The sequence below is a fragment of the Pinus tabuliformis genome, chromosome 5_2, assembly GCF_031772625.1.
Source record: "Pinus tabuliformis cultivar Carrire ecotype Pingquan chromosome 5_2, CPIR1, whole genome shotgun sequence".
Lineage (NCBI taxonomy): Eukaryota > Viridiplantae > Streptophyta > Pinopsida > Pinales > Pinaceae > Pinus > Pinus tabuliformis.
This window is the reverse complement of record NC_142306.1, coordinates 557,960,477-558,032,565: the sequence shown is the minus strand read 5'-3', so window position 1 is coordinate 558,032,565 and position 72,089 is coordinate 557,960,477. Positions and strand designations below refer to the sequence as shown.

Here is a 72,089-nt window from a genome sequence, read left to right as displayed (position 1 = left end):
CAATTTTTTCAATATTGAATTTTAAGTATTTTTTTTTATAATTCCAATTTTTTATTTGAATTTGAATTTGGTAACTACGAAAAAAGTTCTACACAATCCATTAAAAAAACTGAACCAAAAGAGGCTAAAAACTCTACTCCTTAAAATGTTGTTGTACTAAGGTACACCATGCATTTCACCTACATTTACTACTCACATTTCCAACATTTTTTTTATAAGGTTTACTGTAATGTAATCTACTCCATTGGTATTCTCTTATGAATCTCGAGGGCTCTTCCTATCTCTAAGATTGGTCCTCATCTTAGATTTCCTTTGCCTTTGTCAATCCGAGAGACTTTGCAAGATGACTGAATTAATATCTTCCTGCCTCTCTTGGGCTCTTACCAACCTCTCATTATCGGCCTTGAAGCTCCTCACCTCATCCCAAAGACTCCTTAGAGTATCCACCCAATTTGGGGATTGATTTCCACCCCCTTGCCCAACTAACCTCTCTTCCCCATTGGTTCTGACTCTATTACTTCCATGTTGGGACTGATCGGAACTCTATGAAACCATTATGGTTCTCATCACTGTATCTTTTCTGTGTTTTTTTTTGTGACATGTTGTCCATCACACACATTATTAGATATTTAAAACAACATTTTAACATCAATCAGGATTGTGAGTGTGCATGCTTGGAGTATCATGGGGTTCTTGTGATAACAAAGGAATCTTATTAAATTACAAGCATTTATAAATCATATGCATTAGGAATCCAACCATGCAAATGGCGTATACATAACTAATGATAAAATGTATCGAAAATCATTATTATTGCTCCCATGGGACGTTTAACTTATCCTAGAATTACTTTAATAAACAATCAATGAACATCGTCAATCTGACTCAGTATTATGAAACAAAACTTCCTCACATGCTCATGAAGAATCCCATCCAGTCCAAATATTGAACCTGGATGCTTTGATACCACTCTATAGCATACCCAACCCCTTCTGGAATTGACGAAGTGGGATAAAACGATTTCCTGCACACTTGCTTCCCATAAGTTTGTTAATATTAGTATATTTATTATATTTATTTATTTATTTTTGGTTATATATATGTGTGCACATTAGTTCTGGGGCCTCCTCGACGACCCACCTTCCAGTGCAAGGCTTCACCCCAAAATCGACCCGCCTAGCTGACGTGTCATGTCTCTAGGACCTCAGGTATCTCAAGTTATCAAGCTGGGCCTCCTCCATAGAATCTGACCTGTTGGTTGATGGGTCGTCACATCGACAACAGCTTCCATGTACTTCCCTAGAACTTTCCATCGTTATGGGGTTCCAACTTTCGGGGTCTGACCTTACCCATATGACGTCAACCATGCTCTAAGCCGGCCAAAAAATAATTTTGTGTGTTGCTTGTAAGTGGCCCACTAGACACCCAGGATGCCCTAGTATTGACCCCATGCCCCCAAGGCATCGTGCTAGTATGGTCTCCCTATGAAAACGGAAAATGAATCCATTGTAAATTGATCTCGTATTGGGATGCCATGAGTGGTCAGGCCCTTGAACACGGGATACAGTAAGGAATTGTTCACACAACTCCATAGGGTTTTGATCTTCCAGGCTTTTGGGGTAGTTCCCTCCGGAAGTCTTCCCCCCCCAATGGTCCAGGTAACATAAGAACTTCTATCACCATCTCTTAACATAACCTCGTCGCTATTTCGTCATTAAGTCCCCACCTTAGCATTCAAACTACCTTCCGGCTTCCCGCTCTATGGCCTTCCACTCTGTCATTCTAACCAATCCCGTGAAGGGAATCTTCTTCCACCAATCAGGAATCTCTCTTAACTAGGGTTCTAACTGTTTTGTGGATAATTTTGGCCTGCCTCTCCCATAATTACAAGGCCTCCTTCTTTTGAGTCGCAACAAGGTCTTCCTGCTCTTTCTCTCCATGACTCAATCGATGACTTTCGATCCTGCCTTGAGAAAGGCCTTAAATGGAAGACTTGGAAGTCTTACGAGTAACAACATCTACGACTACCCTAACTTCTTTGAACTAGCCTTGTCGACCATAGTTTCTCCTTGGGAGTCTCATAGGCCTCCAAATACATTTTTCGGGTTCACTACAATACTCTTGGTTTCCTAAGTAATTTATGACATTTTCCCTCTCAACATTAAGTGACTAGTGCTCAAGCGATTTCCTGGCCTGCGATTCTACCCACTCCATGAGGAGGAAATGCCACCATGGAAGGTTTAGGCACTCCTGCGAGGATTACCTACCACGGACTTGGTGTAGACTCCAAGGAGGATCCAACCTCACTTGCCACATGTCAATGGTGCCAGACCTTGTGTCAGGATTGCAAGCAACTCCATGTTGTTGCTTCAAGCCTTCAGGTCCCTTGGTCGTCACCTCATGACGCCAAGAACAAGTATATAGCCTACTAAAAATGAAAGGTTGAAGGACATTTAAGTAAAGCTGGTGGCTCAAATGATACCGGGGAAAACTCCCTTTGATGTTAAGACTGTGCTCGTCGAGCAACACAACAACTTGTAACGTGACCAGGAATGACTCACAAGTGAATACAGACCCTGTTATGCAGAAGGTTTCTCTCTTTGTAATCTTATATTAATAAAAATGGTCATAGAACTTACCATTCTTTAAGCATTTATCCAAGCTTTCCTGGTTCAATTATATATTAGAACTTGGTCTAATATATATGTCACAAAATACACAAGGGATATAATTCATAAGCGAGTCTTTATCAGTACAATGTAGTCCCTACATTCAAACCATTATCCATAAACGCAATAACATCATTCTTCATATGTTAGAAAAAATACACAGTTACTTATCTTGGAGTAGACATGGTAACTGAGTCTGGGACAAGAACTCTTCCCTCAATTGTAGACAACTACAGCCACACTTACTTGTAGCCGTCACCCCAGAGTTGAATTCCAGATTCTGGGGGAAATGCTCGCTTTAAGGAGTAACACACCAATCTTTCGTTGGATTCCGGGACTCCAAAGGACCTCCTTCCTTAATCCCTCTACCTGGCAGCATCTTGCTTTGTTGACACTGGAGTCCATAGGTTCCCAACCTCACCCCTAGGTGTTCTCATAGTGATTCACCCCCTTCCAGGGAATCCATAATCCACTACGCCACCTGGGCATTAACCATTAGACTTCATTATGGTCTTCCTTAGCTTCTACTTCAGGATGGCCTCTACCCAAGTTGTTATAGGGGTCTAGAGCTTACTATCTCAACACATAGCCTCTAGGGGACCCAAGTTATTAAAGGACTCCATATATTCTATCCCAACCCACAGCCTCCAGGGATCCAATCTCTTACAGGTCTCCAGACACCTATGTCTCAAACCACAGCCTCTAGGGACCCAAGTTGTTACAAGGCTCCAGGGATTCTATCTCAACCCACAACCTTTAGGGATCAAGATCCAATCCCCTTCTCTTCTCTTCTCTTCTCTTCTCTTCTCTTCTCTTCTCTTCTCTTCTCTTCTCTTTGGTGTTTCGTATAGAGAGCTCGTGTCAAACTTCTCTGCTCTCCACATCATTTTTCGTTCTCTTCTTGTTGCTCCTATATTTCCCTCTTTTTTCATGTTCCACCTTTCTTGGTTTCTTCTTTGACCTTCATTAATGTAGTGTCCTTCCAGCTTGCAGCGCATCGTCATTTTCCATAAATCCCTAACCTTCTTTCTTGTGGTTGCTTCCCAAGTAGTATGGGCTTGCATACCTCTTTTCTTCTCTTTTAGTTTCAAGATATTTTTTTCTTCAAGTCCAACACTAGACAATATTTAATGGTTGTCCCTTTTTTTCATGTTTCTCCTTAACACAAGAAATTGTGACGTCCCGAGCAAGCGACTCCCTTCCCAACTCTAGAATTTGTGTCCCTGAGTCAACCCCCATTCTTTGTTTCAATTTGTCGTAAAATATTTACAATGCATCCACGATGCCATTTACATGGAAACTTTGGGTGGGGCTCTCACACTCAAAATAATTTAATAATACTCATAAACTTTTGAAGAATATTTGACATCTTTCCAAGATGATAGATAATAAGCAAATGTTATGATGTCTTTCCTTGACTACTAGAGCATGTAATTTTAAAGACTTCAACCCTTGTAAAATTACCTCATGCCTTTGCTTACTTTTTCAAGATGCTTGGAATTTCTTGAGTTCCTCAAATATCCTTTCGGTCTATCAAGATCAAAGTCCTTAATCTCTCGCTCTTCTTGAGTAATTTTGAGGTTATGTCATAGAGAAAAGGGTTAGTAAAATGAGCCCAGAACTTCGCTTTCTTGTTTCATAGGTGTAGTCTAGGGATAGAAGGTCTTATAGTTGTTCGATCATCAAGAAAAGTGCTTATATCCCTCCAAAACCCCTTTCTCCTATATGTAGATATTATCTTCCTTATCTTTGCAATTAAGGCTAGTAATTATTCCCATATTTTCGTTCTTCTTGCCTTCATAAAGTCAAACTAAGGAACTCACTCTTCTTGAGATGATATGGTGCCAAGTTGATCTTCTTTTCTGCCCTCACTTCAAAACCTGACTCTACTACCATGTTGATAAGTCTAGGTAAGAGAGTTCAGTTAAATATTAACTTGATTTCTCTTTAATCTTTGACACTTTCTTGATATTTAGATCCTTCCATGGTTTTGGTTACTGATCAATGTGATGGGTCGATCATAGATGGTGTAGAATACCATATATTTGATAAATTCACGGTATAAGTCAATTAACTCTATTAGGAACACCAAATGCCTACTATCAAGTTCTCGTGTTAAACTAAGCCTTTACACAATATATTCCCATGATAATTCAACCATCTACTACTTTGTATCCCTCTCCCACTCCGCTATCCACTACCACATTCCTAATTTAGGTGCTAGCTACTCCCGCTTCAATTCCTAATCACAACAATTTGTGATTATGATGACAATTTAAGTGCATGTGTGTAATTTCCATGATGGGACGTATGAATTGTCCTCCCCACATTCTTCGTCAATGATTATAACCTGTAATGAGCTAGCACTGTACTATCTCATCATCTCAAAATGACCCGACAAAAGAAACTTTACAATTTATTTCATCATCACTTCACACTATCTCATAGATGACCCTTTCTACATATTATATGAATTTATGGAAGGTCATCCCCTCTAGCTATCCTACGATTGATTATGGAAACAAGTGAATAAAGGACAATTGATGGATCTTTGTTAACAATATTCCCTACTTATAAATTGTCCTTTATTCACCTAATGTCACAATCAATCATACGCTAGGTAGAGGGGGTGGCTTGCCAGAAATTCATCCATATAATCTATAGAAGGGGTCATCTATGAGATAGTGTGAAGTGATGATGACAAACATGGTAAAATTTCATTTGTCGGGTCATTTTGAGATGATGATGACAGGCTAGTGCTAGCCCATTCTTGGTTATAATCATTGATGGGCAATGTGGGGAGGACAATTCATACATCCCATCATGGACATTACACTCATATGTACTTAAATTGTCATCATAATCACAAATTGTTGTGAATTGACAACTAATATATGTTAGAATTTTGTTAGACTAATATAGATTAGAAAATGCAACCAATATATAGATTAGTTATAATAAATATAGTAGAAAATATTGGATATGCGAGCATTGAAGCCTCCCATTGCATTAGATATTGCAAATCTAGTTATGTTCTTGAGCTTGTTCAACTTCAAAAAAAAACTGGATAAGTTGTCTTGAAAACGTTGCTAACAACTTACTTTGTGATGACAACATCACACACTATTGATTTTCCACACCCTTCAATCCAGTTCACAATTGTGGGTTTCTTGTCTCCACAAAAATTGCTAGAAATACTCAATAACATCCATGCCATGAAACTCATTTTGAAGGAAATCCAAAACATTCTTCACACCCTTGGATACCATATTCATCCCCATAGCATCCTTAGTAAATAAATTTGGTCAAAGAATCTATGTAAATCCTTTGTTTATTAACAATGTGGCCTAGTAACCTACTATTAAAAATATCATTTGATAGGATTGAAATAAATTATATATAATCTATGTCTTTTAAATTGATATTTAAATTTAATTTTAACAATATTGCAATACTATATGTTATAAGCCATTTTGATCTATGGGTGGGAAAACCTCATGTAAAGCTAGAAAATTATTTTATTTTGTTAATGTGTAGACAATTGTCGGATATTTGACGGTACATGGAATCCGTCACATATCAAACTATTATCCGATGGGATAACCATCGGATATTTGATGTAATATTGATGGAAGAAAATGTCAGACATATAACATTCTCATCGAAAACAATTGTTAATGTTATGAAACCAGCTCACAAAAAGATAGAAAAGATAGATCAACGCCTTAGAATTTAGCCTCTTCGAGGGGGCAACCTCCTTTACATTACACAAATGAATGATTCTTTGATGATACAAATGACAAGACCTCCTTTCAATATATAGGAGTCTAAGGGGTCATAATATAATCAGAACCGACATAACAATAATAATGTAAGGGCACAATAATAACAATAGTGGGCTTCTATGGGGCACAATAATAACAATATGGGGAGTACGTGGGTACAACAATATAATAAGGGGGTTGTACTAATAACAATAAGGGGTTACACTAGTAGTATAGGGGCCTAACATGCTCTTCTCCTTCAAAAAGTGTTGTCCTCAACACTTGAGTAGTTCCTGATGCTTCTGTATAAAATTCTTGTCCTCCCATGTGGAATATTCAGCGAGTAAGTTCTTCCACTTGATGAGATACTCTGAAATTGATCAATTTCATAGCTGTCAGTTTCTTATTTCTGTGACTGCTCCAGGTTCCAATATGATTTTCCTTCCTCTTCAAGTTCTTGCAATATTGTTTGAATTGGGATATTCTGCAACTTTTGAATGAGTGGCCACACTTCTTTGTCCTTCTTCCATTCATCCCTTGTCTCGTTTATTCAATCTGGTTAGATAATAGAAATGGCCTACCTGTTGTTTCATTCGATTCTACACCAAAGTGGCATTATCTTTTAAAAGTTGGAGAACTTGTTGTTGATGGTAGATGTGATATTTCACTGCTTGAACCATTTTCTTCTTGATATGTCCTTCTATCTTGAGAGTTTGAGGAGTGGTAATTTCTTCCAATGTTTTACAAGATATGGTCGGATTCATTTCTTGTTGCTTGATGTGATCTTTCACTTCTTGAACATTTTCTTCTTGATATGTCCTTCTATATTGATAGTTTGAGGAGTGGTAATTCCATCCAATGCATTACATGATATGTTTGGATTCATTTCTTCTTTCTCAATGTGATCTTTCACTTCTTGAACCTTTTTCTTCTTGATGTGTCCTTCTATCTTGAGAGTTTTAGGAGTGGTAATTATTGCTAATGCTTTACATGATATGGTCGGATTCATTTCTTCTTTCTCTGGGGTTTGTTCCTGGCGTATATCCTCTTCTTTTGATGTTTCTTGATCCTTTTCTTCCTCCTCTTCATACTCTATGTAAAATAATTTCTTCTCAGCACACTTATGACCTTTAGTGGATTTGCTATCACAATTGTAACAAAGCCCCTTTTCTCTTTTCTCTTCCAATTGTTGTGGTGTAATCCTTGTAGGTTGTGGAAGGCTAGGAGAAGAAACACTTTCATAATTATAGTCATGAGTGGTGGGATTCCTTGTTTCCATAATTTCACTTTCAATTTTTCTTGCCAACTCGAATGCCTCCTCCAATGAATCAGGTTCCCAAAAACGAACCTCATGTTGAACGTTATCCTTTAAAGTCCCTATGAAGACATCAATCATTTGCTTCTCTGGAATATAATTTACCCTTATATTCAATTTTTGAAAGTCCTCAATGTGCTCTGCCATTGAACACTTTTGTTTGAGATTTATCAATTGGCTAAAGAAGGTGCTTCTCTTTGTATCCTCATAATGTGCTATCATTTCCTCCGTGAAAATTGACCATGTAACAAGTTTTTACGAGAACAAAGCCCTCTATACCATAAAAATTGATCCGGTTCTAAATATGAAGATGCAATACATACCTTTTGTAATAGTGGTACACCATGTAGATCAAAATATTTCTCCATCTGTCGTATCCAATTTACCAGATCCCTGCCATCAAACTTCCTCATATCGCCTTTTCTTGATTTTAGGAGCTCAATATTGAAATGACTATAACTCTATAATTTCGGATCTTTAAGTTCTAAAATTGTGACATGCAGTAGCCCTTTGTGTCCTCTTTCCAATGCCACTAGTCCGATCCATATGGATTCTCCAAGGAAGAGTTATGCCAAATCTCCCACAATGACCTGATTATAGACTAGTTCAGTAGAGCGAATTTGTACAATGTGCCACGTGTCCCTGTTTCGACCTTTGGCTCTAAAAAATATATGCAAGAAACTACAATCCATCCTCTTTCTTTACCTTCTTATGAAATTTCAATCCGATGCATAAAGAGAAAGTTAAGACGATTTTCCCCAGGTCACATGTTTGGAATGTAATTCAAGAGTTTGCAAAAATACCAACTTCCTCAGATCATATCTCCGCAAATATAGCACGAAAATCTCTGAAATTCTGACCCGAGTTTTAGTGTGATTTCGTCTCAAATGGTTTTTTTTTTTTTTGTTTCTGAAACGTCGCAGAAAAAAAGTTATAGCGAAAATGCCACGATGACCTATTTGGAGCAGCGAAACCCTAGAATCCAAAGCTCTGATACCAAATGTTATGAAACCAGCTCACAAAAAGATAGATCAACGCCTTAGAATTCAGCCTCTTCGAGGGGGAAACCTCCTTTACATTATACAAATGAATGATTCTTTGATGATACAAATGACAAGACCTCATTTCTATATATAAGAGTCTAAGGGGTCATAATATAATCAAAGCCGACATAACAAAAATAATGTAAGGGCACAATAATAACAATAGTGGGCTTCTATGGGGCACAATAATAACAATATGGGGACTACATGGGTACAAAAATATAATAAGGGGGTTGTACTAATAACAATAAGGGGTTACACTAGTAGTATAGGGGCCTAACAGTTAACCTGTTGAATATCTGACACTAAACCGACGGACTTGCTATTTTATACTAACAGAATGACATGTCTGAGATCTAAAACTCTCGTCGAACTAATTTAATATAATGTCGATTATCCAACACTGAAACATCGAACTTGCTACTCTATACTGACAGAAGGAAGCATCAGAGAGATAACACTCCCATTGCGCAATCTTGTTCTACCATTGATTATCTGATGCCACACTGTCAGACATTCTTGTCGGACTAGACTAACAAATCGTCACATATGCGACAAAAAAGTGTCGCAATTTTTTGTCTCTAGGGCGACGAAACAAACCTTTGACACATGTGGGTGTATTTATCGACTTCAAAGTGTCAGATTTTTAATGATAATATCATCCATTTTTGGCTTTGGATAATCGATGCCAGTCTCGTCAATATCCAACAGTTAATAAAGTGTAGACTATTCAACACAATGGCAACAACGAGCTGCTTAGCTCTAATGTATCGAATAGTCAATGGTATTAAGTCGCATATCTAACGAATAACTGTAAGATTTTGGCCCCATTTGTACTAATGATTAATAGTGAGGATAAAATCACCAACATAAAGAACAAGTATTATGAAATGGTTTCCTACTTTCTTGATATATACATTGGGGTCAAAATGACATATAAAAAAAATTGATGTCAAGAACAAAGTTATTCATTTTATCATACCAAGCCTGACAAACTTGATTAAGACCATAAAGAGATTTCTTAAGCAAACAAATATGGTTGTGTCATTTTGAACATAATAAGAATCTTGTTCCATGTAGATCTCTTCTTGTGGATCCCCATGCAAGAAAGAAAAGTTAATATCCATCTAGTGGACCTCCCATTTATGTGAGGTGACAATGGTTAAAATGAGGTGAATGGAATTCATTTTTGCTATAAGGGAAAATGTTTCATTATAGTCAATTCCTTCAACTTGATAAAATTATTTTGAAACTAATCAAACCTTATGTCTTTCAACACTTCCATCTAATGAATGCTTAATTATATACACCCATTTACATCTAACGGGTTTTCTTCCTTCCAAAAGAGGTACAAGATCCCAAGCATCATTTAAAAAAATAAGGACGGATACCCTTTATCCATTGTTGTGTCCCAATCTAGATGGTCAAGATCTTCTACCAAAAAAAATTGAATCATGAATCAACAAGATCACTAGTTTCTTCTTGTGTTGTGTGGACCCATCTAGGAAGTTGTGATACTAGTGTATGTTTGTGTTCATTGGATTCCACTAGAGGAAGGTAAGTATGTGGAGGTGGATTTTCATCCCCACTATCATCATCTAAGGAAGAAACTGAAATATGACCACTAGTAGAAAATTTGGTAAGGGAAGATGTTACAAACAATGCAGAAGGCTCATGGGCCGATGATGGCTTAAAGATTGAATTAGGCTCATATGATGAGAGGTTTTCGTCAAACTTGAGATCTCTCCTAACAATTTCAATAGAATGAGTTTGAATGAGTCTATAACATTTTATATCTTCATAATATCCAACAAAAATGCACTTCTCACTTTTAGGCTATAATAACTTTCTTTTCACATTAGGAATGTGAGTACATGCTTTACTACCAAACATGCAAAAGTGGCTTACATTTGTTTTTTTTTTACTTGATTTTTCTTTCAATGTTATATTTTTTAAAGCGTTTATGGGAGTGTGCTTGACTATGTAGTTGAAACAATTAATGGCTTTTCCCCCATAATGAAGACTCAATCCATTAGATTGGATCTTACAATTTGTCATTTCCTTTAAAGTGTATTTTTTTCTCTCAAAAAAATTATTTTGATGTGATCTATAGGGAATAATAAATAGCATCCAAATGGCCTACGTAGTGCAACAAGTTGTAAATTTGTTATTAACATGTTTGCCTTCATTATCTATTTTTAACCTTTGTAGTTGACGTCGAAATTGTTTTTCTACAAGTGCCTTGTAATAAAATAACATGTCAAAAAAATCATTCTTAAGTTTAATAAATAAACCCAAGCGTATCTAGAAAAGTGATCAATGAAAGTTAAGAAGTACTTGCAGCCAAATTATAAAGAAACGTTAGAATGCAAACCACATAAATCTCTATGAACAAGTTGCAAAGGAGTTGAGGCATGCCAAGAGCCACATTTGTTAAAATTGTCCTAATGGAGGAGGGGTCTCTTTCCTTTTTTAATATAGAGGTTGTTCGCCTCAAAGTACATGCTTACTAAAAAATTCTTTGATATTTCATACAAAAACTTCAACACAGTTGCACATAAAAATGAGAGAAATTTTAAAAAGAAAATTTTTAAAACTTAATAATTATTGGTGATAGAGATTTGTTGGCTTGTTTTAAAAAATTAAGTTTTTCCTCTATTTTTTATTTGTTGAGCTCACATAAAGTGTACACCAGAGAGTATATGAAGAAAAGAAAGCAAGATTCTGCCATGTTTTTTATTTACTAAGATCACCAATTAGTAATAAATTAGTAATACAAATAGTATAACCAAAAAATTAACTTCAAAAAAAATATAAAAAGCACAACCAAACTTTACAGCTATAGCTTCGACAAAAAATGTCATTCTTGGGAAGACAAAAACACTTTTAGGTGGAAGAAAAAGTATTTATAACTGAAAAAGTGCTATGTATGGAATGGAACAACCTATTCAACCTAGAAATGCATAGAAATGGTAGAACCCAAGAATGTTTTGATGCATGTGGCAACATAGGTTAAGGATCTCAATCAACAACAAAATTGGGTCTTTATATGGGTTTTCGATACTATGTTTGAGGAAACATGATATTCCCACATACGATGAACACCTTAAGTAGCCACTCAAAAAGAAATGAATCAAAGATCAATAAAATAGTGATTTTACATGTTTAAAACCCTCAAAGAAACAAATAGTTCATGGCCATAACAAATGTGGGCACCTGAGACAATATATTAATGAAAAAGAAAAAAATGTACATAAGAGTTTCTCACAATTGATCTTTTGCATATGACCCCTCCATGCTCTTTAAGTAAAGATAATGCATCAATTAGGTGTCAAGCCATGAATAAATATAGCCATTAGTATTGAGGAGAATATGAGTTATCATCTCATGTTATGTCAAGCATATTATGACCATTGGATTACCATACTAATGCACACTAAAGAAACACACTTTTACTTAAAGACACATTAAATCAAGTTGACTTTAACTAAATCCTAAGTCTCTAAATATCCTAACAATGTTGTTTGATTTGTTTTAATCAATGTAATCATATTCTCTACTTAAACCCAATAACCAATTGTAGGTCATTAATAAGCATTTTGTTAATCATTCTCTTTCTTCTCCTCTCTTACTCTTTCTAGTTTTCTCTAGTTTTCTCCCAAGATTAAATGCAAACTCCAAATGCTTTTTAATATCCTTATCCTTGATAATTTTCCCCACTATTAATTAGCAACAACAAACATTCTAACCATTCTTAGATTAAACAACCCTTCTTAAATAATGTGGTATATTCTTATAACGATTACGTCATAACATAACATCAAAATTATTTGAAATCTTAATATTAAAATAAATAAATATATTATCCTATAAATTTGAAAGCTTATATTTAATAATTATTATTATTAGAGAAAGATTTTGGTGAAAATCACATGGAATCTCATTTGTCGACGCGTTTCGAACCAACCAGTGTGGTTCATTGTCAGGACAAGTTGAAGAAACAGATCCAGCTTAGCATGTTAAATAGACCGAGCAAAGCCTCCAACGGCTAGTTTGACCAACCGTAAATATTGACCAATGGACCGGGACCAAAACATTTCTAATAAAAAAAGGAGATAAGTTATAAAGGAGACCAATAAATCATTTATTATTATTTTATATTGGAAAATCTTTAATCACAAATTATCTTTTCTAAACTACTTAAACTACTTTTACTTCTATCGCAATTATTTATTAACATAAATACTAAAAAATAAAAATAAATATAAACCATAAAATAAATGTATCATTATTAATTAAAAAAAGAAAAAAGAAGAAGAAGAAAAGAAAGTGTGATAAAAGTAAAACATGGCCCTCAACACATATGTGACATAAACAACCAATTAAAATTGACCTAGTAAAACAAGCTAGGTGATAGGGTGAACCAAACTAGGTGATAGGGTGAACCAATTGAGGTTCACTTCCTGAAAGAAGTGAGGTTGACTTGACAAAAGCAAGAACAAAATAAAATTGACCTAACTAAAGCAACAACAAATTGAATTGCCTAAGTGAGTGTGCCCACCAACCTTTCTCACCTGCTTCACTTCTCGGTTATCCGTGGCCTTATCCCTTGAACCGTCCCAGATATTCACAAGACACTCTTGACTTCAATGTTTTACAAGTTACTTACGTAGAGGGACTTCACTCTAAGCCAAGTCCCTTTTCAATAAGTTGTATAGATGCTAAGTCTCACTCTAAGCTAACCTTTCCCAATATACAGATAATGATTTTTTTATTCCACTATACTCGTTTCCTTAATCATCTAAGCTTTTATAAACAAAAAGCAGAGAAAGTGTCCACTCCGCCACCCCATGGACTCGGCAGTTACTATTTTTAAGTCGGATTACAGAGAAATTCCAAAAGCCGTTGAAGAACGTCGCCAAAGGAACGCCAACGAGCCGATTGTGGTCAATTTGGCTTCCATCTCCCGCCAAATTTAGAGGTAATATTGGCCTAGTGCTTCTGTTCATAAAAAAATAAAATTATAAAGGTTTAAACTTCAAGGGATACTTATGTTTCCATTAATGTATTGACTTTTATTTTAAATAATAATTTTTATAGTATTCAATATTGAAATGAAAAGATAATGATGTTGTTAAAAAATTTTGGTAAATTGTGTATTTTATTTGATGATGTGTTCAAAATTTAGGGTGAACACTTTACTCTTTCTAAGAGACATAAGCTTGGCTGGTAATCGGAAAAGTGCTTGATCAAGATATATAAAAATGGAAGAAAATAATGGGAAGAGTGTTTGACCAATATATATTATTAATTAAAGATATTTATTATAGCTTGAAATAAAATGTTGAATTTTTTTGTTGATGTAAAAAAAAATTGAATGTTTAAAAAAGTAGTTGATAAATTCATATGACTAGAAACAAATTAGAGAACTTTAGTTCCTTTGCACACATGTTCTCTAATTAGAGAAATTTAGTTCCTTTGCACACATGTTCTCTAGACACCTCCACCGCATTGGGTGAACTCCTTGTGTTGAACTCCATCCTCTCTTGTTTCCCTTATCATCTTTGTCATTGTGATTGTCATTGTTACCCTTATGCTATTACTCCATTATCATTTGAAAATATCCCAAATTTCATCATTCTTATAACTTCAACAAATGTACCCCTCTTAAGGCACCCGTGTCCTTCCATCATCCATTACCTCTTTCACTTCCCCTTCTTGTTACCCAATCTTGGAACTACTAAATATGTGCTTGAGGAGGAGCCTACATGTTGATATTCCCCTCTCCATATTCATCTCTTACTTTTGTATTCCTTATGCAAAAACGCATTACTCAGTTCCTTAAATACTAGTTTCTCCTTAGTCCCTTAGTCTTTTTCTTGTTTCCTTTTTTTAAGAAATGCAAACTTTCAATTAAGGACAATCATCTCTTGCCTTCCCCTTTTAGTAGATGAATGATGTAACATAAATACATCAAAAATTTAAAATCTAAAACATTGTACATCATAAATTTGTGTGGCTACCATATAATTTAATGAGATTTAAGGACAATCATCTTTGCCTTCCCCTTTTAGTAGATGAATGATGTAATATAAATACATCAAAATTTAAAATGTAGAACATTGTTCATAAAAAAAATTGTGTGATTACCATATAATTTAATGAGATTTTTTCAACTTTTTTACTCAAATTTAATAATACAAATCAAATTCTTAATAACATTAAGATGTTTTATTGTTTAAATTAATTTTTTAAAAGCAAACTGTTTCACTAATTTAAAATTAGAATTTTCCAATTCTTAACCAAATTCACTGTAAAACAAAAAACCATAGTTACCTAATTCTACCAAATTGGCCTAAAATTAGAAAATTTAGCAATATGATTTGGTTTGGTGATTAATATGATTTCTGTTTTTGGCGTGGATAGAGTCTGAATTATGCAAGAGTGAGAGACTCGCAGTATTCCCTCCGACTAGAGAGTATTTATATTTTCCCTTATTCAATAAGAGAATATGTAAGTATCTCGTTAGTAAATTGAAAATCATGAAAACCCTCAATTAAGATTTGGGTGCGCTTCCCTCCTTTTATCTGTTCTATATTTAATTGAATGTGCAACCAATAGAATCAACATAAACAACTCTCTAAAAGTATGCTTTCCATTGGATTCACTAGGAAGGCTAATGCGCACAGACGCAAATTTAGTTTCTTAGTTATTAATTAATTATGTAGTTAAAAAATGATATGACCGTGTGTGTTTGTGTTTGCACAGATTTATATATTATTATATATATGGACAACATTTTCAATTGCATTAATTTATCAATAATTATAGGACAATAGTTTGACCACTGAAAATATAGAAAAGTTTTTTAAAATTTAAAAAATTATTGTGTTTATAATATTTATATTTCCATTTTTTTCAATATTGAATTTTAAGTAATTTTTCGTTTATATAATTCCAAATTTTATTTGAATTTTAATTTGGTAACTACGAAAAAAGCTCTGCACAATCCATTAAAAAACTGAGCCAAAAGAGGCTAAAAACTCTACTCCTTAAAATGTTGTTGTACTAAGGTACACCATGCATTTCACTGACATTTACTACTCACATTTCCAACATTTTGTTTATAAGGTTTACTGTAATCTAATCTACTCCATTGGTATTCTCTTATGAATCTTGAGGGCTCTTCCTATCTCTAAGACTGGTCCTCATCTCAGATTTCCTTTGCCTTTGCCAATCTGAGAGACTTTGCAAGATGAATGAATTAATATCTTCGAGCCTCTCCTAGGCTCTTAGCAATCTCTAATTATCGGCCTTGAAGCTCATCACCCCATCCCAAAGACTCCTTAGAGTGTCCACCCAATTTGGGGATGGATTTCCTCCCCCTTGCCCAACTGACTTCTCTTCACCATTGGTTCTGACTCTATCACTTCCATGTTGGGACTGATCATAACTATATGAAACCATTCTGGTTCTCATCACTGTATCTTTTCTGTGTTGTTTTTTCATGACGTGTTGTTCATCACACACATTATTAGATCTTTAAAAAAACATTTTAATGTAAATCGGGATCGTGAGTGTGCATGCTTGGAGTATCATAGGGTTCTTGTGATAATAAAGGAATCTTATTAAACTACAAGTCATTTATAAATCATATTCATTAGGAATTCAATCATGCAAATGGCATATACATAACTAATGATAAAACATATCAAAAATCATTATTCCTGCTCCCACAGGACCTTTAACTTATCCTAGCATTACTTTAATAAACAATCAGTGAACGCAGACGAAACTTCCTCACATGCTCGTGAAGAATCCCATCCAGTCCAAGTATTGAACCTAGATGCTTTGATACCACTATATAGCATACCCAACCCCTTCTGGAATTGACGAAGTGGGATAAAATGATTTCCTTCACACTTGCTTCCCATAAGTTTGTTAATAGTAGTATATTTATTTATTTATTTTTGGTTATATATATGTGTGCACATTAGCTCTGGGGCCTCCTCGATGCCCCACCTTCCAGTGCAAGGCTTCCGCCCAGAATCGACCTGCTTGGCTGACGTGTCATGTCTCTGGGACCTCATGGTATCTCGAGTTACCGAGCTGGGCCTCCTCCACAGAACACAACCTGTGGATTGATGGGTCGTCACATCGACAACAACTTCCATGTACTTCCCTAGAACTTTCCATCATTACGGGGTTCCGACCTTCGGGGTTTGACCTTACCCATATGACGTCAACCATGATCTAAGCCCGCCCCAAAAGAATTTTGTGTGTTGCTTGAAAGTAGCCCACTAGACACCCGGGATGCCCTAGTATTGACCACGTGCCCCCAAGACATCGTGCTAGTATGGTCTCCATGTGAAAAGGGAAAAGGAATCCATTGTAAATTGATCTCGTATTGGGACGCCATGAGTGGTTAGGCCCTCGAACACGGGATACAGTAAGGAATTTTTCACACAACTCCCTGGGGTTCTAACCTTCTGTGCTTTTGGGGTAGTTCCCTCTAAAAAGTCCCCGCCCCCCCACACCACCCCCACCCCAACAAAGGTCCAGGTAACATAAGAACTTCTATCACCGTCTCTTAACATAACCTCATCGATCTTTCTTCATTAAGTCCCCATCTTAGCATTCAAACTACCTTCCGTATTCCCGCTCTATGGCCTTCCACTCTATCATTCTAACCAATCCTATGAAGGGAATCTCCTTCCACCAATCAAGAGTCTCTCTTAACTAGGGTTCTAACCATTTTGTGGATAATTTTGGCCTGCCTCTCCCATAATTACAAGACCTCCTTCCTTTGAGTCGCAACAAGGTCTTCCTTCTCTTTCTCTCCATGACTTAATCGATGACTTCCGATCCTGCCTCAAGAAAGGCCTTAAATGGAGGACTTGGAAGTCTTTCGAGTAACAAGATCTACGACTACCCTAACTTCTTTGAACTAGCCTTGTCGACCATAGTTTCTCCTTAGGAGTCTCATAGGCCTCCAAATACATTTTTCGGGTTCACTGCGATATCTTGGTTTCCTAAGTAATTTATGACACTGTCCCTCTCGAGCTTAAGTGACTAGTGCTCAAGAAATTTCCTGGCCTGTCATTCTACCCACTCCATGAGGAGGAAATGCCACAATGGGAGGTGTAGGTGCTCTTGCCGGCATTACCTACAACGGACTTGGTGTAGACTCCAGGGAGGATCCAACCTCACTTGCCACATGCTGATGGTGCCAGAACTTGTGCCAGGCTTGCAAACAACTCCATGTTGTTGCTTCAAGCCTTCAGGTCCCTTGGTTGTCATCTCACAACGCTAATAGTAGGTATATAGCCTACTAAAAATGCATGGTTGAAGGCCATTTAAGTAAAGTTGGTGGCTCAATTGATACCGGGGAAAACTCCCTCGGATGTTAAGACCGTGCTCATCGAGCAACACAACAACTTGTAACGTGACCAGGAATGACTCACAAGTGAATATGGACCCTGTTATGTAGAAGGTCTCTCTCTTTGTAATATAATATTAATAAAAATGGTCACAGAACTCACTGTTCTTTAAGAATTTATCCAAGTTTCCTGGTTCAATTATATATTAGAACCTGGTCTTAATTAACATACGAATGATATAATTTTATGTACCAAATGTCTTATCCCTGATGTTTAGTAGTTAATAACATATTTTTGCCTTTCGTCTTTCTTACACACTCAAGCATATATTCCACATATATACATACATAGATGCAACCATTTAATATGTCACAAAATACACAAGGGATATAATGCATAAGCGAGTCTTTATCAGTACAATGTAGCTCTACATTCAAACCATTATCCCTAAACACAATAACATCATTCTTCATATGTTAAAAAAATACATAGTTACTTATCTTGGAGTAGGCAAGGTAACTGAGTCTGGGACAAGGACTCTCCCCCCAATCGTAGACAGCTGTAGCCACACTTACTTGCAGTCGTCACCCTGGAGCTAATTCCAGAGTCTGGGGGAAATGCTCGCTTCAGGGAGTAACACACCAATCTTTCGCTAGATTCTGGGACTCCAAATAACCTCCTTCCTTAATCCCTCTACCTAGCAGCATCTTGCTTTGTCAACACTGGGAGTCCATATGTGCCCAACCTCACCCCCAGGTGTTCTCACAGTGATCCACCCCCTTCCAGGGAGTCCATAATCCACTGCGCCACCCGGGCATTAACCATTAGACTTCATTATTGTCTTCCTTAGCTTCTACTTCAGGATGGCCTCTACCCAAACTGTTATAGGGGTCTAGAGCTTTCAACGCATACCCTCCAGGGGACCCAAGTTGTTAAAGGACTCCATATATTCTATCCCAACCCACAGCCTCCAGGGATCCAATCTATTACAGGTCTCCAGACACCTGTATCTCAAACCACAACCTCTAGGGACCCAAGTTGTTACAGGGCTCCAGGGATTCTATCTCAACTCACAACCTTTAGGGATCAAGATCCAATCCCCTTCTCTTCTCTTATCTTCTCTTATCTTCTCTTCTCTTTGGTGTTTCCTATAGAGAGATCGTGTCAAACTTCTCTTCACTCCACATTGTTTTTTGTTCTCTTCTTGTTGCTCCTATATTTCCATCTTTTTTCGTGTTCCACCTTTCTTGGTTTCTTCTTTGACCGTCATTAATGTAGTGTCCTTCCAGCTTGCAGCACGCTGTCCTTTTCCATAAATTCCTAACCTTCTTTCTTGTGGTTGCTTCCCAAGTAGTATGGGCTTGCATACCTCTTTTCTTCTCATTTAATTTCAAGATCTCTTTTTCTTCAAGTCCGACACTAGACAATATTTAATGGCTGTCCCTTTTTTTCATGTTTCTCCCTAGCACAAGAAATTGTGACATCCCGAGCAAGTGACTCCCTTCCCAACTCTATAATTTGTGTCTCTAACTCAACCCCCATTCTTTGTTTCAATTTTTCATACAATATTTACAATGCATCCACGATGCCATTTACATGGAAACATTGGGTGGGGCTATCACACTCAAAATACTTTAATAATACTCATAACCTTTTGAGGAATATTTGACATCTTTCCAAGATGATATATAATAAGCAGACATTATGATGTCTTTCCTTGACTACTAGAGCATGTAATTTTAAAGACTTCAACCCTTCTAAAATTACCTCATGCCTTTGTTTACTTTGTCAAGATGCTTGGAATTTCTTGAGCTCCTCAAATATCCTTTCAGTCTGTCAAGATCAGAATCCTTAATCTCTCGCTCTTCTTGAGTAATTCTAAGGTTATGTCACAGAGAAAAGGGTTAGTAGAATGAGCCCAAAACTTCTCTTTCTTGTTTCATAGGTTCAATATAGGGAGAGAAGGTCTTCTAGTTATTCGATCATCAAGAAAAGTGCTTATATCCCTCCAAAACCCCTTTCTCCTTTCTATATATTCTATCTTCCTTATCTATGCAATTAGGGATAGTAATTATTCCCATATTTTCTTTCTTCTTGCCTTCACAAACTCAAACTAAGGAACTCTCTCTTCTTGAGAGGATATGGTGCCAAGTTGATCTTCTTTTCTGCCCTCACTTCAGAACCTGACTCTACTACCATGTTGATAAGTCTAGGGCAGAGAGTTAAGTTAAATATTAACTTGATTTCTCTTTAATATTTGACACTTTCTTGATATTTAGATCCTTCCATGGTTTTGGTTACAGATCAATGTGATGGGTTGATCATAGATGGTGTAGAATACCATATATTTGATAAATTCATGGTATAAGTCAATTAACTCTGTTAGAAACACCAAATGCCTACGATCAGATTCTTGTGTTAAAGTAAGCCTTTACACAATATATGCCCATGATAAGTCAACCATCTACTACTTTGTATCCCTATCCCACTCTGCTATACACTACCACACTCCTAATTTAGGTGCTAGCTACTCCTGCTTCAATGCCTAATCACAACAATTTGTGGTTATAATGACAATTTAAGTGCATGTGTGTAATTTCCATGATGGGACATATGAATTGTCCTCCCCACATTGTCTGACAATTATTATAACCTGTAATGGGCTAGCACTAGTCTATCTTATCATCTCAAAATGACCTGACAAAAGAAAATTTACAATTTATTTCATCATCACTTCACACTATCTCATAGATGACCCTTTCTACATATTATATGCATGAATTTATGGAAGGTCATCCTCTCTACCTATCCTATGATTGATTATGACAGCATGTGAATAAAGTACAATTGATGGATCTTTGTTGCCAATATTCCCTACTTATAAATTGTCCTTTATTCACCTATTGTCACAATCAATCATATGCTAGGTAGAGTGGGTGGCTTGCCAGAAATTCATCCATATAATCTATAGAATGGGTCATCTATGAGATAGTGTGAAGTGATGATGACAAACATGGTAAAATTTTATCTGTCGGGTCATTTTGAGATGATGATGACAGACTAGTGCTATCCCATTCATGGTTACACATTGATGGGCAATGTGGGGAAGACAATTCATACATCCCATCATGGACATCACACTCATCTGTACTTAAATTGTCATTATAATCACAAACTGTTGTGAATTGACAACTAATATATGTTAGAATTTTGTTAGACTAATATAGATTAGATAATGCAACCAATATATAGATTAGTTATAATAAATATAGTAGAAAATATTGGATGTGTGAGCATTGAAGCCTCCCATTGCATTAGATAGTGCAAATCCAGTTATGTTCTTGAGCTTGTTCAACTTCAAAAAAAAATTGGAGCAGTTGTCTTGAAAACCTTACTAACAACTTACTTTGTGATGACAACATCACATGCTACTGATTTTCCACGCCCTTCAATCCATTTCACAATTGTGGGTTTCTTGTCTCCACAAAAATTGCTAGAAATACTCAATAACATCCATGTCATGAAACTCATTTCGAAGGAAATCCAAAATATTCTTCACACCCTTGGATACCATATTCATCCCCATAGCATCCTTAGCAACGAAATTTGGTCAAATAATCTATGTAAATCCTTTGTTTATTAATAATGTGGCCTAGTAACCCGCTATTAAAAATATCATTTGATAGGATTGAAATAAATTATATGTAATCTATGTCTTTTAAATTCATATTTAAATTTAAATTTAACAATATAAATATTGCGATACTATATGTTATAAGCCATTTTGATCTATGGGTGGGAAAACCTCATGTAAAGCTGGAAAATTATTTTATTTTGTTAATGCGTAGACAATTGTCGGATATTTGATGGTACATGGAATCCGTCGCATATTGAACTGTTATCTGATGGGATAACCGTCAAATATTTGATGCAATTTTAATGGAAGAAAATGTAACATATAGCATTCCCATCAAAAAAAATTGTTAACCCGTCGAATATCCAACGCTAAACCGACAGACTTTCTATTTTATAGAGACAGAACGATGTGTCTGAGATCTAAAACTCTCATCGAACTAATTTAATACTAGCATTTGCACCTTATGTTGCAAAGGAAACGTCGTAAGGCATAGAGTGGGGAAGAATAGGGACATGTATAGAGGGGAGAGAATAGAGACATGTGAATGGACATTGTTGAAAACAAGGGTGGATGATAATGAGTTAGAGTTGAAAGTATTAGTTATGTGTATTTTGAATATGAATATTTTGTAAATAATAGTAGTGTGTGGAAAAATAGCAACATGTGAATGGACATTGTTGGAAGCTAGGGTGGATGATAATGAGTTATACCTGAAATGATTAGTTATGTGTATTCGAATATGGCTATTTGGTAAATAATAGTAATGTCTTGTAAAGGTTATCGATTATCCATGTTGTTGTTTTTGTATATGTGAACATGTTTTTGTACATTTTTTTTTGAGATGTAATTTTTCCATATGCTACCTATTTATGGTGTTCTTAGAAAATACTATTATATTGTAATGGAAGAGGTGAAAGAAACGATACGAGATTGTCAACAACATCATGATCGTCATTCCATATTTGAAAATCCATGAAAAATTGTTGGAGCCATGATGATAATAATAAAAATTCCAGCATGATTTTGAAAAAATCTAGCTGATTTTTTTGAAAATGTCAATTACAGTGGTCAAGCTTCAGTATTTTGGGTACCTAGGCATTCATGATGGATGCTAAATCCATTTCCGCCATCCAAAAGAAATTTAAACACTCCCACAGTCAAATTTTGGAATTTGTCGTCCAAACAAAATTGTGACCTCTTTAGATAAGATTGGAAAAAAATGGTCTACGTTTGTGTGGGAAACATGATTGAATATCAAAGTTCCAAACGAATGTGTACACGCATAGAGGATTATTATGGAAGATTCCTTCTTCAAGGAATCGTAATATAAGCCATGAGGATATTAAATGTCCTTAAAAATTAAAGCACAAAACTCGGGAGCTTCAAGACCCAAGAATGGAATTTGGTATTTGGTAACATTTTACAAGGGAAACATGATTGAACATCAAAGTTTCAAATGAATGCGTACACGCATAGAGAATTATTATGGAAGATTTCTTCTTCAGGGAATAGTAATATTTTCAAACGAATGCGTACACGCATAGAGGATTATTATGGAAGATTCCTTCTTCAGGGAATAGTAATATAAGCCATGAGGATATTAAATGTCCTTAAAAACTACAGCATAGAACTTGGGAGCTTCAAGACCCAAGAATGGAATTTGGTAACATTTTTAAATGGAGTTTCCAATACAAACTGACGGGAATCACCCACAAGCTTTCAAGTTCATGGCCCCTAAATTTTTGCATTCTTGATAATGTGTTCTCACTGTTTCAATGTCAATTTCATGATGGTTCCAAAAAAAATTACAAAACAATTTTATAAGTTTTAATTTTTATCTATAAAATAGCTACTCCATCATGAAGAACGAATATTATTGCTACTCCATCATGAAGAATAGAGAACTTGCGAGCTTTGAGACCCAGGAATGGAATTTGGTAACATTTTAAATTGAGTTTCCAATTCAAGCTTTCTCAATCTGACATAATCACCTACAAGCTTTCAAGTTCGTGGGCCCTAAATTTTTGCATTCTTGATGATGTTTTCTCACTGTTTCAATGTCAATTTCATGATGCTTCCAAAAAACTATAAAACATTTTTAAAGTGTAAGTTTTTATCTATAAATTAGCTACTTCATCATGGAGAATACACATTTGTTAGGTATTATTTGGCATTTCACATCATGTTGTATTATGCGTCATTGTGTAAGTAAAGCAACATTGTGAATCTAGTGTGAGGAGGACCAAGGTGTATTTAGTTGTCACAATTGATTGAGGGATGAGGCACATTGAAGAGTCATAGATAAGAGAGATGCATTGAAGAGAATTTTGGTATCACATCATGAGGAACGCTGTGAGGCATTTTGCCACCATTTGGTCATCTCAACATATTTTTTACTTTCTAAAACTAGCATTTCCTTGATTTGGAACAAAGATTTTGTTTTATTATGTATGCATTACAGTGTCCAATTTTTATTTCCCTGATGCAATGATAGTAGCTATTGTTAAGAAACATCTTGATGCTTTGAATATCATAAGAGATGAATCTTGGTATTTCATACAGTGAGAAGAGGCGTTTGGTAGAAGTTAGAACGGACTGAGAATTCAGCTTTCTTTTTCATTGAAGGTTTGACATTTCAGAATCATCCTAGGGATACATTGACAATTTGGCCAGGGATTTGTGATCTAACTATGCCAGCTAATTCCACTGAGTGTCAGCTTCAATTTCCATATCCAATTTCTAGTAGTTTTAACAGTATGGTTTGAAGGTGGTGAGGGCATCCCTCCCAATCGATGTTTGGGCCCTCAGACAAATAAAATATTACCTCTCCTCAGATAAAGGTAGCATTCCACATAGCTGTTCATGGCAACATTCTTAGATTAACTTGAGATATAGGCACAAAATATTGCTGAGTATTTACATGATCATGTCTCCTGCAGTTTAGGAACATCTACTCTATCCCATAACAAATTTACATGAAATTGTGTTAATGCATAAATTATCCTAAAACTGATGACACTTCTTGCATTGACCTACTCTGAAAGAATGGATACTTGTAGTTGTTTCCTTCGATTTCCCCCATAAAAAATAATGCATTCACAAAATGCTGGTTACAGTCTCTTTTGAAGTTCACTCGAAGCTTTGGTTTGTACGCTTAAAACCACTAAATCTAATGGTCGAGTGAAAACGGATTTAGAATCGGCCCTATATTCCTCGCTTGAAGAAATCAAGGTCCAAGGTTGTGACTTAGGTGGTATTACTCATATGTTTCGGCTATCGTACATGAAAGGAACTAAAAACCCCAATTCAACTTCAGGTCCAGTGACCTTCAGTGGAAATCTGGATGTGAAGGAAAGAAAAAGGTATTTCAATTATTATGAAGGGATTGATTTGCCTTGTGGTTTTGCCAATTACCGTACCCGAGGGTTCCTTGTGTCTGAAGAAGACAAGAAAGTCATGGAACAGTGCAAGGGGGGTGTGGTAATTTCAACTATATTTGGAGCCTATGAAAGATTAATAAACCCAAGAATGTTAAGAAAATCACAATAGAAAACATTTGTTTCTTCATGTTTATGGACAATGCAACTCTCACACTTCTTGCCAGATACCAGATCAAGCCCAATGAGTCTCATAGAATTGGAATTTGGCACATTGTTTTGGTCAGGGAGTTTCCATACAAGGAATCTGTAATGAATGGCCGCATACCCAATTATATTTCCCACAGGCTTTTCTCAAACTGTGTTTACAACATTTGGAAGGATGCCAAGCTACAGCTTGTTCTTGACCTCAGCTACCGTACATGAAAGGAACTGAAAACCCCAATTCAACTTCAGGTCTAGTGACCTTCAGTGGAAATCTGGATGTGAAGGAAAGAAAAAGGTATTTCAATTATTCTGAAGGGATTGATTTTCCTTGTGGTTTTGCCAATTATCGTACCCGAGGGTTCCTTGTGTCTGAAGAAGACAAGAAGGTCATGGAACAGTGCAAGGGGGGTGTGGTAATTTCAACTATATTTGGAGCCTATGAAAGATTAATAAACCCAAGAATGTTAAGAAAATCACAATAGAAAACATTTGTTTCTTCATGTTTATGGACAATGCAACTCTCACACTTCTTGCCAGATACCAGATCAAGCCCAATGAGTCTCATAGAATTGGAATTTGGCACATTGTTTTGGTCAGGGAGTTTCCATACAAGGAATCTGTAATGAATGGCCGCATACCCAATTATCTTTCCCACAGGCTTTTCTCAAACTGTGTTTACAACATTTGGAAGGATGCCAAGCTACAGCTTGTTCTTGATCTTTTGTAAATTTTGGAAAATCTCCATGTAACTCACAACGTTGATATTGCTATCTGAAAGCATCCCTACAATACTCATACCATGGAGGAAGCCGTTTTTAAAGTCATATGGAGAAATTGGAGCAAAGAAGCTATGAGGTATCAAATGGACAGTTACTGTGCCAATGGCTTGCAACCTTGGAGCTCTGAAAATCTTCCCTCAAGAAGTGGTATGAGAACTCAACTTTGCTCAATTATGGTGAAGTTTTAGTGGGATAGCATCTGAGATTTGTTTTAAGGTTGGTTCTCTCTATAACTGATTTTTTGATTTTGTGGATTGTTGGCATTACAGATGTGGTTGATACTGCACTGATATTGAGAAAGCACACCCTTTCAATGAAGCTATTTTCTTGCCTATTTCAATGAATTAGATTTCTTCGATCCTCAGGATCAGTTGCCATTTGCATATGTAAGAGACATGATGACCCCCAAAGTGAGGATTCACATGTTCGAATCAACGATTTTTAATGCAATAACAAATGTATATCAACATTCTTACAAGGTCAATCGAAGCATTTTCAAAGAGCCTCCTTTGGATCGGCAAATTTCTGAGCCTCCTTTGGACCGGAAAATTTCTTTGGTTTATGAATCTAGAGCCTGGAAATCGTATTTGGACAGAATGTGGGCTACATATTCTGTTTGATTGTATTAATTCATTTCAAATTTGATTGGCTGCTAATATTACAATTTTCAGAAGCTATCAATTTTTTAAACTGTGAAGGGTCATGAAATAGCGGGAAATAGCAGAATATGGGAGGAACCATACTTGCAAATTTATCCAATCCATGATGTTGATGGATGCCATGCGTGTTAATTTTGTGCTAGATTGGATTAGATGACTGATTTACTTCTCAGTAATTGAAATCATTTTTACTACTTCTGCCAACATGAGAAGATAGAGATTGTGCACCTATATCTAATATGTGTATTGCATTTAATGGCGTTGATAGAGACTGAATTTGTTTTCCATGTGAATTTCAGTGGTGATTCTCGTTATACTGGAAATGAAGGAAAATACAATGAAACGTGCTCTTCTGGATAGCTGGTATCCAAACTGGGTGTACACCATGAAAACATTTTTAACTCAAACAGAAACAAAGAATTTTTCTAGGTGGCTCTTCGTTGTCAACGCAATCCTGAATTGAAATTTGGTACAAGTTGTAAAGGCTTGCATGTGCACCATCGTGATAGAGCTTTTATTAGATGAGGTGTGACGTGGGAACAAATGTCCCCATATGTTGATTGTTACATTTCTGCATCTTTTTTAGATTTTCCTATCCCTATGTCGCCATTGCTCTTCTATCTATGCACATTTCTACATCTTATTTAGATTTGCATATTCCTATGTCACTATTGCTCCTCAATTTATGCACATTTTGCACCTTATTTAGATTTTTTTATTCCTATGTCGCCATTGCTCCTTAATTTATGCCTTACAGCGTTTCCTTGGCAACATTCTTAGATTAACTTGAGATATAGGCGCAAAATATTGCTGAGTATTTACATGATCATGTCTCCTACATTTTAGGAACATCTACTCTATCCCATAACAAATTTACATGAAATTGTGTTAATGCATAAATTATCCTGAAACTGATGAAATAGCCTCCGCAAGACATTAAACCACCTTCACCATACTAATTACTAGATGATTAGTAACATTTATACATGGCCAACGGCTCCAACTTTGGGGGAAATAGGCTTTCAGCATTTATATATGCCACCCAAAATGATCACAGAAAATGTCAAATTCAGAGTCCCAGAGTCCCAATTTTGGAAAAATGGAATGTAAGCATTGATGTATGCCAAGTGTAATGCTGGCACAAAATATCAAATTCACACTAATCCAATAATTCATATAAGGACAAAATAAAAGGGCTGCTTCAAACCTACAGGCCTAGAATCAATAAAGGAAGCAGAATTTCACATGTAAAAACTATGATTACCTTGTTAAAGAATAAGTAGTTCTATTTCACATATATCCCATATTACCTTGGAAGGCAAAAGCAATCCAAAATGAAATTTCACATGTAAAAATTATGACTACCCTGCTCCAGAATTAATGGTTTTATTCTACATCGATGCAATATTATCTTCAAAAGAAAAATATGACAGGAGTACATTGGATTACAAAGTTGTGAATACAAATCCTACACAACTCAATTCACTACACAGAAAAACCAATACAATCCGCAACAAAATTTCAAGAAAAATTATGAACTATCTATTCTATAAAGGAATCTCAATGACGACATTATCCGTGAGAATCAAAATTAATATTACCCATAATATCTAACTGAGGCCCAAGTGCCTGTTCTTCTGCAGGGTTAATCTCCACTGAATTCTGAGGCTTTTCAGTCGATGGGTGTTTGATCGATATTAATAATTTCAACACTGCCTGTGCAAATGGGGCATATGTAGCGCTGGGAGAGCCAAACATTTGCGCAGGGAACATGGAAACAATGGCTACATTTTGGTAACACAAGGCATTTATCACCATCCTTGAATTGATCAAGACAAACCATGCATTCAAGATCGATGTTGATGCAAATATTTTCGACATCATTCTTCTTATCATTGTTGCTCTGTTCGGCGTTGGTGGTGCAAAAGGAAATAGGCAATTTCTGGGAATCAGACTCAAAAAGACCAGATCTTAGGGTGAACGGCGAGGGCGAAAATTCATGAACCGTTTCAGTTTCATGAACCGTTTTAATTTTGGATCAACGATCAAGCTTTGTTTGATCGTAATCAGACATTTCAAAGGGAAATGCTGCAGCGTAAAAATCAGACTCAAAAAGACCAGATCTTAGGGTGAACGGTGAGGGCGAAAATTCATGAACAGTTTCAGTTTCATGAACCGTTTTAATTTTGGATCAACGATCAAGCTTTGTTTGATCGTCTAACACCACAAATCCACAGTGAATAATAGGACACGGCGACGGCTAGGGTAATTCATTTCAAAGGGAAACGCTACGGCGTAATTATTAATAGAATGTATTTGATATTTCTGTACTTTATGATCCATCGGTCAGTTCACAGTGGTGTCTACAATTGTGTAGTTCCCATTGTGTAGAGAGTCTGAGGACTATGCGATGTGAATGTTCCGCCCAGAAACAATTTCGATATATTTCTGTAAATGGCTTTAGTCAAATGAATCCCATCCCAGTTGAAATGTTGTCCAGGATTTGTACACAAAGATGCTCATACAGCGTCGCATGTTACGCTCAAATTGTAATTTTATCAACTACCCATTCCACAACAAGCCTATAACACATTATTCTACGGCCCAAAATTCTATGGAGTTCAAAATTTTGAGGGTTGCCCCGTGAAAGTCTGCAAAAACAAATTTAACTTGTGGATATTGTGCTTTAAGTTTTTTCACTCAGGCTTATAGAACATCATTCCCAGTTTTGGATAAATTGTTAAACCTCAGAATGCACCCTATGTTGTCCATTGGTTCTCCAGATGGAGTGTATAGTGTTAAATACGACGGTGAGTAGCCAATGGGCAAGTTCTTTTGTACTAAAATCTTCTTTGCTCTGCCCACAGTAATAAATTTCTACAGTGCATTTTCAATCTTGGCCACAACTAAAGGGACAAAGCTAGACACTTCTTGCATTGACCTACTCTGAAAGAATGGATACTTGTAGTTGTTTCCTTCGATTTCCCCATAAAAAATAATGCATTCACAAAATGCTGGTTACAGTCTCTTTTGAAGTTCACTCGAAACTTTGGTTTGTACGATTAAAACCACTAAATCTAATGGTCGAGTGAAAAGGGATTTAGAATCGGCCCTATATTCCTCGCTTGAAGAAATCAGGGTCCAAGGTTGTGACTTAGGTGGTATTACTCATATGTTTCTTCCATTTTTGTTGATACCCCTGCATTCTTTCTATGTGCCTACATTCCATAGGGTGTTGAAGAAAGAATACTTTTGTATTAATTGCAGCAACTCATCGAGTCACTTGCTCATGTGAATTCCTCTTTTTTCAAATTTTGGATTTTACAATGAAATTGCAATCGATTTTCTTTGAGATATTTTTCAGGACAGTTCTATTCAAAACTTGAACATGGCCAATATATTGAAATAACACCATGCCTCAGAACTTGTGCCTCCATTTATAAGCTATCTTAACTAACCCATTTCTTTTGGTAATCCAACTAACAAAAAAACCATTCCATTTCTTGCCTTTAAAATAGATGGAGCTTGCAATAAGGGTGGGAAAATGATAGTTAATGAGTTGGAGTAATGGTTAGATAGCAACAAAGGTGGGAACAAACTCTATTTTTTATATTAAGTTTTGGTTCTTTGGAACAAAGATTGTGTTTTATTATGTATGCATCACAGTGTCCAATTTTTTTCCCTGATGCAATGATAGTAGCTATTGTTAAGAAACATCTTGACGCTTTGAATATCATAAGAGATGAATCTTGGTATTTCATACAATGAGAAGAGGCGTTTGGTAGAAGTTAGAACAGACTGAGAATTCAGCTTTCTTTTTCATTGAAGGTTTGACATTTCAGAATCATCCCAGGGATACATTGACAACTTGGCCATGGATTTGTGATCCAACTATGCCAGCTAATTCCACTGAGTGTCAACTTCAATTTCTATATCCAATTTCTAGTAGTTTTAACAGTCTGGTTTGAAGGTGGCCAGGGCATCCCTCCTAATCGATGTTTGGGCCCTTAGCCAAATAAAATATTACCTCTCCTCAGATAGAGGTAGCATTCCACATAGCTGTTCATGGCAACATTCTTAGATTAACTTGAGATATAGGCACAAAATATTGCTGAGTATTTACATGATCATGTCTCCTGCAATTTAGGAACATCTACTTTATCCCATAAAAAATTTACATGAAATTGTGTTAATGCATAAATTATCCTGAAACTGATGAAATAGCCTCCGCAAGACATTAAACCACCTTCACCATACTAAGTATTAGATGATTAGTAACATTTATACATGGCCAACAGCTCCAACTTTGGGGAAAATAGGCTTTCAGCATTTATATATGCCACCCAAAATGCTCACAGAAAATGTCAAATTCAGAGTCCCAGAGTCCCAATTTTGGAAAAATGGATTTTGGAAAAATGGAATGTAAGCATTGATGTATGCCAAGCGTAATGCTGGCACAAAATATCAAATTCACAAATGCCAGACGCTAATCCAATAATTCATATATGGACAAAATAAAAATAAAAGGGCTGCTTCAAACCTACAGGCCTAGAATTAATAAAGGAAGTAGAATTTCACATGTAAAAACTATGATTACCTTGTTAAAGAATAAGTAGTTCTATTTCTCATATATCCCATATTACCTTGGAAGGCAAAAGCAATCCAAAATGAAATTTCACATGTAAAAATTATGACTACCCTGCTCAAGAATAAATCGATGCAATATTATCTTCAAAAGAAAAATATGACGGGAGTACATTGGATTACAAAATTGTGAATACAAATCTTACACAACTCAATTCACTACACAGAAAAACCAATACAATCCGCAACAAAATTTCAAGAAAAATTATGAACTATCTATTCTATAAAGGAATCTCAATGCCGACATTATCCGCGTGAGAAATTATGAACTATCTATTCTATAAAGGAATCTCAATGACGACATTATCCGCATGAGAATCAGAATTAATATTACCCATAATATCTAACTGAGGCCCAAGTGCCTATTCTTCTGCAGGGTCAATCTCCACTGAATTTTGAGGCTTTTCGGTCGATGGGTGTTGATCAACATTAATAATTTCAACACTGCCTCTGCAAATGGGGCATATGGAGCGCTGGGAGAGCCAAACATCTGCACAGGGAACATGGAAACAATGGCTACATTTTGGTAACACAAGGCATTTATCACCATCCTTGAATTGATCAAGACAAACCAAGACTACGATGCAGTGGAGAAGACGTAGCAATCGCCATGGATTTGCCATCGGAAGCTGCCCGCGAAAAGTACACACCAGAAGACAAGACGCACACGGCGATACCCCTTTCGTTTGTCCATCTCATGGATTTCTTAATTTTCATTTTCTGATGTGGAAAATTTGTTGTGGGTATTATAATTAGGGGCTGGCCAATGAGACATTAACCTCATTAAGCGATTCATGCTTGCACTTGGATACCAGCAATCCTGTTTGAGCTGGGTGAGCAGCGGCCATTTGTTGAGATTAGGCAGGTACAGGATTGTGTTTGAAAAGACAGGAGAGCACTGATTAAGCCATGACAATTTTTGGGTGTTTGGGCTTGCTACGGCTCATGCTACTCATTCTCCAACTCATATGCCTCAGTTCGTCCGAGACCATTTCTCCAGGAAACGATGTACAGTGTCTTCAGACTACTTACAAGGAATTGAAGGACCCTCAAGGGAACCTCCGCACCTGGAACTTCCGGAACACTAACAATGGGTTTATTTGCAATTTTCTGGGAATTACTTGTTGGCATGATGATGATAACAAAGTGAAGTCAATTTCGCTTCAAGAGTTGGGGCTTCAAGGTGAGTTTCCATCTGGAGTACAGAACTGCAAGAGTATGATGAGCTTGGATCTCTCTCAAAACAGTCTTACGGGTACCATTCCCAAGGAGCTCTGCCAATGGCTTCCTTTTTTGGTAACCATTGATCTCTCCCAGAACAAGTTTATGGAACCTATTCCTGCTGAGGTTCATAATTGCACATACCTCAATATCCTCCGCCTGAATGGAAATCAACTTACAGGGGAAATTCCCTGGCAATTGACACGGATCGACCGTCTCAAGGACTTCAATGTAGAAAACAACAAGCTTACTGGAAATATACCTTCATTCGCTCACAACTTTTCTGCCTCTAATTTTCAGGGTAACCCTGGGCTATGTGGGCCTCCCCTTTCAAAGACGTGCACAGCACCGAACAATCCCATGGTTGTTGCAGCTTTTCTTCTATTTGGCATAGTGTTAATTGTCTGGATTTTACTTGGTCTTCATTGGATGATTTCTGAAGCAAAAAGCAGAAGATCTGTCAAAATCCCACCGCCAAGTACCAATGAGCCCAACGATTGGCAGAAATATGTCCGAGCTCGGAGATCTGTTAAAGTTTGCTCGTTCGAGATGCCCATCAGGAAGATGAGATTGGCTGATCTTGTGGCGGTCACTGGCAACTTTAGCGAAGACAATATCGTTTTGCAGGGAAGGAAAGGTATAATCTACAAAGGCAAACTGCCAAATCAATCTTTGCTGGCAGTAAAAAGACTTCGGCCATGTTCAGCACGGACTGAAAAAGATTTCAAGTGCGAGATGAACGCATTGGCCCACATGGGTGTTGATCAACATTAATAATTTCAACACTGCCTCTGCAAATGGGGCATATGGAGCGCTGGGAGAGCCAAACATCTGCACAGGGAACATGGAAACAATGGCTACATTTGGTAACACAAGGCATTTATCAGCATCCTTGAATTGATCAAGACAAACCATGCATTCAAGATCGATGTTGATGCAAATATTTTCGACATCATTCTTCTTATCATTGCTGCTCTATTCGGCGTTGGTGGTGCAAAAGGAAATAGGCAATTTCTGGAAATCAGACTCAGAAAGACCAGATCTTAGGGTGAATGGCGAGGTAACACAAGGCATTTATCACCATCCTTGAATTGATCAAGACAAACCATGCATTCAAGATCGATGTTGATGCAAATATTTTCGACATCATTCTTCTTATCATTGCTGCTCTGTTCGGCGTTGGTGGTGCAAAAGGAAATAGGCAATTTCTGGAAATCAGACTCAGAAAGACCAGATCTTAGGGTGAACGGCGAGGGCGAAAATTCATGAACCGTTTCAGTTTCATGAACCGTTTTAATTTTTGATCAACGATCAAGTTTTGTTTGATCGTCTAACACCACAAATCTACGGTGAATAATAGGACACGGCGACGGCTAGGGTAATTCCAAGGAAAATTTTAAGGATGGAAAATTTTCTTGAAGTTTAAAACATTGGCGAATCTCACTAATCCCTAATATGCAAATTATAAATGTTTATTGATATATTTGTAAAATTAATCAAATTTATAATTATTTTATATATAGTCTCTCTATAATGTTGGCGATTTTTAAGGTAAAATAATTTTATATTCTAAAATTTGGGCGAATCGTCTTTTATAAAATTGGAAATTGGCGAATCTTTTTTTTGGAAAAATCATGGAAAATTAGCCCACTGGGCAAACATTAGCCCCTAAAATTTTCCATGGGTAATTCATTTCAAATGGAGACGCCTTACGGCGTAATAATGTTGGTTATCCAACACTGAAACATCAGACGTGCTACTCCATACCCACGGAAGGAAGCATCCGAGAGATAACACTCTCGTCGCACAATGTTGTTCTACCATCGATTATTTGATGCCACACTATCAGACATTCTTGTCGGACTAGACTAACAAATCTGCGCATATCCAACAAAAAATTGTCGCAATTTTTTGCGTCTAGGGCGACAGAACGAACCATGGGTTCCGTCAAATATTTGACACTTGTGGGTGTATTTATCGCCTTCAAAATGCCAGATTTTTAATGAGAATTTCAGCCAATTTTGGCATCGGATAATCGATGCCAGTCTCATCAATATCCAACAGTTAATAAAGTGTAGAATATTCAACACAATGCCAACGACGGGTTGCTCAGTGCCAATGTGGTGAATATTCAACGATAATAAGTCACATATATGACGAAAAACCATTAGATTTTGGTCCCATTTGTACTATGATTAAGAGTGGCGATAAAATCATCAACATAAAGAACAAGTATTATGAGATGGTTTCTTACTTTCTTGATATATACATTGGGGTCAAAATGACATATAAAAAGAATTGATGTCAAGAAGAAAATTATTCATTTTATCATACCAAGCCTAACAAACTTTCTTAAGACCATAGAGAGATTTCTTAAGAAAACAAATATGGTTTTGTCATTTTAAACATAACAAGAATCTTGTTCCATGTAGATCTCTTCTTGTAGATCCCCATGCAAGAAAGAAAAGTTAATATCCATCTAATGGACCTCCATTTATGTGAGGTGACAAGGGTTAAAATGAGGTGAATGGAATTCATTTTGGCTATAAGGGAAAATGTTTCATTATAGTCAATTTCTTCAACTTGATAAAATTATTTTGAAACTAATCAAACCTTATGTCTTTCAACACTTCCATCTAATGCATGCTTAATTATATACACCCATTTACATCTAACGGGTTTTCTTCCTTCCAAAAGAGGTACAAGATCCCAAGCATCATTTATAAAAATAAGGACGGATACCATTTATCCATTGTTGTGTCCCAATCTAGATGGTCAATATATTCTACAAAAAAAAATTGAATCATGAATCGACAAGATCACTAGTTTCTTCTCGTGTTATGTGGACCCATCTAGGAAGTTGTGATACTAGTGTAGGTTCGTGTTCATTGGATTCCACTAGAGGAAGGTAAGTATGTGGAGGTGAATTTTCATCCCCATTATCATCATCTAAGGAAGAAACTGAAATAGGACCACTAGTAGAAAGTTTGGTAAGGGAAGATGTTACAAACAATGCAAAAGGCTCATGGGCCGATGATGGCTTAAAGATTGAATTAGGTTCATATGATGAGAGGTTTTCATCAAACTTGAGATCTCTCTTAACAATTTCAATGGAACGAGTTTGACGAAGTCTATAACATTTTATATCTTCATAATATCCAACAAAATTGCACTTCTCACTTTTAGGCTATAATAACTTTCTTTTCACATTAGGAATGTGAGTACATGCTTTACTACCAAACACGCAAAAGTGGCTTACATTTGGTTTTGTTTTACTTGATTCTTCTTTCAATGTTATATTTTTTAAAGCGTTTATGGGAGTGTGCTTGACTATGTAGTTGAAACAATTAATGGCATTTCCCCCATAATGAAGACTCAATCCATTAGATTGGATCTTATAATTTGTCATTTCCTTTAAAGTGTATTTTTTTCTCTCAACAATATTATTTTGATGTGATCGATAGGGAATAATAAATAGCATCCAAATGGCCTATGTAGTGCAACAAGTTGTAAATTTGTTATTAACATGTTTGCCTTCATTATCTATTTTTAGCCTTTGTAGTTGATGTCAAAATTGTTTTTCTACAAGTGCCTTGTAGTAAAATAACATGTCAATAAAACCACTCATTTTTTAATAAATAAACCCAAGCGTGTCTAGAAAAGTGATCAATGAAAGTTAAGAATTACTTGCACCCAAATTATAAAGAAGCGGTAGAATGCAAACCACATAAATCTCTATGAACAAGTTGCAAAGCAGTTGAGGCATGCCAAGAGCCACATTTGTTAAAATTGTCCTAATGAAGGAGGAGGGGTCTCTTTCCTTTTTTAATATAGAGGTTGTTTGCCTCAAAGTACATGCTTACTAAAAAATTCTTTGATTTTTCATACAAAATCTTCAACACAATTGCACATAAAAATGAGAGAAATTTTAAAAAGAAAAATTTTGAAACTTAATAATTATTGGTGATAGAGATTTGATAGCTTGTTTTAAAAAATTAAGTTTTCCCTCTATTTTTTATTTGTTGAGCTCACATAAAGTGTACACCAAAGAGTATATGAAGAAAAGAAAGCAAGATTCTACTATGTTTTTTATTTTCTAAGATGACCAATTAGTAATAAATTAGTAATATAAATAGTATAGCCAAAATATTAACTTCGAAAAAAATATAAAAGACACAACCAAACTTTATAGCTATAGCTTCGACAAAAAATGTCATTCTTGGGAAGACGAAAACACTTTCAGGTGGAAGAAAAAGTATTTATAACTGAAAAAGTGCTTTGTATGCAATGGAACAACCTATTCAACCTAGAAATGCATAGAAATGGTAGAACCCAAGAATGTTTTGATGCATGTGGCAACATAGGTTGATGATCTCAATCAACAACAAAAGTGGGTCTTTATATGGGTTTTCGATACTATGTTTGAGGAAACATGATATTCCCACATACGATGAACACCTTAAGTAGCCATTGAAAAATAAATGAATCAAAGATCAATAAAATAGTGATTTTACATGTTTAAAACCCTCAAAGAAACAAACAGTTCATGGCCATAACAAATGTGGGCACTTCAGACAATATATTAATGAAAAAGAAAAAAATGTACATAAGAGTTTCTCACAATTGATCTTTTGCATATGACCCCTCCATGCTCTTTAAGTAAAGATAATGCATCAATTAGGTGTCAAGCCATGAATAAATATAGCCATTAGTATTGAGGAGAATATGAGTTATAATATCATGTTATGTCAAGCATACTATGACCATTGGATTACCATACTAATGCACACTAAAGAAACACACTTTTACTTAAAGACACATTAAATCAAGTCGACTTTAACTAAATCCTAAGTATCTAAATATCCTAACAATGTTGTTTGATTTGTTTTTAATCAATGTAATCATATTCTCTACTTAAACCCAATAACCAATTGTAGGTCATTAATAAGCATTTAGTTAATCGTTCTCTTTCTTCTCCTCTCTTACTCTTTCTAGTTTTCTCCTAAAATTAAATGACAACTCCAAATACTTTATAATATCCTTATCCTTGATATTTTTCCCCACTATCAATTGGCAACAACAAACATTCTAACCATTCTTAAATTAAACAACCCTTCTTAAATAATGTGGTATATTCTTATAACCATTACGTCATAACATGACATCAAAATTATTTGAAATCTTAATATTAAAATAAATATATTATTATATAAATTTAAAAGGTTACATTTAATAATAATAATTATTATTATTTTATATTGCAAAAACTTTAATCACAAATTATCTTTTCAAACTACTTTTACTTCTATCACAATTATTTATAAACATAAAAATAAAAAATAAATATAAATATAAACCATGAAAGAAATGTATCATTATTAATTTCAAAATAGAAAAATCAAGAGATGTCTTAAAAGTAAAACATGGCCCTCAACACATATGTGACATAAACAACCAATTGAAATTGACCTAGTGAAACAAGCTAGGTGATAGGGTGAACCAATTGAGGTCAACACATATGTGACATAAACAACCAATTGAAATTGACCTAGTGAAACAAGCTAGGTGATAGGGTGAACCAATTGAGGTTAACTTACTGAAAGAAGTGAGGTTGACTTGACAAAAACAAGAACAAGATAAAATTGACCTAACTAAAGCAACAACAAATTAAATTGACCAAGTGAAAGTGCCTACCAACCTTTCTCACCAAGCTTCACCATTCTTCACTTTTTGGTTATCCATGGACTTAGGAAACATCTCAATTGGATTCGGTTTTTTAACTTATCCCTATCCCTTGAACCGTCGCAGATATTCACAAGACACTCTTGACTTCAATGTTTTACAAGTTAGTTACTTAGAGGGGCCTCACTCTAAGCCAAGTCCCTTTTCAACAAGTTGTATAGATGCTCTCTTAAACACACAAATATTACCCACCAGCTAACCTTTCCCAAATTACAAATAATGATTTTTTTATTCCACTATCTAATCCTTTCATACACCATACTCGTTTCCTTAATCATCTAAGCTTTTATAAACAAAAAGCAGAGAAAGTGTCCACTCGGCCACCCCATGGACTCCGCAGCTACTATTTTTGCATCGGATTACTGAGAAATTCAAGAAGACGTTGAAGAACGTCGCCAAAGGAACGCCAACGAGCCGATTGTGGTCAATTTGGCTTCCATCTCCCACCAAATTTAGAGGTAATTTTGGCCTAGTGCTTCTGTTCTTAAAAAAATATACATAGATATATGTATGTATGGGGTTTAAATTTAAGGGATACTTATGTTTCCATATTTTTGTTTCATCAGTAATTTTGTGTTAATGTATTGAGTTTTATTTTAATTAATAACTTTTGTAGCATTCAATATTGAAATAAAAAAATTAATAATTTTTATAGTATTTAATATTGAAATGAAAAGATAATGATGTTGTTGAAAATTTTTGGTAAATTGTGTATTTTATTTGATTATGTGTTCAAAATTTAGGGTGAATATTTTATTCTTTCTCGGAGACATGAAGCTTGACTGATAATGGGAAAAGTGCTTGACTAAGATATATACAAATAGAAGAAAGTAATGGGAAGAGTGCTTGACCAAGATATATTATTAATTAAAGATATTTATTATGGCTTGAAATAAAATGTTGAATTTTTTTGTTGATGTAAAAAAAAATTTGAATGTTTAAAAAAGTAGTTGATAAATTCATATGACTAGAAACAAATTAGAGAACTTTAATTCCTTTGCACGCATGCTCTCTAGACACCTCCACCATGTTGGGTGAACTCCTTGTGTTGAACTCCATCCTCTCTTGTTTCCCTTATCATCTTTGTCATTGTGATTGTCATTGTTACATTTCTGCTATTACTCCATTATCATTTGAAAATATCCCAAATTTCATCATTCTTATAACTTCAACAAATGTACCCCTCTTGAAGCACCCATGTCCTTCCATCATCCATTACCTCTTTCACTTCCCTTTCTTGTTACCCAATCTTGGAACTACTAAATATGTGCTTGAGGAGCCTACATGTTGATATTCCCCTTCTCCATCTTCATCTCTTACTTGTGTATTCCTTATGCATAAACTCATTCCTCGGTTCCTTAAATACTAGTTTTTCCTTAGTCCCTTAGTCTTTTTCTTCTCTCCTTTTTTTAAGAAATGCACACTTTCAATTAAGGACAATCATCTCTTGCCTTCCCCTTTTAGTAAATGAATGATGTAATATAAACACATCAAAATTTAAAATCTAAAACATTGTACATAAAAAACTTAGAGTGACTACCATATAATTTAATGAGATTTAAGGACAATCATCTTTGCCTTCCCCTTTTAGTAGACGAATGTTGTAATATAAATACATCAAAATTTAAAATGTAGAACATTGTTCATAAAAAAAAAATTGTGTGATTACCATATAATTTAATGAGATTTTTTCAACTTTTTTACTCAAATTTAATAATACAAATCAAATTCTTAATAACATTAAGATGTTTTATTGTTTAAATTAAAATTTTAAAAGCAAAATGTTTCACTAATTTAAAATTAGAATTTTCCAATTCTTAACCAAATTCACAGTAAAACAAAAAAAAAAAACCATAATTACTGAAAAATTAGAAAATTTAGCAATATGATTTGGTTTGGTGATTAATATGATATCTGTTTTTCGAAAACCATGAAATCCCTCAATTAAGGTTTGGATGTGCTTAGTTGAATGTGCTGCCAACAAAATCAACATAAACAACTCTCTAAAAGTATGCTTTCAACTAGATTCACATAATTGAATGCACAGCCAACAGAATCAACATAAACAATAGAATCAATATAAACAACTCTCTAAAAGTATGCTTTTCAACTTGATTCACTAGGAAGGCTAATTTACAGGGCAGATTTAGTTTTTTAGTTATTAGTTAATTATGTAGTTAAAAAATGATATAACTATCAGTGTTTGTGTTTGCACATAATAGCATTTTTAATTGTATTAATTTATAAATAATTATAGGACAATAGATTGCCCGGTGAAAATATAGAAGAGTTTTTTAAAATTTTAAAAATTACTGTATTTATAATATTTATGTTTCTAATTTTTTCCCTATTAAATTTTAAGTAATTTATTTTTTTCTTATAATTTCAATTCTTATTTGAATTTGAATTTTGTAGCTACCAAAAAAAATGCTGCACAATCGATTAAAAAACCTAAACTAAAAAAGGCTAAAAACTCCACTTTAATGTTGTTGTACCAAGGTACACTATGCGTGACATTCACTACTCACATTTCCAACATTTTGTTTATACCATTCACTGTAATCCAACTAAATCCACAATCACTTGCTATTCTGGTTACCACAATTACTATTTTTTTTCGGGAAAAATTCTCAATTTTCTATTAGATAAAGAAAATTACATGTTGTGAATGCCTGGCATATGCCATATGTTGGGCCGTAGCCATCAAAAAATAGTTCTTACAAAATTACCCATGCAGAGTGTACTCTAACTGTTCAAATAAAAGATATATACACACATGTTTGTGATGTACTATGAGGGAAAAATAAAAAATATACTACAAAAAATTACGCCCTGTTGGCCCTCAAGTAGATTTGATCTATGTTCGGCAGGTGATAGTACACTTTGTTGTTCTTTTATGAGCCATATTCCCCTGTGCTGGATGGTGGCCGCCTTAGAAAGTTGGTCTGCAACCTGATTATGCTCCTTGTAAATATGTTGACAATAAATATATTCAAATTGAGATTTAAATAACATGACTTCATCCCATATATTTTTGAGAGAATGCATATAACATGTAGATGATTTTTGAATCCCAAAAAATTTGAAGCCGTCTGCATTCATGAGCAAGTGCAAAATGGAAAAAATGCCAAAATGTAATAAGCTAAACAAAATTATTAGTACCACTATCCAAACCCATTTAAATGTGAACTATCACAAAAAAAAATCAAAATAGTTAATAAAATTACAAACATATACAGGGCTATGCTTACTCTCTCACTCTTTCAAGCGTTAATTTTTTTTAACTACATGGTGAATCCGTAACTGCTAGGCGGGGCTGGGGAATCTGCTTCTTGAGCATCCACCACAGCAGGGCAGTGTACTTAATGAGATTTGAACTACGGTCTCCCAAGCTTCGCCCAAAATAGACTTACCGTCAAACCACACATCACTGTACCTTTCCAACATTAATTATTCATTAAACTCAAAGCCAACAAATGAGGCCAACCATGCTAAAATCGAGGGTCATGCTGAACGTACGTGTAAGTTATGAGTTGCCCTACACTATTACACAGTTTTGGAGTTTAGTAGTAAGGAGGCTAGCCAATGTCCAGACTATCTTCAGCTTTAAAGCTCCTGAAAATGTAGGGTCCCTTCTTTCAGAATTCACCCCACGAAGAGCACAACTAAATGGACTTAAAATTAACCAGTGGGCGAAAATTCGCCATTTTCGCCTACCTTAGAAAGGTCCGGCCATATTACTACAAAATTAAATTTCATGGGATTTTCGTTTTGTGGTTCATTTGATGTTAATTAACATGACCCTGTTGTCTTTTAGAAGGATTTTTCTTTTCTTGGCTCCTTTGATGCTAATTACCATGACCCTCTCCTATCATATATCATAGGATATAAGCTGAACATAATCTACATAACCTGTGAAAGTCTTCCTCAATCTGCATGCTATGTGCCTGCCTTCATTTGTCTCAATTTTCCATTACTTTGATGATTGAAGACTATGATTATCCAGTTTGATGCTTGTGGGCCTCTTTGGAATTACTGGTAACTGATTCTTCTGGTTATATTTCTTTGAAAATAATATGGAATTACTGTTAACCTTCTCCTGTGGGTTACTTTTGTCTCATTTGACAATATGTGGGACTTAATTGTTTAAGAAGGCGGGTTTTTAAAAAAAAAATGTGATTAATCTTAGCCTAGCTGAGCTACTTTTCCTCATTTGACAATCTGTGGGACTTAATTGTTTAAAAAATGGTTTTTATTTTTTATTTTTCTTTTATGGTTAATCTTGGCCCAGCTGACCTTGAGTTCCAAACTATTTTCTTCTCATGTTTCTTAGAATTTTAAACAACATCCACATTCATGGTCTAGGCCCTCTCTTTTTGAAATACATTTGCATGTTTCTTTATCCGAGAAAATCCTAAGTATTAATCTCTACCTTGTCTAGTAGAAATATTTATGAGAGAACCTTTCTGTCCTACCACTTCTGGCCATCCTAATTGAAGGATAGAGCACTTAATTATGTTCATTTTGGAGAGAAAGCAAGTTGTCATTTTGTTGAATCAGCTCTAATTGCCAATTATGTGAGTTTCATCAGGCCATTACCTCTTTTATGTTTTTCTTTAGGAAAAACTGAATGATCATCCTAGCTCTTTTGACATTATATAGTACTGACTTATTATTATTATTATTTACCCTGTGCAGTTCCAGAGGCCAAAGTGGAAGCGAAAAACTACAGGTGATTCCATCTCAATCCCTTTCACTATTTACATATTTCCTTATCTGCCTTTGCTGGTTTTCTGGTTGCTGAGAGGTTAGAGAGTAGACATTTTGGGTGCTGATGCTCCATAAATTGGTTTTGTGGGGTTTGGCACTGAAAGTTATTATACCCTTTTGACTGGTTTGAAAGGAGTTTAGTGAATTGAGTGATATGTATTGCCTAATGTCACCGGTGCCATAGGTTTGATTCCTCCAAAACTGAATCATCAATATAGAAGAACTTAGCAAAACAATATATGAAACAAGTCAAGGTCCCCCTACCAGACCTTACAGGATACAGATTGCACAGGGCTCGCCATTGACAAGTGGTCATCCACAAGTAAGATTGGCATTTTAAATATATATATATTTTTAGCTATCGATGATGATGATTGTTTAGAACACCTACCTCAATATTTGAAATTCAACATGCCATTCAAAGTGTCTCTCGTTTCTTTCTATGATACTTTAGTAAAGTGCCTTGTGCCAAATTTACAGGTTTTGCCAAAGCCCCCACTCAAAGAGCACATTAAATAATACTTTTATACCAGTCTAGAGCAGAGTCTAGAGCAGTAGAAAGAGCCAAACTATAAATAATACTTTTATACCAGTATTGCAGCCTACTTATATTCTAAATATAAATAACACTTTTAAACAAACATCAGAGCCGGATTGAAACCATTTCTCATTTATTTTGACACTTTTAAACCAGCATTGCAGCCAGATTGAAACCATTTCTCATGTATTTTGAAGCTGCAGGTTTGCTTGTGCCAACTGAGACTTCATTGAAGTATGTGGCAATGCACCTTCTTCAACAAGATTCACTAGATTGCTGCCTTGCTAGGTAATGATCAGCTACATTGTTCCATTTCATCTTAAAAGAGTTTAATATTATATTTAAATAATATTTTATATACCCTGTTTTAAATAATAATGTTTTCTCTGTTATTGGGTTTGAAAAGACATTAATAAATTAATTAAAACTGCAAGCTTAAGAAAATGCAGGTATATCCTATTGAGGCACAGTTGGATTTAAAGGCCCGTCCTTCTGGCTTTCAAATAGACATTTCTGTTTATACAATTTTCTGTATTTTACTCTTCTTTATTATAAATAACATTAAAAAAAATCATAAAATTTTGAAAAAAAAACTACATGCATATTTTATTGAGGTACAGTTTGAAACTTTGATTTTACAGGCCTGTTTTTTGGCCTTCAAATAAACATTGCTGTTTATACTATGCTCTGTATTTTATTCTCCTTTAGTATAAGTAATTTTTTTTAATCATAAAACTTTAACAAAACCAGGAATTAATTTCTGAAGCATTGCTCAAATGTGTGATGACATGGTAATTCTAAAGGTCAATGTAGCAAATGATGAAAAAACCACCTCTGGAGATTCTTCTCGGAGAAATTACTCTTTCTTTTCCTGAATGACATTAATTAGAAGTTAGCAGAAGGTTATCAACCTCTCCTCTGTTTTGAACATGTAACTATGATGCACAAAGTCCAATATGAAAAGCCCTTCCTTTTTTAATTTATTGGATTTACCATGGACATGTCAAAGCATTTTTGACAACACAGATGTGTGAATATGTTGTCTGTTTGGAGAATGCCTGGGAAATTCAACACTTAAAAATATTTATTTAGTATTCACAACATTTGGATATGGTTTTGGTATTTTATGAAATAAGTTTTTTTTTAATAAAAGAAATAAAATTTTGGATTTCCCATTAAAAATAAGTAATATTCTTAAAAATCAGCAAATTTAAAAGTTTTAGTTTTAAAAAATGGAAATATTTTATTTTATTTTTTTTTAATTTTATAAATATTACGATTAAAGGTTTTTTAGGTAAGTTATATAGTATTATTGGGGAAATTGAGGTTAATATATAGTTTGGAAAATTATAAGGAATAAAAAATCACTTTTAGGAGTTATAATTCAAATATGGACTATTTTGTTACATTGCAAAAGAGTTAATAAAATTAATATTCTATGTTGTTTAGTTGATTTCAGAAAAGCTTTTGACATGGTGCTCACTACTAAATTTTAAAATAGGTTAGAGGAGCAGAAAGTTCATTTCCAGCTCATTTCCAGCTGAGAGTTGTTTCACCAAAGTTGTACAATAACTCTATCACCAGATTTAGGAACATTGAGGACTATTATGAAGAAATGAATTGTAATATATAATAATTAAGCAAAGGTTATCCCCTGTCCCCTACCTTTTTTGACATATTTATTAAAGTTGTACAATAACTCTATCACCAGATTTCGGAACATTGAGGACTATTCTGAAGAAATTAATTGTAATATATAATAATTAAGCAAAGGTTATCCCCTATCCCCTACTTTTTTTGACATATTTATTAACAAATTAAAGAGTTACTTGGAAGAAGCAAGTCATGTTAGCCATGTTAGCAAGTCATGTCAAGTCATGTCACCTTACACTAATGATGTTGTTCTTAGTGTGAGGTATCCCAATGATCCCAATAAACAACTAACTCTCAAGGATTTTTGCTATAGTACACGTATGACTTTTAAAATTGACAAAACAAAGGTAATGAAAACATAAATCCAAAAAGATCTCCTACTATCATTTCAGAGATGACAACACCACCTTGGAGGAAGTGATTTTATACAAATATCTCAGAATTTATCTTTATTACAAAGTCAATTGGAACTACAATATTGAGAAAAGGATAAATGGAGGGTGGAAAGCTTATTATCGGTTTGAAAACAATTGTAAATATGGATATATTGGGCTATACAATAAGAAGAAACTCCTCTTTGAGATCCTCATTACTCTTGTTATTTTTGGTTGTGAAGTTTGGAGCTACACTCCAGAGAATTGTGGAGAAAGAGAAAATCCAAATGTATTTTATAACTTATAATCTTAACATCAAAGGCAATATGACCTATCCTATTTTTTAGCATAGAAAAAGTTTTTTATCCACAACTATAATTAGATAATTAAAAAATATAATTTAAATAAAAATTATAATAATGAATTTTTTTAAATATTATTTTATTTAAATGAAACATAATATAAAGTAAAATATTTAAATAAAATATAATAAAAATAAAATATTTAAATAAAATATAAAATAAAATAAAATATTTAATATTTGGTTTTACTGGCATAAAAAAATATTTAACATATAATTCAAATAAACACAAATAAAAATAATTAATTAAATATATTAAGTATATGTACCACTCAAACACATTACTAATGTTTTTATTTAACATATAATTCAAATAAACATAAAGAAAAATAATTAATTAAATATATTAATTATATGTACCACTCAAACACATTACTAATGTTTTTATTTAACATATAATTCAAATAATAAACATAAAGAAAAATAATTAATTAAATATATTAATTATATGTACCACTCAAACACATTACTAACATTACTAATGTTTTTATTTAACATATAATTCAAATAAACATAAAGAAAAATAATTAATTAAATATATTAATTATATGTACCACTCAAACACATTACTAATGTTTTTATTTAACATATAATTCAAATAAACATAAAGAAAAATAATTAATTAAATATATTAATTATATGTATCACTCAAACACATTACTAATATTTATAATTAGATTAACTAAATATATTAATTATATCTACAACTCAAACACATTACTAATGTTTATAATTAGAAACAACTCAATAAATTGGTAGGAAAACCCATTACTAGAGCATTGTAATATTTATAAAAAAAAAGCTGGACCGCAACCAGGCAGAATAGTAATCAGAAAATAGTAGAGGTCTAACCTGCTACTTTCGACATCTATACTTATAAAGAAAGAGTCCTATGACTATCTTAACTTTGATTAAGCCCTCTTTGGATTTACTAGTTTATTGAGTTAAAATTGATCTTTATATTTATAATACATGTTTATTTTTATGGTCATTGGAGTGTTTTGACCCCTAACAAAATCTAATCTCATGTGGGTTACCGAATGTCCCTTATTTATCACAGAATTCTCTTTGAAAAGTTGACTTAGTCAAATTTTGTGCCCTCTTTGAAGAGTTTACTTGGTCAAACTTCCTTAACGTTATTATTTATGCCATTTATGCCTTTAGTCAACTCATGTATGAAAGAATTCTTTTTGAGGAGTTTATTTAGTCAAACCTTCCTCAGGTTTTACTTAGTCAAACTTCCCTAAGTTATTTATATGTGCCCTTAGTCTATTCATGTAGATCACGGAATGTCCCTTATCCAACAAAGAATTATCTTTGAGTTTATTTAGTAAAACTTCCCTAAGGTTTTACTTAATCATACTTCTTTTAAAATTATTTATTTGTATTCTAGTAGACTCATGTAAGTCACCCCAGGTCCTTTATCTATTATATATATATATATATATATATATATATATATTTATATGTATATGTATATGTATATGTATATGTATATGTATATGTGAGGAGTTTACATTGTCAAACTTCCCAAAAGTTATTTATGTGTGTTCTTAGTCGAGAGTTTATGGTTTACAGCAGGTTCATGGTAAATAATTCACTAATATTTATGATGGTTAGATTTGCTTTTTAGGTTCCACTTATAGTTGAACTAAGTATTTTGGTTATCAAAATCTAAATATTGGTAACTATAATGAAAATACTTTTTTCATAACAAGTGTTTTGCGCAATATATAAACTGAAAATCATTATATACCAGCATAAATCCATTTCTAATATGAGGTGAGCCGAGAGGGATCTAACATGAACGAGAGGAATCTAACCTGAATGAGAGAGATCCAATTTCTTCACGTGTAAATTTTTTTATGAGTCGATATTATTTAAATATTTTGCATAGTTATTTAATTTATTTTTTTAGATTTTTCATAATTTTTTATTTTGGCCAACATAAGAAAAATTTCAATTCAATTTTAATGACGAAAAACAACATTACGCATCATACTGAGTTGTAGAATGAGCCTCTTAACTCAATAACTTATATAAATATATTTACAAATGCCCCACAAAATCAAATGGCCTAGTGTAAAAACTATAATATTCGCAACATAAAAGAACAAATACATATTAAATAAATTATGTAAATATAAAATGCATATATTTGCTCTCGATGGTCCATGGTTATTCATCATGCACAAATATCAAACCATATATATATTTGTGCACATACTTTTAGTGGGCTCGCATTAACATACTACTTTTAATACAACAAATAAATAAATAATCTTTAAGTGTGATTTTTTAGGAATTTTTCTAATTTATTTTCAAATTCAATTCCATTTAAAATCTAACAAAAATTCATTAAAATTACAAATTTAAATAAATTTTCATACATCTAAATACCACAAAAATCAAAATTTAACCACAAATTTTTGATACATAATATATCGGCTTCCATATTTACCTTACACACTTATTTATACATTACATATGCGCGTAATACCTTATACGCCTATTTCATTAAATAATTATATTTATATATATATAAAGAAAAAGGTACATCCACTATATGTATATCAAAACTACGCGCAATGGGTAGGCCCAGGCGAATACGCGGAATGTATTTGTTAAAGCCGTGTAAAATATGCGTTATATATATATATATATTTATATATTTATATGTTAAGCACGTGTAATATAGCAGTTTTTGGAATATTATTAAATTTAGAGGTTCATTTTATAGTATAGTGTAAAGGCCATGTGTAAGTATGTTTGCTCGTTTTAAAATAAAAGTAAAATATTTTTTAAGTAAAAAAATAATGTTCACTATAATAAAATAAAAAATATACTATTTATATTTAATTAATTGTCCATATAACCTATTTTATTTAAATAATAAGTTAATTTCTAAAAAATTCTAATATTATTTCTTTGTATGCAATTTAATTTCTTAAAAGTCTTGCTTAACATAGTATATATAAAAAAAACAAATCTAGAAAATTAACCAAAGGTATAAAATTCAAAGTTCTAAATATTAGATAAATCAAATTATCTATTTTATTTATATAAATATTAAATATATTAACTAATTAATTATAAAACTAAAGTACAGCATAAATTCTTTTGTGTGCATAAATTTCCTACCTTGCCAAGCATGTTGTAAATATTTTAAACGCGTTATATTCAACCTAAAGAACACTTGTCATGTGAAAGAGTATATATGGTTGGAAACAACCCAACACACCACCCATGTTTATAGTTGGAAACAACTACCCAGGTTTATAGTCGGAAACAACTTAATAAATGGGGAGGAAAACTCATTATTGAAAGAGTATAGTAATATTAATTTAAAAATTTTGTTACAATGCAATGGGCAAAATAGTAATCACAAAATAATAGATATATAACTTATTATTTTTATTGGCATTTATACTTATAATTGAATAGTTATTATTTTTATTGGCATTTATACTTATAATTGAATAGTTATGTGACAATGTCAACTTTGATAAAGCAGTGTTTAGATTACTAGTTTATCGGTCAAAATTGATCCTTACATTTATAATACATCATTTATGACCATGTTTATGGCCATGAATTTCTTGATTGGGGTGTTTTGACACCTAATGAAACATCATGTTTGTCACTAAATGCCTCTTATTCATTAGAAAATTGTCTTATAAGGAGTTTGCTTAGTCAAACTTCCCTTAAGTTATTTAAGTGTGTGCCTTTAGTTGAGAATTTGTGGTTTATAAGATGTTTGTGGTTAATAGTTCACTCATATCTATAATAGATAGACTAGTTTTCTTTAGTTTTACTTGTAGTTGGGCGAGTCCCTCTATTTTAATTGGTCAGAACCTATGTATTGGTTATTATAGTGAAAATATCTCTTCCATATCAAGTGTAATGACTAGCTATGTCACTCCCCTACTTATTATTAAGGGTCTTCAATCTCTCTTGTTTAGGCATTCAATTAATTCTTCGATTCGCATCCCTGTGATTGCAAGATCCTTCCACCTTCCATGTTCTTAGGCTTGCTTAGATCTATTGGCTTTATTAACCCTCCAATTGAATCCCATGCAATAGTAAGATCCTTCCACATTTCGTGTTCTTAGGCTTTCTTAGATCTATTGGATCCATTAACCCTCCACTCATTTAATGCTACTACAATTGTTGTGTACTTTTTCTCTCGGCTTAGATCTCCCTTTATTGGTTGGATGATTTGTCTTGTGGTAGTTTGGATTCTATCCCTAGTTTCCCTATCATTCAACCTTCCTTCCCTTCTCAAATAAAGTTTAAGCGTAGACTTATTAGTGTGCAAGTAAACCTCCTCCAATAAAGGAAAACTTTGGTTAATCATGTGTGCATGTCTTTTCTATATCTTTAGTTCTCTGAGATTTGTGTGTTTCCCTTTGATTGAATTATTTGTTTTCATATTATTGCTTATTCATAAGGGTGGAAGATCGACATCAAAGGTATGTAGATTATAATTCTAACCCCTTTTTAACTATCTATTATTTATTTCTCTATATGTCAGTTTTGGTTAAATATATTTGGTTTTGCCTAAACACCAAAGCAATTAGGTTAATTAACTTGATGTTTATTGTTGCATTGTTAACATTGAGTTGAACGGTTAGTTATGTTATATTTGTTTTCACATTCTTTTCATTTTTAGCTTCTTGTCAATAGATTAATTAAATCATGCAAAGTAATAGAAATCAATTCTTCTCATTTATTTTATGCTTTTTTTTTCTAATTGATTGGTTATAATTAATAAATGTAATCAAACTTTCTATTTATACCTAATAAATAGTTATAGGTTATTAATAAATATTGAGTTAATCCTCCTCCTTCTCTTTTTAGTTTTCTCCCAAGATTAGATGGTGTAATATTCTGTTTTTACACAAAATTGGACTCTTTCTATCAAAGTTATAAGCACAAGGCAAGAATATATGTAAGTAACCATTGAGTAAAAAAAGAGAAGATCTTCTTTTTTTGAGTGGGGCAATGGAAGAGAGTTCCTTTCTATCAAAAGCTGAATGAGATGACTATAAAGCTTTGTGGTATGTAAATTGATAGAGGATTACAGTAGATGGGTTGGACTAAGAGAGATAGAAGCATGCAGCTTAGTTCCTTTACCATGGTGGCCTCATAATGTGGCTTGGAGGTGGTATCTAAGTTGGATTTCTATGACTAGGTGGAATTTATTGGATCAACTGTTGTTGAAAAATATAGGTCTCATTTCATTATCTATGAATATGCAAAATTATGTATTATGCATGCTATATTTGAGTAATTTTAATTCTATTCATGGGTTATTTAACTGTCATGAAATTCAGATAATCCACATTAGTTATTGTGCATGCATTTGTTATTGTTTTGTTTCTTCTATAGAGGCTCTATTTAATTGTTATTATGAAGAAATTGAGACAAAACTTGAGATTTATGTTCATGACTATTCATCCCATGGTTAGGAGTGATGGTTAAGGGTGCTATAGATGGCAACTCCAAATCATTCTAAAGATCCTTAGCTTAGATAATCCTTCTTAGGTAATGTGGTACTTCACTCCAACTATTACATTACAATGTCTATATGACATATGACATGACATCAAAATTATTAATAATCTTAATACTAAAAGAAAAAATTTTATACTATCACTTAATTTGTCAACTTCAAGCTTAAGCCAATATTTAAGTTGGAAAAATTTGTAATGTTAAAGATATGTTATAATAGTAATAAATTATATTAATATGATTTTAAAATTAAATATATAAAAAATTATTTTTTTAGATTATAAAAATGTACCAACTTTATTCCTTTTATATATATATATATAATTTCTTAATTATATTGATCTTATTCAAACTATTTTATTATTATTTTTATTAATATAAATTTATTTAACCTACATATACTCAAAATACTCTCACTTTTATCTAATATTTATCATTACTATTTTTAGCCCTATCATAATAAAATCAAAATACAAATCCTTACCTCATACATCTATGAAATTCTATTCTAGAAACTTCAAGTAACCCATTAAAATTGACTTTGTGAAAGAAGTGAAGTGGAGATGACATTATGAACCAATTGAGGTTGACTTAGTGAAAGAAGTGAGGTTGACCTAGTGAACAAACTGAGGATGACATATTGATGTTCACCAAACTTGGCCATGGTTCACTTTTAGGATCTACCTTATCTCACAAACCATTTGAAGTTTTCACAGGCCCGCCATGGCTGAATGTCTAAGATGTCAAAACTTAATCCCGTAGTGGGAGGAGATTAAATTTCTTTTTAACCATAGGCCTCACTCTAAGCGAAGGTCCTTTTCAGTAGGATGCATAGAAGGTCCGTTAAACACACAAATATTTTCGACCAACTAATCTTTCCCGAAACACAAGAAATGATTTTGCTTAATCCACCCTCTAATCTCTACCTAAACATTCGGTTAATCATCTCTGTTTCCCAATAAAAAGCAGGGACTGTCTGTCCACTCCGCCACCCCAGAGTTCATGTTTTTGTGTCCAATGGCTGCGAAATTCAATTAGCCGTTGAAGATCCCTCCGCCATTATCGTCGCTACTATGATTTTCTGCTGCTTAAACACCAACGGATCGATTCTGGTCTAGTTGGGCTTCTTCCTCTAGCCAAATCTTGCGGAAGTTTGGCAGAATTACTCCCAGTTCTCGTCCAATTCGGCGCAAATTTGAATCCGGAGACGTTCGGGACGATATTTTTGGTAAGAAAAAACAGCCCAATTTATTTCCTCATCCTTCGGGATTTCTTAATAGAAAAATCACTCAAAACCCATTTGCCTGCTATAAATATAACAGTACCCAATTTATTTCCTCATCCTTCCGGATTTCTTAATAGAAAAATCACTCAAAACCCAATTGTTTATCAATTCCATGCTGTAAGTAAAAAGAACTCAATTCTTGACTTCGTGTTGAAAGTAGAGTGTAGAAAAAGAGGAACCCAATTGGTAAATTCGAAGCTCTGGATTTAGTAGATTTGAATTAACAAAACTCAATTGCTGAATTCAAGCTGTTATGAATATGTCGTTGGCAGAGACCCACAGAGCCTGTGATCCCAGCCTTGAAGGGCTGCAGCAGAAAGGTAGAGTTAAGCAATTGGTGAATGTTTTTGAGAACATGAGGCTGCTCCCGGAGACCCAGAAGACTGAACTCAAAGGTGCCCGCAAGTTATTGAATAAGAAAGACAGTACTGAAAGTGGCAGATTCGGATGGGAGAATCTGAAGTCTAATGGCTCTGTTGAGAGAAGGGCTATTTCTAGAAAGGATCAACCATTGGCTGAGAGACAGCCCAACAATTTTCTTGACAAAAATTGTGGTGGTTTTGATCACCACTGCAACATGGTCAAGCATGAGGATGGTGGTTCTAGTGATCTCAGTGACACCCAGAGCCTCCACTCTGTCATGCCAAGTGAAAGCAGGTAAGAAAGACTGGTTTTTGAAAGTTTTGTTGTTTTTTAATGGCTCCAGTCGTTTGGTTTTGAAAGCAGGATAACTTCTGTGGCTTTCAATAGAAAGGTGGTGAGCAGGATTGTTACAGGGCAGTTGAATTTATCTGGATTGAAGACTTCAAGAATATTTCGCTAAAATATTTCGAAAAGAAACACAATGCAAAATAATAAAATATTTTGTATGAGTAGAGATTTCCTGTACTTGTTTGGTTTTGAAAATATAACAACTTCAATTGCTTTCAGTAGACAAGATGGTGAGAGTGACTGCTACAGGACAATTCAATTTATTTTGATTATAAAATATTTTGTATGAGTACAGATTTTTTATAATGATGTAGATTGTTAAGATGGATCCTTACACACGTTTTGCAGTTATGATTCTTGAAGATTTTCGTTGGACGTTCTTTAGATTTCCCTATGCTATTTCGATTTTCTTCTTTCATCCTTACTTTTCCAATACTTAGATGATTGGAGACAGGAAAATAGTTTGATGCATGTGGGCCTTTTGAAAAATACTGGTGGAAATAGTTCGATGCATGTGGGCCTTTTGAAAAATACTGGTGAAAATAGTTCGATGCATGTGGGCCTTTTGAAAATTACTGGTAAAAATAGTTCGATGCATGTGGGCCTTTTGAAAATTACTGGTAAAAGTAGTTTGATGCATGTCGGGCTTTTGAAAATTACTGGTAAAAACAGTTTGATGCATGGGGTTATTTGAAAATTATTGGAAATAATTCTTTGGGTTGTTTTTTAAAGTATTTTGGGATTGCTGAACTTAATTTGATAATAAATTTTGGAATATTTTGGATAGGAGTTTGGTTGTGTTTCTGTCTTTTGTATTTCTGGAATATTCTAAAATCTGGAATCAAGATAAAGATGACAGTGTATGGGATTATTGTTATCATTTTGCTGTGCATCAATTTTTCTCATGTGAAGTTATGCCCCACAACATTGTTTTTTAGAATTAGGTTTGTGTTTTCATCGTTCTTTTTTTGGTTAATTTTTACCCAGCTGACAGTCACTTTCAATGAATTTCTTCTCAGCTTTCTCAAAGTTTTAAAAAGCATCTCCTTTGATGGTTTAACCCTTCTCTTTCTAAATTCATTTGCATGTTGCTCTGTCTGAGAGAATCCTAACTTCTGATCTCTACCTTGTTGACAAGAGATGCCAATCTATTTTCTCATGAAAGAACCCTTCTGTCCTGCAACTTCTAGCCAAATCCTAATTGAAGGATAGTTAAGATTCACGTTCATTAACTTTTGAAGAGAAACCAGAGTCGTCGTTGTGTCATTTTAAGAATCACTTCTAATGGCCAATTTTGTGTTTTATTTATCAGGCAATTTCTTCTTTTGTTTCATTCTTTAGGCATTTTTTAAGAAGCATTTCTAATGGTCAATTTTGTGTTTTTTTATCGGGCACGCACTTCTTTTCTGTTATTTTTTAGACAAATCCGGATAATCTGTTTTAAGTCCTTTTGAAATGTGGTACTGAATTGTTATTTTCTTTTTCCTGTGCAGTTCTCAAAGCCGAAGAGGAAGTGAAAAAGTATGGATGAATCCATTCCATTTCTCTTTTACTAGACATATTTCTCTATCTGCCTTTGTTTGTTTCCTCATTTCTGTGAGGTTACAGAGTAGTCTAGAGTTTTTGGATGCTTGTGCACAATAAATTGTTTTTGGAAGGAACTGATTTTCTTATATCATTTAGATTGGTTTAAAAGGATTTCTATGAATTTTGACTGATGTGCATTTGCCACTTTCACCTGTCTCAGAGTTTTGATTCGACAGAAAGAGGATCATCAATATGGAAGAACTGGACAGAACAACAAAAGAAGCAAGTCAGGGTCACCCCTACAAGACCTTTCAGACTACTAACAGAGGTAAACATGCAATTCTACTATTTATTTCTCCTTGCACTTCAATCCCATCCATGTAATGCATTTATAGCTTGTTAAACTGTACATATATATGTAATATATTTATAACACAATATCTTCTTGTCAATCTCCTGCATTTGATAGTTGCTTTAGCTCCATTTGATTATTACAGTAATTACTGATACAGTTACTCCAATAGCTCATACCTGTAAAACATTTTACCACAAAACAAATGCCTATACATGGCTTTAAAAACATAATCTGTCCTTTACAGCAAAGAGGCCAAATGAAAGAACAACAATTCATGAAAAAGATACAACAGAAAAAGGATGAGGACGAAAAGTGCAGAATACGGATTGCACAAGGCTTGCCATTGACAACTGATAAGCCACAAGTAAGTTTTGCATCTAAAGCAATCATTTTGTGTTATCAATGATGGTACTAGTCTCGACTTCCTGTCTTCATATTTAAGTTCAAGATGCCATTCAAAGTGTCTCTTGGTACATCATTTATCATATTCTAAAGTGGTTTTTGCCAAATTTACAGGTTTTGCCAAAGCCCCCAGTCAAAGAGCACACTAAACCATTGAATGTAAAGCTTTGCACTGAATCTAGAGCAGTTGAAAGAGCCAAATTTGATCACCTAGTATGCCTGGATCCTAGACCTAATTGATTTTTATGCATTTCTATTCAGTGTCAAAAGTTCATTAAAATAACACTTGTTCCAATTCCTAACATTTTTTGTGATACCTCAAATAGATGGAAGAAAAATTCTACTATATGCAGCAACAGAGGTTAGAAGAAGAACGACTCCAGAAGGTATAATTTATCTTGCAGGTTTTGTTTTTTGTCTTTTAATTTGCAGAAGACATCTCCCAAGTGACAGTAAGAATCTTGGGTGGAGTGTCTACCCAAAATGTTGGTCATTTCAATGAAGATACACAATTATTTTAGAAAAAAAAACAGATTGCCAACATGAAGTTAACTTTGACTGTTAGACTTTGCTACCTCAAATTTCAAAACTATCATAAAAAACTATTTTGATATATTTTTATTCAATTTGTTACAAACTAACTTAAACATCAACGGCAGCTTGCAGAACTAGAAGAAATTAAGAGATTGAGAAAACGGATGATTCCATATGCTCAACTCATGCCCTTTTTTGATCATCCATTCATACCTAATAAGTATGTTTGTCTTTCTCTTCCCCATTTTTTCTATAGTTCTACATTATGTTTGTACAAACAAAACATACAGTTAATTTACAGTATTAAAATCAAAATTGTGGCAGGTCTTCAAAGTCTCTAACAATCCCCAGGGAGCCTAAATTCCACAACTATCACCTTTCAAAATGTTGCAATCCAGTTTAGTCAGTGTGTGTCTCTTTCTTCCTCAGAGGCTAGCTGAAAAGAGATTCTAAGGTGAAAGACCATTGGGAGTAAAAGCCCAGAGTGTGGAATATTTCTCCCTGCACTATGCCCTTTTAGACTCTCTTTCAGGATATCTGCCTTCTCTGGAACAGCTGTCACGGATGGGTACACAAATGATGCTTACTGTCATTGTAGACAGATAATTGAGACCATCAGAAAATTATTTTGGAGCTGCAGGTTTGGTTATGCCAAAGGAGACATCATTAGGAGTATGTGGAGATATATCTCCTTCAGTAAGATTCACTAGACAGAAGTTTTGCTTGGTGATGATGGTTCCATTCACCCACTCCAATTCAGAGGGGTTTGGCAATTATTTGAGTAAATAATCTGTATGTATTGTGGAGACTTAGTTGTTCGGCTGTTTCTAGTAACAGTGTTTTCTCTCTTGTTTGTTTTAAAGTGAAGCGGATGTGCGAGTTAAAGCTGCAGGTTAGGGTAAGAGGCACTAATTTTCTGAAAGATATGCCTGGAAATTCTATTGACAGTTTGAAGGCCTTCCTTTTTAGCCTTCAAATGGGCTTGTATGTTTGTATATTATTCTCTGTTTTACTGTGTTAATATAAGCATTTAAAAAAACAAAAAAACTGAGCCATAGTTACTGAACCAGAATTATTGAGAGCAGACTCCAGAAAATATTGACAGAATAAGGAATCAATTTCTTAAGCATTTCACAAATCCATGATGGCATGGCAAATCTAGCGAGAGAGGGATTGGCCAAGTTCACTTTAGAGGGGTTTGGTAATGCATCCGAGTAATATCTGTCTGTGATGTGGAAGCTTAGTTGTGCCTTCATTTTCAGTAATAACGTTTTCTGTTTTGCATGTTTAAAAGAGAGGCTGATGTATGAGTTTAAGATACAAGTTAGGGTAAGAAGTACTCTTCTTCTGAAAGATTTGCTTGGAAATTCCATGGTTTCACAATCTGATTTGAAGGCTTTCCTTTTAGCCTGCAAGATGGGCATGCATGTTTGTACTCTGTTATGGGAAAAAAAGATTGTTGTAGTTATCAATAATAACTTTCCTAAGATGTTGACAAAGCAGGAATTAATTTATTAAAGCATTGCACAAATCCATTACAACATGGCAAATCTAAAAGCCATTATATTGAGGATAAACTAGCTAGAGGGTCACTTTTTCTATACATGGACTCTCTTAGTAATCCATTTCGATGACAGTACGTTAATTAGAAGTTCAAGCAGCCCATGGTTGGTTTAGCTTGCAGATGTGAACATGATAATAGATAAGGGATTGGATTTCAGTGATTTTAATTGGTAAAGTTTATAAGTGTAAATAATTATTTTTTCAGTTTTGAATCTATGATCTTTAAGAGGTATATTTATTTAATTAAAAAAACCAAATCAAATGACACATGTTTCACATAATTAAAAATAAAGGTATATTTATTTAATTAAAAAAACCAAATCAAATGATACATGTTTCACATAATTAAAAATAATGTGAGGTATATTTATTTAATTAAAAAAACCAAATCAAATGACACATGTTTCACATAATTAAAAATAAAGGTATATTTATTTAATTAAAAAACCAAATCAAATGACACATGTTTCACATAATTAAAAATAATGTGTTTAAGTAACAGTGAGTCTCTATAGTTTTTAATCTCTCTATACTTTTTTGATTGTATTTAATAATGTAAAAATAAAAATATCTTAAAATTTTATTTAATGATATGTTTCACAATATTAAGAACAATTTATTTGATTAACATCTTAAACATATTTATGACAAATTCATATCAATAATTTAATGCCAAAACAAAGTTAAATTCACAGTTTTTATCTTTCAATCTAAAATATTATTAAATTCACAGTTTTTATCTTTCAATCTAAAATATTAGTTCTGCATTTATTAGTAACTGTACAAATTATGAAATGTTACTTTTAATGTTAAATTTTTTTCAAATAAATTGTAAAATGTTAAATGAACATTATCCATTACTAACTCGGTTTTCTTAAGCATTGTTAAAAAAATTATGAGATTTGTTTACATATATTATAAAAATTATAATTAAGATTATTAATTTATTTATTTATTTTTAATTATATATTTAAATATTATTAACAAATATGAAATTTACCATCAAGATAATTTAATATAATTTAAGTCTGCAGATGGTGCAGATGGTAGTATAATTGGTAAAATAAATGTTGGCCAGCCTCACTAACCAAACTTTTATATATATCTTTTAAAAATTTATTAAAAAAAATTGTCTTTTTAAATATTTGTTCAAAAATGTCATTTTAACAATTTTTAGAAATGGAATATTAAACATAAATGTTTTCATTTATTGTGATAAGGGAATTCCTTTTGGTAAAAATTATTGAAGTTTTTGTGATAAGAGGGTTTTTTTGAGAAGTAAGTTATTGAATATAAATTGTTATATATATGTTTAAGTTTTTATGATAATTATGTATTTTATCATCAAATTTGCTTAAGATTTAAAGTTGTGATACTAATTAGGGTAATTAAAATTATAATGGATGTTTTGACATGTAACCATCTTCACCTTATTGAATTTCTTTTCTAAAAATTAATAAAAAAGTGCAGTAATATTCCCTTGATAAATACTCCATCTACTTGGGTGAGCATTACCTTGAAGGATGTCATCAAAATTGAACTATGCCTATCTTTTCTATAAATTTTTCCAATCCTCTAGGGAATTTGGTTGGCTTAACTACCATTGTTTAAATTGAAATTTGAGAATAATATTTATTGAAAAAGTATTTCCTTGTAACATATCTAATTTGCAATAAGGTTCATTTAAATAAATTTTATTAAACTTATAATATAAATTATTCAAGTATTATGAATGCTAATTATATTTAATAGTATTAATAATAATGATGGTTATGATACGGGGAGGCATGAGCAGGAGGGGTGCTTTATAACCTTGAAGAAAAAATGGAAACAAAGTACGTTTGAGGATTGGGGAAAGCCTCAAACAATCAAGCCAAAATTCTCTTTCTTTGACAAGACCTGAAGATTAATATCTCCAAAGACATTAGGAAATCAATTATTGCTTGTGATTCAATGGTGCTAATTCAAAAACGCATAAAGCTCTTCATGAACAAGCATCTTAGACTTTGTTCCCTCTCCTTTGGTTATAAGGATAATGAATCTACTCAGTAAATTAGAGGAATATAGAATCTATCATGTTAAAAGGGAAAACAAACATAAGGCAGACCTTCAAGCCAACTTGGGCATGGTATTAGAACAAGGAATATTAAATATTGTTCAAACCACCATCACATGTCATGTACCTTAAAGGATGGATTAAATAAATCCATAATGGATTACAGGTGGAGCGTTGGAATAATCAAGGACCAACAGATTATTAAATATGATAATACCTTGGGGATGAGCAAGAGCTCCTCAGGAGCCATCGATGGTAGATGGCCATTTAAAAACAAGTGGGTGTAGTGGAGAATGGAAACCATGTTGCAAGACAAGTGGATACGCTTTTGTTGGTTATTAAATGGGAAAGCAGGTAAAAACATCCTAGTACCATTGCGTATCTTTTCGTAGGAAATTTGGCAGTGATAAGGATGGTGGATGGTGTCTTGGCTGAGTTGCAGATAGGGAAGACATTAAATTTTGATAAGAAGGGAGTCACATTAAAAAATGATCAAGCGATTATTTATAGGAGATGGGTGATGCAACTCAAGCATAGAATCATCCTCGTGCAGGGAAGGACTGTGAGAAAGATGGATTTAGCTAGCAACAATGGCAATGGTAATGGAGCAGAGGAGCTCGGGAGTAGTGGGAATACGGCGAAGATAATTGATAATTCAGGCAAGCAAATAGTTAAGGAGATTCAGGATCAAATGACGGTTGTGTTCTCCCACCTATCTGGATTAGGGAAAGATATGGAGCTGATGCAGAAATATATGGAACACCTTAACACTGAAATTCTCAACCTAAAATACACGCTGGATAATATTGAAGTGAAAATTGAAATGGCCACCGTCAGGGTGCTAAAAGAGGTCTTTGGGCTGTGTGATGCACCCACTCCAATGGCGGAGGAAGGTGTAGAAGCAGGGAATCGAGTTCCAGAGTCTAATGTTGGGAGGAATGTGGAAGTAGGCCAACCTTCTGAAGTGGTTCAGGAGGAAACATAACCTAGAAGTCGTGAGTAGTTTTTCGTTTTAAACTACATGTTTTGTTAGATAATAAATATTTCTGATATTTTCTTGGAAATATATAATCTAAATGATCCAGGTGGATATTGGTGGCCACCTGCCAATTCCACTTGGACCCCCACCATTGTTTCTTTCAATTTTTTAGTTTCCTTAATTGTAGCACAATTTACTATTTTTAGCAGTTTTTCGGGTCCTAAACTTCCGGAGCCGTTTTGAGTCCCTAAACGAAGTTTTTCTGGCAATCTACCGCCATTGATTTTTGTATAAAATTTTATTTTTTGTCGTAGTCCTTAGAGAGATCTTTTCATTGGGGTATCATGCGCGTCAAACAGAGATAATATGACCAAGTCACGACCCCGAGAAGTTGGTTGTCCAACTAACCCCAACAGGGCCCATAAACTCTTGGTGTTACATCTCCTCGAGTTAGGGTTTTGGTTGTTTAGAGTTTTCTCTTATTGTTCAATAATAAAAATACCTTTGAGCCTCATTGTAACGTAGTTCAGAGGCATGTAGCCACCACATCTCTTCTGAGAGATAAGCTACCATCGTCGAGCTAGTCTCATTTCCATACTGTTTGTAAGCATATTTCATTATCTGATATTAATCAAAGGAAGTGTTATTTCTGTTGTATCTCTGTATTTATGGTTATATCTGTAGTTTGTTGCGTTCCTGTTTAAATTCGGATTAGTGGCATCATAACAATCTACTCTTTCTCTGTTTTTCTTTGCATGTTCCCAACGAGGTCGGGATATAAGGAGTTAGGCCTCTAACTGGTCGAGCCTTCACAATACCAACCTCGTAAACCCCGACGACCTCCCATGGAGGAAGAAAAGAAAGACGAGAGACCAAGAAATCTTATAAAAATATTGCTCGAGGAAGCCCTCGAGAAACAAAGGAACGCAATGATGGATAACTTTGCTCAGATCCTTCAATGGTTGCCCACCGACGGCGCATCCACATCCAACAGCCACTCTAGAGGCTCCACACCTTTTAAGGTACAAGTAAACTTTGACATTCCCATATTTGAGGGCCAAATAGATGCAGACACTGTAGATAAATGGTTGAATCTGTTAGAAGGATATTTTATGTTCATGATTTTTCCAACTGAGAAAATATTACTTTTGTTGTTCTCAAAGCCGGCCCCCATGTCAAGGACTGGTGGGAACCTATTGTGAGCAGAAGGATGAAAGTACGTATTATGACACCTATTGGTATAAGAACGAAAAGAAAAATGTTTGATAAGTGTTTGCCAGCTTAAGTGCACCCTAATAAAGAGTAGAAAAAATGGTAGGATGAGTAGGTGGGTAAGTAGTTGGATGGTTGCAGAATTATGATGAATGATTAGTTAAAATCATATCATTCACTTTCATCATCAAGTTACTAAAGTATGGATGACAATGAAACAGTTACAAAGTCAAGTGATTAATTCCCCCCCATTCATTTTACTTTTTCACTAATTTCCCACAAGCAAAAATCAAAGTACCTAAAACTTTAAGTTAAAGGGGCTCAGAGCATTTCTCTGACTTTTGGAGGGACCGGACCCTCGGCCCAATAACTTATAAGGTTTAAGTACTACAACCCCCTAACAAACATTCACTCTCTCCGTAAACATTCATCTCACCTAAAAATCCCTTTTCCTAAGGTGAAATTACCATTCACCTAGGGAAAGTAATAAGCCTTACTTAAAACCCCCTTTGTTTACATAAAATCACATAAAAGAGCATTAAGCCTAAGTTATAATGTGTAAATTTAAAATGCATGAACAAATGTGTCAAGACATTATACTTAGCGCAATTTGTTCCCATTTCCATTTCATATTAACTTTAACTTTTATTATATTTAACTCCCGAAAATACACCCCTTTCCCGTATATTTAATTAAAATCCCAAATGTTAAATATCCCGCCCCATGGTTTGAAATATAAACCATATTAAGTAAATAAATTAGATGGATTAATATGTCAATCCGCGACTAATTAAGAGCCATAACCCCCCTGCCAAATCAAAAAGGATTAATTAATCAAACAATGATTAATTAATAACCTTCCTCCATCATATTGCCCTCGATGTCATTAAGCCGCCCTAACCCACAATTAAAAACCTGTCGGGCCCATCCATTAACTCCCTGATCAAATCACGCTCCCGATCACTGTACGATCTGACCCCTTCAGATCTAACAGCTTTCTCTCATATCGGGCAACCTCTGATGCCAACCTTTACCCACCCGATGTGAGCGGTTTTACTATTAATCCCTCTGCTACGTGTCGCCCAATGAATGGCATCAGGCGGACCTCTCCCAATACAGCCAAGTCCCCAAAAGTGGTGCGATAGTTTCCACTTACCACCTCTGCTTACCACCTTCACTACACGACAAAACGTCACCTCCGTTAGTTGGCGCCAACTATCGCTTTCCCATCGAACCCACCAAAATCATTGAATTTACAGATAAACCGAAAAAAACTCATTATTTTTTTTTTTTACCAAGAAAAGAACCTTCTGTTCTCCATGCAAGCATAGAGTACGGTCGAGTTGTCAACCTGCTACCAATCGTCAACCTTCCACAGCCGCTGAACTCCAGACCACTGTGCAGATCCGCGCGCTCCCTGTGAACAGTGCACTAGTACCATTAATCCATTCAGACAATCGAAACCAGGTATTTACCCTATTTTCGACTGAGAAACCCTATTTTCATGCAAAACCTAAGCTAAATTGCTTTAAAAATTAAGTAATTTAGTAAGTTAAGTTGTCTAGTAGTCCTGAGATACCTTGTGATAATCCAATTTTTCCATATTTCCCTGAAATTCTTTGCCCCCTGTCCTTGAATCCACAAGAACGAAGGATGGAAGCCCCAATTGCACTAAATGTTATGCCCATTACTACTCCCCACAGAGATTTAGACCACCTTCCACTTGCAGACAAAGATTTCCAAATAAAGGACACATCAGTCTCAAAATCCCCCCTGAAACTCTTCTGCAAGTATAGAGACCAGTACCTGAACCATGCTGACTCCATTGGACTTTGGGAATCAGGGTTGCCTAAATACCAGTTCCCCAGAGTGCGTGTGTTCCCAAAAATTTTACATTATTGCCACATAAAATACGACCCTATCCAAAGGGCAGTAAGAGCCCCTGACCACTCCGTTCTGTTTACTATCACTACTGAATCCATTAACTAGATGCTTCAATTGCAACCAAGCCAAAACCTAACCCCTCTCTCCATTGGAGACATGCTGAACATATATCCTACATTCACTTCAATTAGACTAGCCTAGTTATTCCAGATTTTCATCAGAGAAGAGCAGTATATCCCAAAGGATCCTCCTCCTTATATATGGACTATATTCTCCAACGTTGGTCAAGATATTATAGATATGATATCTAGTATACTAAGATGCACCACTAGTGAATTCGTCGATGAGATCATAATATCCATCATGTCAATCTATTCTATTGGCCAACCACCAGCCATCATATTTGACTATGAAAAGTTTATTGCTGACAGAATGCATGGTCAATTTATGAAGTTGGACAATGAAAGGGTGTTCAAATATTCCTCAGTTCTGTACAATTTATTCTTGTACTATCAAGCTGATAGGTTTCCAATTACCCTCCAAAAACTCGATACTAAAGGAAACTGCAGGTCAGTGATCTTTTGGACTTCTCTAATTCATCAGTTTGATTCTCAATACTCCTACACAGACTTCATAGATCTCTTTGTTTATCTTGTGATAACCATGCTGCAAGGAAGCCCTCCACCCAGGATCAGTGCAGACATCAAGAGGGTCTTGCTCTGGATTACTACAGGTAATGATCAATTCTGATGAGGTGCATTTTGTTAAAACCAAGAAAAAGGCCCAACTAAGAATAAAATATCAACTTGGCCCTTTCATTTGTAACATTAGAGAACCAGGGAAGGAGGCAGATGAAATCCTCCAAAAGTTGAAATTAAAATAGAGTTTCATGTGGACCTATGATCCCCACAGCTTTATTTGTAATAGGAGATAGAAAAATAAGCTATCTCCTTACATCCACCATAGGATCTCTGAAATTGAACAGTATGCCAATCGAAATGAATGGGTGGAAAACACATTAGTAGATCAAGATAGTACAGAGGTTGTCGTTGACAATGTATTGATGGATTTATATAGGAGGCTTGATGAAGATTTATTTGTATAGGTGCCTGGAGAAACTCAATCTCAAAGGGAGTCACAGGAACACAGTGAACAAACTTCGGAGCAAGCAAGGTCATTAGGCCAACCAGAATCATCAAAACAGGTAGAATATTCAGAGCTACCTGAGATTTCAGAGGAGCTCAATCAAATAGAACAAAATATGAGCAATCCCCCATTTTGCAGACTCCTCTAAATGAGGAGAAAATTCCAAAAAGAGATAGAGAGGAGGCCACTCCTTCCAGCAGGCCTATTGATCAAACTTTTGCTAAAAGGCAAAGATTAAACCCATATGCAGAACAAGAGTGTTAGGGTCCCACCCTAACCCCCTTATTTATGTAGTAGGATCGAGTCATAATAAAAAGTCAATAAAGCCCATATTAATAATTGTAAGTGGTTAACCCGCATTTAATGACGAGACCACAGTTAGTTGCAAATGGTCCATGGTATTAGATAGATGGTATTAATAAAAACCATGGTATTGATCCATGGTATTGCATGTATGAGTCATATATAAAGGATAGACACTCCTGTGACGAGCATTGTGCCTTATTTTGTAATCGAGCTCTGCTCTATTAGAGGTTGCCCCCTTGAAGAGGCAAGTGAACATTGCTTTCTGAATAATAAAATACTTGCTCTTGTTTCTCACTATTCTATGTTCTGGGTATATTTCTTTGCATATTTGGTATTCTGGTAATCGTCTTGTAGGTTAAGAGCATAACAAGTGGTATCAGAGCTCTTTCCATGGCAGGTGGGATCTCCAATTCTTAGCAAAAAAAAAATTTGGCTAGAGACGTGTTCCGGCGTCTTTAAACCACGAGATCTATCGTTGAGCACATAAACTTGTGGATTTGGGGAGGCATGCATGCAGGAAATACAAGAGGTGGTCACACTTGTTGGACTCCCTTGTAACCCCTGTGGGTACCCCTTCGAGTAGTAGCGCATTAGACACAACCGCGCACGGACTGTCTTCCAAGTACCCTCTGGGTATATTGGAATCCCCCTAGCTCCTTTGAAACCTCGCCATAGATAAACTGCCGGCCGTCTTGTTGCTACAGTACACCAAGAATAGCACTCGAAGAGATTACTCGCCCGTACAATAGGGTAGTCGAGTTGTATAGCTAAGGGTATGGTTGATCCTCCTTAGTTAGAGCCCTGAAACATTGGGCCGAGTACTACTGTCAGACCCTTATGTATATTGCGATCTGTAGCACCTGACACTCCTCGAGACCATAGTTCCATTTTCTATCTTGGGATCACGCATAATCTCTGCCAGATCAGATCTCGCAAGGGGGTTTGCAGCAGCAGCAGACATCAGTCCCGCAGTTCCGAGTTAGCAGACCAGCCATTTCGATCTATTAGATCCATCAGATCCACAACAGCAATCTGTTCCACCGATCAGAGCTACCCGATCAGCCATTCAGATCTCTCAGATCCACCAAATCTGAGTAGTTGTGTGGGGTTCCTATACCGGGGCGTGATTTCCGCAGGACTTTTGGCAGCATTGACATTTTGAGGATTCGGCTACTGCAGTATTCCTAAGCAAGGAGTAAAACTCTGTTAGGAGTTTAAAAAAAAAAAGGGAGTCTGAGACCCTCCGGGGCGCTTATTGGTGATCTAGCCCATAAGAATCAGGATGACGAGTTGATCAAGGTGGTACCATTCAATTGTTAGCAAAAAAAAATTCAGGCGGTCCCAAATTTCAAGTACATCGGATTGGTGCATGGTAGAAACTAGAGCTCAAGCTATGGCCAATGAGAAGATCGACAAACATGAACAATCCTTGCAAGCCATCCAAGCTCAGCTTGACAAACTATCTGATGCACTCTCTAAGGGCAAGGAGGAAGCCCGTGAGGAGGCGTCTATTGGCAATGGACACAGTGGGGGTGAGTCTAGCCACTCTCTTCACCTCTGGGGCACCCACCAAAAATCTCGTCCGCAACCTCCCAAGCTGGATATGCATAAATTTGATGGTTCTCACACGGCTGCATGGGTAGCACAAATGGAGCAGTATTTCAATCTGAATAACATCTTAGATAATGAGACTCAACTTATGGTGGGGAGCATGTACTTGGACAATGAAAGATGGCAATGGTGGGAATGGCATCAACGTGGCAATGGCAGTTTTGTGACTTGGGCTGCCTTCAAAAAATCTCTTACAGAGCGCTTTGACCATGCATCTGATTTTTTGGGTCGTCTCACTAAGCTCCGACAGACTAGAACAGTGGATGAATATGTTACAGCCTTTGAAGCCTTAGCTTTCCGCACTCGGGATCTCCCAGATACGTTCTACACGAAATGTTTTATCAGCAGTCTTAAAGAGGCCATACAAGCCCACGTTCGACTGCACCACCCTCCCACATGGTCGGAGGCTTGCAAGGTAGCTCGTAATGTGGAACGTGCGTTAGCGGCCCAGTCCATTCACCCAAATTTCACCGCCAAGGGTTGCCCCCCATAGGCTCATAGCACGACTCAAACACTTAAGGTTCAAAAGGTGTCACCTGCAGAAATGGCCGAAAGAAAGCAAGAATTATGTTACTACTATGATGAAAAATACTCCCCAAGTCATAAATGCAAGGAGCCCAAATTTTTTCAAATTGATGCCATTGATTATAGCTCATCGGAGGAAGCCCCACCACTTGAGGAACCTGAGGAGGCAGAAGAGGACAACCAGAAGGACAATGTCCCTGACGAACCAGTTATTTCGCTGCATGCTTTGGCAGGGATTTCTTCACCTCAAACTCTCAAAATCAGAGGTTTTATTAAACATCGCCCAGTAGTAGTCTTGATTGATAGTGGAAGCACACATAATTTCATCCATCAAAAAGTTGCAAAAGCAGTGCATTGTTTTGTACGAGTAGTTTCTAACTTCCAAGTCCAAATTGCGGATGGGGGAACAATGAAATGTGAAGGCCGCTGTGAAAATTTCAAACTTCAAATGGGGGATTATCAGTTGAAGACCCACATGTTTGCCATACACATGGGAGGGTGCGACATTGTCTCAGTGCTGAATGGCTTCGCACCCTTGGGCCAATCACAATGGATTTCCAGGAGTTATATATGAGCTTTAAGCAAAACAACTCCACACATACCCTCTGCGGACTCCAGGCAGGAGCTCCCTCTATCATCAGCTCACATAGGATGGAAAAATTGCTAAAAAAGGGCCATCATGGAGTTATATTTCAATTTAATTCCATCCAGGCCGTCGAACCCAATTCTTTGTCGATTCATCCTGAGATGCAACAGAATTTAAATAACCATCTGCTAGTCTTTGACAAGCCTCATGAGCTTCCACCCTCAAGAGGGGAACATGATCATAGCATCACCTTGGTTCCAGGGGCCCAACCACCAAATGTGCGCCCATATGGATATACGTTCACCCAAAAGAATGAAATAGAAAAAATAATCAAGGAACTTTTGGAAGCAGGTGTCATTCGTCCCAGCATTAGTCCTTATTCATCACCGGTGGTCATGGTGCTCAAGAAAGATGGGGAATGGCGGATATGTCCAGACTTCAGGGCCCTCAATAAGTTGACAGTTAAAGATAAATTTCCCATCCCGGTTGTTGATGATTTGTTGGATGAACTCAATGGGGTTCAATTCTTCACTAAGCTCAATCTTCGCTCAGGCTACCACCAAATTCGCATGAAGGAAGTCGACATTCCAAAGACTACTTTCAGAACTCATGAAGGCCATTATGAGTTCCTGGTCATGCCATTCGGTCTTTGTAATGCCCCATATACTTTTCAGAGCCTTATGAACCACCTTCTCAAACCATATCTCAGGAAATTTGTCCTTGTCTTCTTCGATGACACCCTCATCTATAGTTGCACTTGGGCCGCACATCTTCAGCATGTAGATATGCTCTTGCAACTGCTCTGCAAGCATAAATTATTTGTTAAGATGTCCAAGTGTTCTTTTGGCATGGAAGAAGTTGAGTATTTGGGCCACATTGTGGGGCGTGAAGGTGTCAAGGTGGACCCCAAAAAGATCCAGGCAATGTAGGATTGGCCTCAACCTAAGACCTTGAAGAGCCTGAGAGGATTTTTGGGTCTCACAGGCTATTATCGCAAATTTCTCCGCAATTATGGTCGCATTGCGAAGCCCCTCACTCAACTCAAGAAAAAATCATTCTTCTGGAATGATGATGCACAACAGGCATTTACAACTCTAAAAAATGCCACGTGTTCCACTCCAGTCTTAGCACTCCCTGATTTCACCAAATCTTTTGTCATTGAATGTGATGCTTCGGGTATGAGTATTGGGGCGGTCTTAATGTAGGAAGGTCGACCCTTTGCCTTCACAAGCCAACAACTAAGTGGGAAGAATCTGGGACAATCTACCTATGAGAAGGAAATGATGGCCATCTTACATGCAGTAGATACCTGGCGACCTTACTTACTGGGGCGACGTTTCCAAATCCGCACAGACCATCACAGTCTTAAATATTTTTTGGAGCAATGCCTATCCTCCCCACAACAAAATAAATGGCTCGCCAAAATGCTGGGATATGATTATGAGATCATTTACAAGAAAGGGCACGAAAATAGTGTAGCAGATGCATTATCTCGCCAATTTGAGGAGGAAAGTACCCTGCTCGCAATTTCCCTTCCCATTCCAGAATGGATTGAAGAGGCTCGCAGGGAATGGTTTTCACATCCCTGGCTCTCCCAACTCATTACTCAATTGCAGGCGGATCCAAATTCCACCAAGGGCTACTCGTGGCAGGATGAGATTCTTCGCTACAAGGACAGAGTGGTAATATCACCAACATCCACCCTCAAAAGCCGCATTTTGGCAGAATTTCATTCATCCCCCATTGCAGGACATTCAGGCTTTCAGAAGATGTATGCTCGCACTAGAAGATCATTTTCTTAGACAGGCATGAAAAAGGAAATCCTTGCTTTTGTAGCAGAATGCGATGTCTGTCTGTTATCACTTAGAACTAAAGAAATTTTTTTATGCATATAGTTGTTTGTCCTAGTCCAAGTACAAAGGTCTGTGTCAAGTTGATTTCGTTTTATATGTCTTACTTAGGATTTGAGTGTTAAAGTTCTTAACTTAAACCATACTCGACTCCCATTGGTTCTAATTCATCCATCATTGTTCCATAGTCATGTCTTATCCATGTCCGAGTCATCGTGTCTTTTAGTGATTTCGCAGCATAAATCCCATTGGCCAGTTTCGCAGCGCAATTATGGTTTAGCAATTTCGCAGCGTGTCATGATTAGGCCGTTTCGCAGCGCATTATTAGAATTTCAAACTAACAGCGCTGCGAAATCATGGATTCGTGCTTTTTGCAATGAATCTTTCCTGAAAGGTCAAGTCTGTTATCCGAGTCATCAGTTGTGTCCACTCATGTCAGTTTTTGTACCTCTCGTATCACGTTTGAACACTCATTTGCCACTATCCCACTACTAGCTCTGTCAACATGCACAGAAATATCATTCTTAAGGGATTTTACCGTGCATGTACTTAATGATAGTCGTAAGTGCTGCATGAGTGACAAAGAATTTGGATTTCAAGCGAGGCTGTTTTCAAGCGAGCCTGATTTCAAGCGAGGCTGAATTAAAAGGAACTGAACTACCATTGCAACTGAAGCTGTTAGACTCTGTGTGTGTGAAGATTTTGAAAGGAAAATGGAGAGGAAAGAACACAGATCCGGTAAATGCCAGAGGACTGAACCTGAAGGTTTGGATATAGCGTTGAGGGATGAAGGTGTGAAGAAAGCGTTCAAAGATGCCGGCTGCTGGAACTTTTGCAAGAAGCTACAAGGAGGACATGCGCAGGTAACCAAAGAATTTGCGCTAAACTTCACTGGTTTAAATTCAAAGATAGCTATGCTAGAAGTCCAAGTTTCTCCAGAAGCCATAGCTGCTGTGACAGAGATCCCAAGAGGACGGGAAGAATGGTTTAAAAATTTTAAATTTGATATGAACCCTTGTAAAGAGTTTCTAAAGGAGGCATATGTAAACGAAGACTTAACAAAAGCAGTGCCCAGAAATTATGTAAAGGAACATTATGCTCTTCTTCTCACCTGCATTCAGAAATACTTGACCTGTGAAGGAAGGTACAATAAGGTCTATTCTTACCATTTCAAACTGCTCTTGCATTTCACGGGAAAAATCTCCATAGACATTCCTTTTTATTTGTTTCGCAGTCTGAGTAAAATGTGTGATAAAGTGCAGCTAAGGAAAGAGGACTGTGAAACCTCTTTGTTTCATCATGGTTTGATTAAGTTGCTAGTGTTAGATGGCCTCCAAAAGATAGGCAGAGACTGGAATTCGTTTATTTTCATGGCTGGATTTCAAAGCAAGACTGGCCTTACACCACAACCAGCCAGAGAATTAACAATAGCTGAGCTCCAAAAGGAAGCAAGAGCTAAAAAGCAAACCAAGACACAGCTAAGCAAACCAGTGAAGCCACTAATCATTCAGGATCAACCTCAGCAATCAACAAAGGAAAAAACTCATGATAAGAAGACTGTTCCTGAAACAAGCAAATCTGAAGCAGTATCAAGGGTAAGGACAAGAGGTCAAATAAATAAGGAAAAGGGTAAAGCCATAGTTGTTGAAGAGAGCCCAACATCCAAGGCAAGCTTGAATGATTTATTACAGGCCATTGAACTCGAGCAGTTTGAACCAGTTCATATTGACTTGACACAGTCATAACCAGAAACTGCCAAGAAGTCTAAAGCCTCAAAAAATCTCATGTTCGATGAGCCAGGAGAAGAATTCATTTTAAAACCCAAACGACCTATTACAAGGAAGCAAGTAAAAGAAGCACTGTCAAAGATAGAGGCAATCGAGAGAGTTAGGCAAAATAATGCAAGCAGA

The 72,089-nt window shown here is 35.2% G+C and overlaps 1 protein-coding gene and 1 pseudogene across 2 annotated transcripts; both read left to right on the top strand.

Moving 5' to 3' along the window:
* The first annotated feature begins 32,383 nt into the window (after positions 1-32,383).
* Positions 32,384-33,469, top strand: LOC149160188 (putative inactive receptor kinase At1g27190 pseudogene; annotated as a pseudogene).
* Positions 33,470-38,747: 5,278 nt separating this feature from the next.
* On the top strand, positions 38,748-57,507 carry LOC149160187 (microtubule-destabilizing protein 60-like). Of its 2 annotated transcripts, XM_089433661.1 has the most exons (11): positions 38,748-38,895; positions 43,136-43,169; positions 43,949-44,033; positions 53,205-53,589; positions 55,137-55,164; positions 55,391-55,498; positions 55,770-55,889; positions 56,042-56,140; positions 56,254-56,313; positions 56,587-56,681; positions 56,786-57,507. In XM_089433661.1, the coding sequence occupies exons 4-11, from the start codon at positions 53,288-53,290 to the stop codon at positions 56,862-56,864; spliced, it is 891 nt and encodes a 296-aa protein (XP_089289787.1). In that variant the 5' UTR covers positions 38,748-38,895; positions 43,136-43,169; positions 43,949-44,033; positions 53,205-53,287; the 3' UTR covers positions 56,865-57,507. The 2 variants fall into 2 exon arrangements, with proteins under 2 accessions (XP_089289787.1, XP_089289786.1); XM_089433660.1 differs by lacking the exons at positions 38,748-38,895; positions 43,136-43,169; positions 43,949-44,033 and adding an exon at positions 52,624-52,875.
* Positions 57,508-72,089: the final 14,582 nt, after the last annotated feature.

Coding starts and splice junctions, on each gene's coding strand:
- LOC149160187 (XM_089433661.1), top strand. CDS start 53,288: ATGAGGCTGCTCCCGGAGACCCAGAAGACTGAACTCAAAGGTGCCCGC. Junction 53,590..55,136: donor GTCATGCCAAGTGAAAGCAG/GTAAGAAAGACT, acceptor TTTCCTGTGCAG/TTCTCAAAGCCGAAGAGGAA. Junction 55,890..56,041: donor TGACAACTGATAAGCCACAA/GTAAGTTTTGCA, acceptor CCAAATTTACAG/GTTTTGCCAAAGCCCCCAGT.